The 62,074-nt window shown below is 43.1% G+C and overlaps 1 protein-coding gene across 1 annotated transcript; it reads right to left on the bottom strand.

Moving 5' to 3' along the window:
* Positions 1 to 1,673: 1,673 nt before the first annotated feature.
* On the bottom strand, positions 1,674 to 54,261 carry TBX21 (T-box transcription factor 21). The gene is made up of 6 exons (XM_044444777.1): positions 53,443 to 54,261; positions 12,508 to 12,662; positions 5,366 to 5,487; positions 5,066 to 5,224; positions 3,221 to 3,282; positions 1,674 to 2,423 (listed from the first exon to the last, which is right to left on the bottom strand). The coding sequence occupies exons 1-6, from the start codon at positions 54,054 to 54,056 to the stop codon at positions 1,757 to 1,759; spliced, it is 1,779 nt and encodes a 592-aa protein (XP_044300712.1). The 5' UTR covers positions 54,057 to 54,261; the 3' UTR covers positions 1,674 to 1,756.
* Positions 54,262 to 62,074: the final 7,813 nt, after the last annotated feature.

Genomic DNA, 62,074 nt, shown 5'->3' with positions numbered 1-62,074 from the left:
AGAGAGAGAGAGAGAGAGAGAGAGAGAGAGAGAGAGAGAGATGCATTTCCTATTTTTGGCAATACAGAAGTGACTACTTTACCTCTGAAAGCAATGCACTGGATCAACAACATTTATACAGTGGCTGAACGTTATGATCGGCAGTGAAAAGTCATCCAAATTACTCCTGAGCTTCCCAACCTCAATCTGACTTGGCCCAAAAGAACCTTGAGTTTCAAAGACAAGCTCTCAAAACTGAGAGGAGTTTCAGAAATTTTCTTTTCCAGCAATGGTTTAGAATTTAAAATGGATGTGCAATTATTCAAGTTCAATTCTCCCCTCCCCCAACCCCCGATCCCAGCAATCTCAAATACGTGTGCTGGGGATTGCAGCAGGGATACTGACTAAAGTGTATAAACAATTGTATGCATAGTTGTTCGTGTGTGATGTGGGGGAGGTGCTGCAACTCAAAGGTTCCTAGAGCTATCAAATAAAAGGAATTATATAGCTATTCCTTTTCCCCTTACTGGATTTTCTACAGGAAGGAAGGTGGAAGAAGCAGTAGGAAAACATCTGAGGGTTGCAAATGAAAGCCAACCTTATCATTCCTCCCCCGCTCCCCATAAAATTCTGTGAATAAGGCAGGGTGTTTGCAGGGTAATACCCTCCCTCTAGCTGTGCATGAAAGTGACTGAAGAAGTATACATTTAAATGCACAGCTGAATGTATATCTTCATCAAAGCTATGCAAGGCAAAGAGGCTGCCTCCTCTGCTAGATGCACACCAGACTTATGCTTGTGGTTCCCAGTTCAGCCAGTGATACATACATCAGAGCCTGCATCTATATGCCGAATTCCTTAGCTGCATCAGGGTGACCAAAATCAAGAAGTGTATTCTTACCATTATGGCTTTAAAATTAATCAGCAGATTTGGGTGTTGTTTTTAAGGGATCTCTCCAAACTGAATTTCTGCCATATTTTGATATCTACAAGAAAACGCAGTTCAGTTCTATCCTTAGTGTGTAACCATGGCAGAGACCCAAAGTTAAGCACAGATGGGAGTCGAAAGCAGAGCCAAGGTCAAAGGGGGGCCCGGGAGGGAACCTCCAGAGGCTCCCTGTCTGAGCAGCAGCCCTGTGGCATGAGCCCCCTGGGCTGGCTCCCCCTCTTCACCACTGCAACCAATTCGCTTGCCTGCCTCTCACTCTGGCCCAGTGGCGAAGGGGGGAGCAGGGAGAACAGGAAATGCCGCTGTCTCCTTGCTCCCCCGTCAAGCAAGCAATGATGAGAAAGAGAATCAGCCGGTGGCAACGGCAGTGAGAAGCTGGACTCACTGAGAGGGTGGACTATTGAAGGACCTTGGAAAGCTGGAGCCCGCACTGTAAGCCAGAAATGTGAAGATACCCTGGCATTGCGCTACACTGGCATGTTCCACTTTAAGTTGCATCTCATTTGCCACACTCCTGAGCAAAAGCCCTTATAAGTGAATCGAAGGGACTCCAAGAGCCCAGATCTGCACCCACCACCATATGAGCTTGTGCATCCTATATCCCATAAAGGTCAGTATAAATTGAAACCTGAAAATTAGCACCTGAAAGCTGCTGGATAAGGGAGAGGCCTGACCAGAAATAGCTTCATTCTGTGCCCTTGCATGAAAGAGTGAACATTTCCCCCAAACAAGTAAGTTGTCCCCTTTTTGCAGGATGCCCAGATATGAATGGAGCTCTGGATGCTTCGAAGGCTCCAGCCACTTTCCCTCTTGTGTCCCTGTCCCCGCCTCAGTTGCCATAAAAGCCGTAGTAACCACCATCACCTCCGTCTTTGTCATAGAGCTCTCCGTTGCGGATGGGTGGTGAGCTCTCGGCGCTGGAGATGTAGGGAGACACCCGCCGACGCTTACACTCTGCTTCGTACAACCCGGAGTCTGAGGAATCCACCGATTTCACTGAGCCCGGCTCGGCCCAGCTCTCGCTGTCCTTCCCTTTTTCCTCACCCGCAGGCGCCATTGGCAAGTCTCTCATGGGCCGGAACCAACTCAGAGCCCCCGGGGTGGGCTTGGGGTGGTGATACTGAGGCGGGGAGCTCCACGCAGCAGTGGGGCCAAAGGGGTGCTCCTGGTAGTAAGGCAGCGAGGGGTGGGGGGCAGCCTGCAGGGCAAAGGGCTTCACCCCATAGGACATGAACTTGTTTCCTCTGAAGTCTCCTTCATAGGTGCCATACTCGAGAGCGGGAGCAGACGGCTGCTGAGAAGCAAAATACCAGTGGTGGGCATCCTTGGGTGGCAAGGGCAGCGGGGCCCGCTCCCTGCTGTAGAAGCGGCTTTGGGGAAGCGCGTACTGATCGTGCAGGAAGGGCTGGAAGCGGCTGCCCGCCAGGAGCTGCTGGCAGCTGGCAACGCTGGGCGGAGATGGGGTTGTGCGGTCCCCCTCTGTTGTGGCGTACATCCTGGAGCAGAGCAGCGGGAAGCGGAGGGAGTGGGAGTGGGAGTGGGAGTGGGAGAGGGAGAGGGAGAACACGTGTGTGAAAGAAGAGGATGACTGGACAGGCCATCATGCCAGCCCGTAATTAGCACAAACCACAGCTTGAAACCCCACTTCAAGCCATGTTTCAGCATCTCGGGTAACCAGTTCAAGCCATGCTATACCCTTTAAGAAGCTTAACCACCAGCAGGGTGATGTCTAAATTGTCCTGTTTGTATGGTCAGCAAAGCTTGAATGCTTGAGGTCCCCAACCGTGCCCAGAAAACTCTGCCCTCCTCTCAAGATATTGCTTTAAGAAAAACCTGCTATTCTTTCTCTCCCTTTCTACCGCCAGCCTTGCCTTTTCTCTCCACACCCACTCTTTACCTCACTTTTGAGGCAGCAGCACTGGGCAGTTGCTGTGGCCCTGATCCATTAAACAGCTTTCCTCAACCCAGCACCTCTTAGATTTGTTAGAGTAAAGCTTCCTTATACCCATCCAGCATCATGCTGCTTGTGGAGGTATGATAGGAGTTGTAGTCCAACATATCAGAAGGGTGCCAGGTTGGTGAAGATGCCTCTACAAGGAACAGAGTATATTCATATTACAGCAGCTTGGGAGGAGGTAGAAGAATGAAAGTTTTCAATTTCCACGATATTTTAACAAGTAGTTAAAAATTGGGAAATTGAAATTGGGAAAGTGAAGCAGCCCTACCTTGGGACCAACGTCTACTAAACTGCCAATCAAATTTGACACTGGACAAAGAGAAGAGAAAGACTTACGAATCAAAGTTGTCCCGGAAGCCTTTCGCAAAAGGATTGTGATCTATCTTCAGTTGGGTGATCTAATGGAAACAAAGGCGAAAATGAATGCGTGCTCATTGTGAAGTTCACCACGAAAAAGGCATTATCTTTCCTAGCACCCTTGCGCTGCCAGATCAGCCCCCTTCTTTTACATCTGCTCCAGCCAAAGCCTCTGCTGACTAATCCCCCCTTTCAAATACTGTACTATGATGGCATTGGGATACCGTGGCGTATCTACAACAGTCTACTGAGTGAAAGCCAATTTCTGCACTATCGCACAGAAATTCTCTGCACAGACACATGGGGATGCAAGCAACCTTGTGCGTGCAGTGACCTGGTGATTTACGTCAAGTCTTTCTCCTTTGCACCCACACTTTCTCGCCTGCACACACAGCCATCTGTCCTTGATTAAGTGAGGATCTTGAAACAAGAGAGTAACTGTTCATTGAGTTACTGACAGCATGACTTTTTGTACATTGACAACGTTTTATAAAACATTTGGTGCCAGCCACATAACCAGTTGTCACGGGAGGTGATGGCATGTGATCATTGGTAAGCTTTCACAAACCATGGGACTTGAATTAGACAAGACTAACTTAAGTCTCTGGGGTTTCGGTGGGTTTACTCTACGGCTGACTGGGCCTAAGCAGATCTGTGTTACTCGTGATGAGCACATGGTGGCTGAGAAGCATACAAACATCTGTCTTCAAGGAAGTACTTCTGAAGTCTCCTAGCACTGCTACTTTCCTAGTGCTGAGAGCTACGAGGTCTAGCTCATTCAAAAATTGTTTTAGTTGTTGGCATAGTGGGAAGCTGTTGTGGTCTCTGTTTTTATGAATGGTCCAGAAATGAAACAAATAATTCAAAGCAGTACACAGCAGTTCCATCTTTTTTCTCCATAATGGATTGTCTGTCTTAAGGGAATAGGCAGAAGAAGATTAAGAAACAGAGCCACAAATAGAAGGTGGTGACACCAGGCCTTCCCCATAAGCATCTGTGAATGAGGCGGGGTGTTGGCATCATACAACCACCGGGAAGATAGATTTTTCCTGGTGAGGAAACAGCAAGGGTCAACTATTTAGGGTTCTATCAGAGAGACACAAGAGTGTCGAAAATATAAAATATATCTCGGAAGCAGTCCTTTGAAGAACAACTTGCTTTGACTGCAGCACAAGGTGGGAAACTAGGCCTGAGGGCCAATTCAATTTTGGAGAATTTCTCAGGGGGTACATTCCAGGGTGATGGATGGGACCAAAACCTCCTGCCCATTTACTAACTCTTACTGCTAGTAACTAAGCCTTTGAAGAGACTCTTCAACCTTTCAGAGAGGAGGAAAAATTACACTAGACAATTGGTGATGGGAAAGGAGGTAAGCCGTCTGGGGGACTCACGGGAGACCAAATGGGAAGCCCAGGCTTGGAGAGCCACATCCTTGTTGTAGTCCTAAAGTAACGCATATCCTCTAATTAGCAAGCCTGTTGAGACCCTGATGTGGCTGTCCCTGGGGCTGAGCAAATATCGCAGCCATCCATCAGCTCCAGTTCCTTCATCCACAGCAGCCAGGGAGATGCACTCTCCTCTATGCAGAAAGGTACTCTCAATTCCCCAGCTATTAGACATGTTTCCAGATTGAGCCCTGGCATGGAAAAGGGATTTGGGGCACCCATTAGCAGGTGCTAGGGTGTAGCCCTGTTCCCAAACCCTGCACAGATACACCTCAGCTCAATGTTCAGAACCTCCCACCTCCACACACTTGCATTATCCAAAGGATGGAAGGCTGCCATCTGAAACAGAGCATGGACTCCCATCCCCACGAAAACTCACATCTGCATTCTGGTAGGCTGTGACGGCAATGAACTGTGTCTCTGGAAAGGTGAAGGTCTGGGTACAAAGGGAGGGGTGTGCTTCATCCACCTCACCCTGCTTGGCCTCCGTGACATGTAGACGGGGCTGGTACTTGTGCAAGGACTGTAACACGATCATCTGTTGGACAAACAGGACAGGAGTCATTTACGCAAGAGCCGGGGGCTGGCAACTCGGCATACCATGACACCGACCCTCCCGGGTTTTGGTTAGGGAGGCAGCAAAAGGACTTGGGCCAACCCCAAGAGCCACCATCATTACCTGGGTGACATTGTTAGATGCTCCTTTATTATTGGTGAGTTTCAGTTTCCCAAAGGAGATTTCCTGCCGCATCCAGTGCGCTCCAGTGTTGGGTGAGTCTGGATGCATGTACGTCCGATTCCCTGCCGGGAAGATGGCATTTCTGGTGAGCGTCTTGAAGTCTCCCTGCTTAGTCCTATGGCAAAACATGTGCTGGGCCTACTGTGAAACCACGGGAATGTCTACATTCCAAATACACAAGCCAGTTTGAAATCACTTTAGCTGGCTTCCTTAGCAAGAAAGCTTGAGATTCCTAGACTGACAGAATGCTGACAGTTCTTTGTTCTGATCTACTCAATCTACTCAGAAAATTACAATTCCCAGAGTTCCTTGGTTGGAAAGCATGTCATCCGAGCAGGACTAAAACTGGTCTTAAATCTTATAGCAAAGCCATGGTCATAGATTCACAAAGCAGCAATCAATTATCTTGTCCAAGATTCTATCTAAAAAAAGATCTCTGAATCTTTCCCAACTGGGCGCTCTCTGCATGTGTTGGAATACAGCTCCTGGATGAATGCTGTATGTTGGACATAATGAAAATTAACTGAAGTTCATATGTAGAATCTAGAGAAGGATCAATGGATAAATCCCTCCATCGACTATCCAGTTATCAATGGATGAACACAGAACAATATGTATGTATTGATTTCGGCACATGGAGAGAACAGGAGGAGGAAAACTGTTGAACAGGGGAAGGTGAATAATGAAACATGATTTCTAGAATACAATCTGCTATTATTCTGAAATGTTTTGAGTTTTAGTACTGCAAATGGTATTGCTTTGGTTATCTTTAGTGCAAAATAATGGGTTGGACCCAGATTGAATTGGGTGCATGGATGCATTGTTGCTGTCCTCTCCCCCATAAAAGAGACCCATCAGCTTCCTGAAAATGCTATACAGGTGGTAGGGGACACTGAACAACAGGATATACTGCAGTGAGTGGTGGATCCCTGGTCAGAGATAACTTCTGGGTTGCAGCCCATCTGTCTGCAGACTGTAGATCCTGTCCTGCATCCATCCTGATATCATTAATTGAAAATATATTGTAATGCTTCATCTGTTTATGTGTATATCTTTTTATATCTATCTATGTATGTGAAAATACCTGGCCTGCTCTTAGGCACAAATTCATCCAGGTCACTTGACATTATAAACCATTCGAACAATAAAACAAGATTCAAAATTAAATCAAAAATAGTCCAGTTAATAGTAGACCACAGCAGGTTAAAGCCACGTGTATTGTTGTCTGTCTGTCGGACATTTGCATGTTTTAAAGGGGTAGAAATAACTTAGGTGATTTACCGAAGAAATAATTTACTGTAGAAATAACTTACTTTTTTGACTGTTGATAATCTTGCTCCCCTCACTACCACCTGCCTCAGCTTCTACTTTTATGCCTAATGTCAACTTTTTTGCCTGCAAAATTATGCATACCTTAGATATTTGCCTCTTTCCCTGGACAGGTAACAGTGACCACAGAGTAGGTTAAAGCACCAGTGTGCTTTAAAGGTAAAGAAATTCAATCTCTCATCCTACCGTTAGAGGGAGCCAAAGCTCCTAAGAACAGGATTGCATTCAGACAGTGAAGAAGGGGAAGCAACCTTCTCCAGACCTTTTCAATTAGATTCAGAGAAACTTAAACAAAGTTAAACTGGTGTGATGATTTTATTAATGAGTTCCCTGTGGATCTTGTAAAATGCCCTGAGTACTTAATGATGGAGGAATATAAGTATTTAAATAAACAAAGCAACCCCTTGAGAACATAAATGGGAACTCCAACTGAGAGAGTACAAACGTATCTCCAACCACCACCTTCCAGCAGATTCTAGCTAGGATTGCTAGTGTGGTGTAGCAGGTAAGAGTGCTGGACTGGGACATGGGACTTCACTTAGCCATGAAGGTTACTGGGGTGACTCTGGGCCAGTCACTCACTCTTAGCCTAAACTTCCTTACAGCATTGTAAGGATAAAAGGAAGAAGAGGAGGTTAAGGTCTGTGTAAGTTGCCTTGGGTTCCTTGCAAAAGAAAAAGAAATGGATTATAAATGAAAATGTATAAATAATAATATAGTTCTTTGCTGAATCTGTTTAAGATCTACTGGATATTTGCTATTGCCACAAGAAGGGAAGACTTGATTTTGGGCAAAACTGATGGAGAGGGGGAGTGTTGGTGGGGTGGGAAAAATGGCCAAATATAACATTTTTGGAGAACACCCCTGACATTTCATTAAATTCAAATTCTTGAATACCTCTAGTGTGGGAGAGCCCACATAACCTCCCTAGATCATTGGTTCTACTGCTGTACTCCTCCAACTTCCTCAGATCAGGAAGTTCTTCATGATGTTCAGTCGGAACCTGGACTCCTGTAACTTGAGCCCATTATTCTGCGTCCTGCACTCTGGGATGATCAAGAAGAGATCCTGTCCTTCCTCTTTGTGACAGCCTTTCAAGTGTTTGAGGAGTGCTATCATATCTCCCCTCAGTCTTCTCTTCTCAAGGCTAAATATGCCCAGTTCTTTTATTCTCCCCTCATAAGAGATCCCATAACTACCAGGTCTTCCCAGCTGGCTAAAATCAAGTCAAGGATAGCCATTCCTCCAGTTACTTCCTCCCCTTTCTGTAGGAGGAAGTTATCAGCACACATGTTAGGAATTCCTTGGAGGGCCCATGTGAGGCAGAATTTATCTCCCAACAGATACTGGGGAAATTTCTGCCCCCCTCCCATAACATCATCATTGTATCCCCTTAAAACAATGGCAATTTGCTTTTCAAAAGTTTCATTCTTGTATTAGGTGGTTGGTAATAGACTTCAACCACCACATTCCTTTTCTTCCTTGTTCCATTTATATTAACCCAGACAGTCTCAATGGAGCTACTAAACTCATCTTCCTGTATTTCTGTGCAGAGATATGCAACTTTCAGATATAGCATGACATTGCCTCCCTTTCTGTTCTTTCTGTTTTGAAGAAGTTATAACCTTCAATTCCTGAATTCCAGTGGAAAACATCCCATGAAGTTTCAATTATACCTATCAGGTCATATTCACCCTCCTGTATTAACAGCTCAAACTTGTGCTGTTTGTTTCTCACACTCCAGGCATTAGCATATAGAAATCAAAGACCATGTGCTCTATAATCTAGCTTTCTTCCTACATTTTCTGGAAGATTGTTATTTATTACATTCCTACCCTGCCCATTAGCCAGGATGACTCTGGGCACCTATTATTATTAGGCACTATTAGAGCTGCTGTCTCTAATGTGGTACGTAAGTCACATAAGTGTCTTACGTAAGTCCATTGTAACCTCCAGGTGTACTTCTCCCTCTCCTGTAAGATTCCGTTACAGGAGAGGGAGATGCACTTCTTCATTCTGTGACCAGACACATTCTTTCTGGCCCTTTTAAGGTGCAAGCCATCCCTTGCCAACCGTCCATCTTCCAGGGAGCGTTTGCTGCCCATGGCCCATAATTCAAATCTCTTGTGTCTGCGCCACATTCACCCAGCGTATTTTTCTTTCCCTTACCATTCCTCTTCCAAGAACAGGAAGGATGGGGCCCTATCTGTTCTTGGAAGAGAAATGGTAAGGGAAAGAAAAATCTATTTGTCCCCATCCATCCATTCCTATCTGAAAGTCAAAGTTCTTGACTTTCCTCCTCAAAACTTCAAAGTCTGCCATTATTTCTTCAACATTCTGCTTTGCATCATCATTTGTTCCCACATGGATAAGAAGGAAGGGACATAACTGTACTGCAGGCTGCCCTCCAATCTCATCCTGAAGTGCTTGGAAGAGGCTCCATAGTCCCACTGCTTCCAGTGATGTAGAGTGTCTTCTAGTTCTTGCACTCCTAATGGTCACCCTTTTCCAGGGAGTTTTCTCCTCATTTTCCTTTGCCTCTGACTTCTCCTCTTCTGTTTCAGCTCACTGTTGGCTTCTAGCTCCTGTGCTACACTTAGTTGCTCTAGGTCCACCACTATGTCTAAAAACTCTTCAGCTTATCTTATTCCCTTGAGGGTGGACACTTGCCACTCCAGTGCTCTCACTTTTTCTTCCAACACAGCTACTGGCTTGCACTTGTTGCGTGTGCAGGCCATGTTGACCTCAGGCAAGAAAACAAACATTGCACAGACCTTGCAGGTCATCACCACTGGGGAGTCTTCTTGGTCCATAGTCTCCACTTTCTTTTTCATAGAATCATAGAATACTAGAGTTGGAAGGGGCCATGAAGGCCATCAAGTCCAACCCCCTGCTGTTGCAGGACACCACATTACACCATCCCTCTCAGATGGCTGTCAAGTTTCTTTTTGAATGTCTCTAGTGTGGGAGAGCCCACCCCCTCTCTACCCAGCTGGTTCCACTGTTGTATTGCTCTGACAGTGAGGGAGATTTTCCTGATGTCCAGCCTGAATCTGGGTTGTCGCAACTTGAATTGATTATTCCGTGTCCTACACTCTGGCATCAGCAAGAAGAGGTCTTGACCTCCCTCTTTGTGACAGTGTTGAGGTACTTATAAAGGGATATCATGTTCCCCCTCAATCTTCTCTTCTCAAGGCTGAATATGCCCAGTTCTCCCAGTCTCTCCTCATAGGGCAGTGTTTCCAAACACTGGATCATTTTTGTTGCCCTCTGCTGGACCTTTTCTAATTTACCAGCATCTTTCTTAAATCTTGGTGCCCAGAACTGGACACAATCTTCTGGGTGAGGTCTGACTAGTGAGGCGTATAGAGAATCTCGTGATTTGGAAGTAATACTTCTGTTAATGCATCCCAATTTGATTCTACTTTGCAGATCATTCTACTTTGTGACAGGCTGTGCTTTCCCCTGTCTTCCCTGAAGGTTCACAAGAATTCTACTGGTAGATGAGTGTGCGTTACCAGGGAGAAAACAAAGAAAAGGTGTAGGGGGAAGTTAGGGACAACCTCTGCCAAACTCCGTTAGTTGCTCTATTCCCAGATGACGCATAGATTTGTTTATTTCATATCCATACCATCCCTTAAGCTGGACTTCTCTGGGCCGTTTGCAACCACCCAGTGAGGAGCACAGAGATTTAGTGAGGAGAGGGGTCTGCTTCCATGAAGACACTGCTTTTTGCCTGCTTGCTAAGGCCACATCAAGCAAAATCTGAGTGGACACCAGCAGAACCATCCCAAGGCATTTTGCTGCCCGAGGCAAAGCAGCACAGTCCCCCTCCACCCCAATAACAAGTCAAAAAGCTTAATACGCAAAGTCACCCAACTTATTTTGACATTTGAGACAGAAAGTCCCACAAATCCCTCTACTTAAAATGTTAATTCAGAAACTAGCCATTTGCTGCCTTTTGTCCTTATGTGGGAACACCCCTCATGGAAGTCCAGTTCAGAGGAAGCCCACCTCAAGAACAGCTTTACTGATCCATGTTTGTGAGACTTGTCCTACGAAAAACACTTTGAAAACTCTTGTGTGAACTGCCTTGAAGGGCAAGTAAGTCTCTTAAAGGTAGTGAAGACATATTTAGAATCAATACAGAAAATAGTAATAAGATTCACAGTTGAATTTGGATTCTGGGGTCATCACAGCCCTGGGACGCAGGAAGTCATAGTAAGTAACTCTGAGCATGCACGGAGTATGCTTCCCTCACCACATCATTGCCATCATCTTGGTATTTGATGATGCTTTCTTGGTGCTCACATGATTGCTCTGTGTTCATTCTCGTAGTTATGCAAGGCACGCTAAATGTAGTGTGATGTTAGCTAGGATTTAAACCATGAACTTGAGTAGACTTACTTCGGCAACTATTCTCTCTAAGCCTCTGTCCCCCATCTGCTTGCTTTACTGGCTGATATTTTGCCTTTCTTCCACCAACCCAAGGCAGTATGTATTCTCTGCCCCCCTCCCCCCGCCATATAGGCTCACAATGACCGTGTGAGGGAGGTTAGGCTAAAAGAGAACAACTGGCCCAAAATCATTCAGTGAACTTCATGGCTAGGCTGGGATTTGTACCTTGATCTTTCCTGTCAGAGTGCGACACTTGAGCCACATGGATTACTGAGTGGATATATCTGACGTGCTTTGTTCTTACTCTTTGCACCTTCATAAGGATAATGGGTAGAGGCCTGAAGGCTGAACTAGACATGAAGTCACTCATGTTGTGTAGGTTCTCTCTCTGTCTCTCTCTCTCTCTCTCTCTCTGTCTCTCTCTCTCTCTCTCTCTCTCTCTCTCTCTCTCTGTGTGTGTGTGTGTGTGTGTGTGTGTGTGTGTGTGTGTGTGTGTTAGGGAAAGTGAGATTCCACACTGTCTCTAGCACAGGGAAGGCATTTTAAATTCTTTACCCTGTGTAGAATCACATCTCTTCACATCTGCTCTTTACAACAGGGATATGTGTCTCAATGCTTCGAATGGGGGCTTTTCTCTCACTGCAAAGAGCAGGTGTTAAGGGGGCCGTGAGCCCAACTGGGACAACCATGGGAGAAAAGGCTTAAGTCCCCATGGCTGGGTTCCAAACTTGCTTAATTCACATATACGTTGGCCAGTCTGACAAAAAGAAAACACCCTACAAGGTTGAGCAATGTGAGCAGCATCAAGTCCAATTTGAGACTGAGGCCTCCACACATTTGAGATCAACTGACAACACTTTCATGGCAGAGAAGCCACCCTGTCAAGAAGTTGCCTCATGTTTATCGCTTTCAGCCTGAGGGGTGGTCTTCGAAATGCCCACATGTTGCTGCTTCAAACTGTTCCTGCCACTACCGAGGCCTTAGGAGAGGCACCCCTCTGGTTGAGGGAAAGGGAAAAACTGGAAAAGTCAGGAAGCCACCAAACGACCTGGTTGAGGGACAGGCGGTGGGGCCAGAGGAAAGGGATGTGGCCATCTAGGGGGCCCTGGAAGGCTGCCTTGGGACACCAAGCAAGCTGGATCTCACATGAGCCTGGGGCAAAAAGTTCCTGTTTATATGAAGGTTGTACAATGAGACCAATTGGCCACATTTATAGAAGAGGATTACTCTTGTAAGCAACAGGGTTCTGGGGAGGAGACAGTCACGGCAAAAGTTAGCCCAGGGAGGAGAGAGAAAAGCAGGAGACGGGGGAGACAGAGTGTATCAGGAGAAGGAGAAAGATTTCTTCAACATACCTGGCATATTTCCCTCTGCCTTGCCGCATTGAACCCATTTCCCTCCTTGGTACCGCCAATGATGCTGATCCACTAACACAATGTCCACATAGATGCTGTAATGAGCCACGGGGTCCAGCCCAGAGATGCTGAAGCTCAGAAAAGGAAACATCCTCCTAGTTGGGAGCAGAGACAATGGGGCAAAAGAAACACAAAGATGGCCATCACATCACAAGCTTGTCTTAGGCCACGTGCATTCCCCGCTTGCAAGTCATGCCTGCAATCAACAGCAGGCATTGCTTTTAAGGACACATAACCTCAATGTGCATTCTCATTTTCAGCCAATGCATTCAGCTTTGGTGCACCTAAGCAGAGGGGAATCTTGGAAAATTAAAGCAGAGGCATGGGAAAGAGCAAGCCAAAGTATTGGCTCTCTTAATGCGTTATTGCAAATAGAAGGGAGGTATGGAGAAGCACCTTTGCTCTGACCCCGACCACACACAGTATCACACCCAGGCCCCAGACACATCAGCTCTATATTAGCTTGGACATCTGTGGCAAGGAAGCACTCCAGAATTCCAGTCGCATCTCTGGATCCCAGGTTGCTCAAGGTAAGCTCGTATTATGCATATTCTCATCAACCTCTTACTCCATTCGGTGCACCTTCTGAACTTGGTTCTTGCACCACCAAAAACCAGTTACAAGCAAAACGCTGGGCCATGAATTGCTTCCATTCAGATTAGGGATCGGTACTCATTTCTCAAATAATACAGTTATGTCTCATTCACAATTCTGAATGTTAACAGGAATGTTTTTCACGGTTTCCCCCTTTTTTCTCCTCCAAAAAATGTTAGAAAATCCCTCAATTTGTGATCAAGATTGAAAAAATGTATATTGGCTTCAGTGCAGGGAATGGGGACTCCATCCAGACCCTTCACTTCATGTCTCTGGAGGCTGCCGCAGAAGTCAATCGGACCAGCCAGGTTTCTCTGGGAAACTCACAAAGCAGGCCTCGACTGAGACAGCAATCTCAGGTTTATCTCCAGTATCCTCTACTGAATATGAAGATGTCCTCTCTTACCCAGTAGCCATTCAAGGGCCTATCTATCCTCCATTCATGTGAAAATTCCCTTATTCAAAAGCCTTCTGACCTACTGACCATCCAGTCATCTAGCAGCAGTGAATCCATTCTTGCCTATTAATGCTGATTTGTGTGTAGAAATGTTCGCTTTTCATGTCCTGAACCTACAAGTATCCACTTGTACTCGCATGGGTTCCAGCATCTGGAACGGGAAGAATAAGTTCACAGTGCATACAACAGCTCCATTTCAATTACTGATTAGTTCTCTTACATGAAACATGTGCCAGTCTATGATGGGGGGAAGATCTCGATTCATCTGTTAGGTTCACTGGTGATCTTGGGCCAGACTTTCTTGTTCAGCCTAACCTACCTCATAGGGTTGTTGTCAGAGTTAAGACAGGATAAACATGTAACTAATAAAAATAAAATTTCATTTGTATTCTCTCCTTTCTTTGGAGAGCTAGAAGTGGAGGCAGGGTGACTGCACGGGGATTATTTTATCCACTCTACACAACAGCCCTGTGAAATAGGCTAGGCTGAGCGATTAATCACTGAAAGACACCTAGTGATCTCTGCATGGCAAGTGTAAGGACCTGAACCCAGGCCACTGCAGGACAAGTTTGACCTTCCTACTCATGTTATCCAAATACAGGCTTATCTCTTTTCCCCTAACTTTATACCACAGAAGCCTTTGTGTTTCAAAGCTTAACAGAGGAAAGGTGTCCAGGTCCTTCTCCCACTGACGTCTTACAGGATGAGCCTTTCCCTTCTGCAGTGTCCCCTAACCCAAAGAAAGAGGAGGAAAACTGAATTTCCACACCTCACCAAGAGGGCCACAATCTCCCGGCTCTCCCCTCAGAGAGGGAAAGGAGGGTGTGCTGTCCATTCTCCAGCTGGCTTCATCAATTACCACATCCAGCCCTGGTCGTTCAGCTCTATATGATCCACTTTCCAGCAGTCAATATCTTTCCAGGCCATCCCCCACCCGCCCACCCCATTCCAGCAGGGCCACTCAAACAGAATGACACGTACTTCATCTTTTCCCTCTTCCAGATCTGCCAAAACTGACGGTGGCAGGTGTGGAAGCAGCTCTGTTTCTTTCTCACCCTCACTGACCTTAACAAAACTCCGTACATCACCACTTCCCTTTTGCTCCCCCCACACTGCCTCCCTCCCATCCCACCACATTTCCGGTTCAGAAATAAGACACTGCTTCTATTTTCAGAGAAAGCAAGAAGGGGAGAGAGAAACAGAGAAAGATTCCGATGGATGAGGAGCTTATTCCCAGGGCAAGCCTAAGATCTTTTGACACCTGAGGTGGAAAATCCAAATGGTAATCCACACACACACACACACACACACACACACTCATTCTTATGTTGTTCAACTGCCAAAGGACCTTTCTCATGCAATGGAGTTTGCGCAAAAGAACTCAGTGGAGTCAATCCTGGAGTAGTAGATTTAGCCATGTGTCCCCCTCTGAGGGAGAGAACTAAATTTTGCTCCTTAAGGCAGATATTGACCTACTGTGCACATAATGAGAAGCTATTTGTGGGTGAAATTAGTCATAGGAATTCTTGTTACAGCAACCACTGCCATTCTGAATATCCCAACTTCAATGTGATGCACTGTAGCTTGTCATTATGTGCAAACCCAATGAAGATGGGCTGTTGGTGTGGCTAACAAGCCACTGAAAACCTATGGATTGTGGAGGGTTGCAGGTGGCTTTTCAGCCTTCCCAACAACACATCCTTGCTGAGTTCATACATAATGACAGATATGGCATGTTCTACGCTTATGCAAATCAAGTTGCAACTCCTCAGCAATCACCCCCCCACACACACACACACATTTCACAGAAAAACTAAAACAGAAAGATCAGCTGTAAAGTTGTAGTGCCCTCCCCATCTCAGTGCATGCATGAGGAAGCAAAGTTTCTTCATGGCTGATCTACTGTGCCAGACACAGGAAAAACCATTAAGTCAGGCACCGCACCAAAGATTGGACAAATCACTGGAGGGAAGGCTATAAAGAGTTGCTCGCTTTGTTGGTTATGTGCTATTTCCTTATCAGAGGCAGTGTGTCTACACACACCAGTTGCTAAGAAGGCTGGGTAAGCAGAACTTGGGTACCCATCCTGCTTGAGGGATCCTGTGGGCCGGTGATTTGCCACTGTGTGAACTGAGTGCTGGACTGGATAGACTGTTGGTCTGATCCAGCCTGGCTTTTCTAATGCTCTAAACTTCATAGCAGCCCATGTGGGACCACATTCTCCAGAGTTTTCTCATAGATTTGGAAGTTCATCAAAATTAAACCCTTAAATCTAAAAATTCACGTTTTCCTTCTTTGTTGACAGACATTCAAATGAAGCATACTTCAAAGAGAAACAGAGACTTGTGGCATATATCCTCTCCATCTTTTTTTTGGGGGGGGGAGGGATTGATGGCTGGAGGATGCTGGGAATTGTAGGATTTCTCTCTCTCAAAAATGCACCCTAGGGATTGTGACCTGCCACACTCGCACTTAGCTCCTAATAAAATCTATGGTAATTAGGTCGACTAAATTCACATACAGAGAAACTCTACACTCGCTTAACTCAGATGAATGCCCCCCTTAGTTCAATGTTTGTGCTTTTAATCCAGATCCAACCAAACAGGCGTAACTCTTGACCGTTTTTCTTCTAAAGTATCAAGTTATCTAAGCCAGTTCCTTGTTTGTTTTTTGTTTGATCAATTCACCTAAACTCAGCAGTGTCTAACAGGAGGCTGAGAAGAGCAGTAATCAGGGTAAAATGAATATAAATGCCTTTTCCTGCTCATTAATTAATTTATTGTTTTAATGTATAATCTGCTTTTCTACCAAAAATGACAGATGATAAAGTAGGAAAGACAGAGAAGAATCCCCTCCCGATTACAACTGTTCAGGAAAAACTGAAAGCATTATTTAGCATACTCAGAAGTTATGCTTCAAATATGACCAAAATATACATTTTTAGAAATGTGGTACATATATATATATATTCATAGTCAAGTACTGAAACACAGAGAGGTGTACATTGCATGTGAGAGTCAACATTTAATAGTGAATTAAAAAGCCTTTCAGTTGCATCAAACAGAAGCCCCCAAACTAGAAAGTGATATGGAAAATAATCCCTTTTAAATGGATTACTAACTATAAGTGGGCATGAGGCAAGGAAAAAATTAATAGCTCGGTTAATAGCCCCCCACACATGCGTGTCTACAAATAGATTTTGCCATTCTAAAAATGGGCTAAACTGAGCGGAATTTTCCAATTGCTTAGTCACTAGGCTGTAGTGGAACGAAGTGTGTTGGACCCTCCTAGGATCAGAAAACAGGGGAGTGGGGTGGGGGTGGGAAAATATCTGAAACTCATTCTCTTAATTCAAATTTGGTGGCAGATATATAGCATCCCAATTCATTCTTTTTCAAGATATCCAACTATGGATGTTGTTGGAAGAACCTGGGTGTGCAGTCACTGATTTAATGAGCTTATTGAAAATTGATGCCTTAGATCTCACCCAAACGTAAACTTTCTTTTCAGGAGTGTCCCCCAAGTATGAAAGTATAAAATTGATCATTATTATAATTCTAAAATGTGAACTTAAAATTCTGAAAATACAGACTGAAAAATTGTGCAAACTAGTGTGCTTATAAAATTAATTTTCAGCACCGTTAATATCTGGGGAACAGGATTGCTGCATAAATGAAGACAAAAAGCAGTGAAGCTGCTTCATACCATTTACAGAACAAGGGGAAAGTTTAAAACAATTCAAGTATCTTGTATGAAAAGACTCCAGTATTTCAGGTATTCCGTGAACTATACCAACTGCACATCAAAATTACATTCAAAACGTACTTTTAGCTAACGAATCATGCTTGGTTCCCTACAGGAAGAAAGAGCATTCAAGTTTCATAAATTTACTAAATGTTATTTAACGTTAATGGCCATGAGACCTAGAAGCATTTCAAGAAAAAAATATTATTTGAAATTTTGTACTCAATCCTCTAATGGTGTGAACTTCACAGATGTGCTCGATGCTTTATTTCTAATTTGGGAGAGTTCAACTCTATCTGGAAGGCATAGATTTTTTGCAGGAGACCTGTTTTCAGAGCTAGAGGTTAGGAATGGTGTACATGTGGCAACAACAAAGAGTATGGCCTTAAACATATGCAGAGTGGTGTATGGCTCAGCAATTTAATTAGATTGCCACAGAGCAAATGGCTGTTAAAAACTAAAACATTGCAACTGTGAGCATTACATGGCTGAAGTTAAAGTTTTAATTGCAGACGGAACTTACCCTTATTATTTGGGGGACCAACAATAAATATGGCTCAGAGCATGGACAGAAAGTTCAGTCACTTTGCTGAAGCTAAGCAGGTCGCAATTTAGGCTCCAAGTAGAGTCTGAAGGTACATAAGGCATCTACCAAGTTGAAGCTAAGCAGGTTTGGAGATGGCCTGAGCTTGGAGGGGAGACCATCTGTGAATCACCTTGAGTTCCACAATGGGAGAAAGGTGGTATATAAAATAAACAAATACGGGGGTAACCTGGCAGTCTCTAAAGAGAAGGAACTGCATCAATCAAGACAGCAGGTAGGGAGAGCCAGATTTGGCAAAAAAAAAAAAAGTGTATATGCTAACGCTATATATAGAAGATATTTTAAAATAATTACTATAATTTAAATAGAAACACATCTCAGCATAGTAAATGGGGAAGACTGTGACCAGATAACCAGCTCAGCCAGCGGTCCAGGTGCCAAACGTTCACAGCGAACACCAGGGCCTCTGGTCGCTCTTCTACTGAATTTTCCAATCAGACTGAAACTAGAAGGCATTTCAACTAGAGGATGTCTACACACAGAAGGCATCTTTGTGTCCTCTGTAAACTAATTTGCATGCAGCCCACTCCCCAAATTCAACTGGTTCTTAGTTTGAAGATCACATGGAAATCCTTCATATGCTTTCCATGGAAAGCATATGGAATAGACATTAAACAAAAGTCTTGTAGCTCAAGTTTGCAGAAGCTCACAAAAAATGCAGGTCTCACAGAAGACTAGCTTCATCCTTTCCCCTACCAAAATCCTTATTCTCCCTATCCAAAGCCAGGAATTGATTACAAATTTCCCATCTTAAACTTGAAGGTGAACAGTTTATCTTTACATAAGTTTTGTAAAGTCCATACTAACTTAGATTGGCTGGCAGCCCTAGAGACTTAAATTCTACAGAGTAAATGCTACAAAAATGTGTTTTGTTGAAAGTCTTATTTTTGCAGAATACATTATCTTTGCAGACATACCATGTACATGGAGGATATGGCAATATTGTTGTGCTGTCAATAATAATTTTAGAAAATGAGAAACTGTCCCAAGTCAGTGAAAAGCCTCACTGAAAACAGTCCACACAGCTCAACAATGCTGCAAAACTTCTTTAAAAAAAAAAAGCCCACACAAAGCTTAAGCTTGTTCCTCTGCTTTACCACTTTTGAGATATTTTAATTATTTTATTTTAAAATATATGTAAAATTGCTTGATGATCTAACCGTTAAAAGCCAGAAACTACTCTGCCTTCGTGAAAAAGGAAGTGGTATAACTATGTTAGAGCCCCTTCTAGACATATCCATTTGGAAGGGAGTCTCACTGAATTCAGCTGAGATGCTGGAGTGACAGGCTTGAGTACCTCACTGGATTCCACCCATTATAACCTTCTTTTATAGGATCGCCTCTTTAAAGGTGTTGGCTGAAGAACAGTGGAGGCAGTAGGGCTTTTTTCACATTGGATTGTGCACTAAGTAAACAAAATTGCATTCCGTATACACACACATGCATCCCCCTTTGGCATTCAGGTTGCTTCATACCGTAACTCTTATTAGAACAGGTCCCATCTGTTAAAACAGTTTTCCCCAACCTTGCACCTTCCAGACACATTTGGACTACAACACCCAGAATTCCCAGTCAATGGCCCTGCTTGATGTGAATTCTGGGAGTTGCAGTCCAAAAGTCTCTGAAGACTGTAAGTTTGCGGAAGGCTGTGTTAAAAGAAAGCTGGTTCTGAAAATATCAGCAGTTGAAATCACACTAGCCAAACACATAGGGGGATTGTATCAGATATATTTTCTCAACTCTCCAGCAGTAGCTTAATTATGAAGACAAGACTTACTTCCAAGGAAGCATACCTAGGATTGTAACTATGGGTTCATCTGACCAGAGACTTTGCCAGCACTTCTGGACTCCAACTCACCTGCACAGTTGCTGAATTTCTCAGCCAAAACCACGCAGAGGGTTCCAAGTTTGGACAGTCAGATTTGAACACTGGAGGCAAATCATTTTATTTATTTCTTCATTTAAAACTTTTCTATACCGTCATTTATTCTAATGAATATCATGATGGTTTACAACAAAAGGAATCTAAATTTGCGATAATATTAGACAGATTTTTAAAAACCCTCATTCATCCTCACACAAATGGTGCCAGGGAGTAACTTGGGAGGTAGCAACTCGTCAAAAACAAGCTTGATTTTATGACTGGGGATTGAACCAGTTCCCTCTGCCTCAAGTTTCACGCTCTGTCTATTACACCTCATTCTTCTCTGTGCCCTGTTCCTGGTTTATCACTAATAACTGTAAAGACCAGAGAAAAATGCTGCAGGAAGAAGAAGATTTGCAGATTGTCAAAAAGGTTAAGTATTTGGGAATCTATCTTACAGCTAAGTGTACTACTCTGAAAGAAGACAATTACGATAAACTATTGAAGGATATTAAGGGTGATTTGGAAAAATGGGCCAACTTGCAATTATCTTTGATGGGAAGAATCGCACTTGTTAAAATGAATATATTACCAAAGCTTTTGCTTTTATTTCAAATGATTCCCATAAAAATTGATAGAAAATTTTTTGATGATTTAAAATTTAAAATTTCAAGATTTATATGGAGAAAGAAGAAACCAAGGATTAAATTAAAAATACTTCAGGAAGCTAAAGAGAACGGGGGTTTTGGTCTCTCTGATTGGATGTTGTACTATCAAGCTTCTATTTTAACATGGCTAAAAGAATGGATAACTTTACGAAATAAGAGAATTTTGTATCTTGAAGGACATGATTTGCAAATGGACTGGCATGCTTATATATGGTATGAGAAGGCTAAGTCACATGGCTCTTTTTTAAGTCACTATATTAGAAAATCATTAATGTCGGTGTGGGAAAAGTTAAAGATAAAACTGTATAATAAATTACCAAGATGGCTTTCACCCATGGATGCTTTTGTGTATTCAAATGCATTGAATTTTGAAGGGATTATAAAATATGATGATATTTTGGATAAGGATGGAGGCCTGAAATTGAATCAAGAAACACAAGAACAGGGATCTAATATCTCTTGGTGGCATAAGGTGCAGATACAATCGAGATATGCTAAAGATTGTAAAGCGTGGGGTTTTTATAAGGATTTAACAGTGTTTGATCAAGTGATGCTTAAATCAGATGAGAAAATGATTAAAAGATTGTATGACTTCTTACTTGATAGGAAAATGGAAGATGAACAGGTTAAGGAAACTATGATAATGTGGGCACAAAATTTTGGATATAATATTGAATTAGAAAAGTGGCAAAAGCTGTGGGAGAGAAATAGTAAGGTAACATTAGCAACTTCATATAAAGAAAACTTGGATAAAATGTTTTATAGATGGTTATCTGTCACCAAATAGATTAGCTAAGATGTTTCCAAATATGTCAAATGGATGTTGGAAATGCAAACATAAATTGGGTACTTTTTATCATATGTGCTGGACTTGCGATAATGTGAAAAAGTATTGGATTAAAATGCATAAATGGCCCGAGGAAATGTTACAAAAATCCTTAGCTTTTAAACCTGAAATTTTTTTATTAAGCATTATACCGGAGGATATTAGTAAACAATAAATGTATTTGATTTTACATGTAATCACTGCGGCGAGGATTTGCATTTGCTCAACTGGAAAAGTGAGGAACAACCCACCGATGAACTGATTCTAAAAAAGATTCTGGACTGTGCAGAAATGGATAGATTGACTTTATCACTGAAGGAGAAAGAAGATACTGACTTCTATCAAACTTGGGACTCTTTTTATTATTGGCTAGAGAAACAGGACTTGGCTTAGATTTAAATATGTTTTTAAGTTATCATAAATGGAAAAAGAAGGGTGTGGGGGCTGACCCAGTGGGCTCAATGTTTTTGATGATGGATGTTGTTTGTAGTTTTCTTTTTGTTTTGTTTTTTAGGATTATAATTTCAAATAAAACTTATTTTTAAAAAACTAGTAACTGCATAATTAAAGAGAGCTTAATCAGGTTTCTGAAAGCGAGGTTCAATTGAGCTACCCAAAGCATAATTTTCAAGAGAAAAATGGAGTCAACATTTGAGTAGGAAATTAATCAGGCAATATTTAATATGGATTATAATTGCGCCACTTACCAAGCAATCCTATATACACATACTTAGGAGTAAATCTCAAAGAACTCTACAGAACTGACGTCCTGCTATAAATGCATAAGGCTACATTACATGTCTCCTTTTGAAAATGAGGGTTAGAACTCATTGCTTGCTGCCTTCTTGAAGAAATGAAACCAGGTATAATTTCCCAGCACACACCTCTGTTCTGGACAACAGTATGAAAACTTTCAGAGTTTGCCACAACTCCGGGGGATGGTGGAGGACAGGAAGGCCTGGAGGAATGTTGTCCATGGGGTCATGATGGGTCTGACACGACTTCTCGACTAACAACAACAGCATCCTCCCATCCAATGGAAGATTCTGGACAGAAAGTTTGTCTGTTTTGTTTTTTTAAAGGATTTTAAATGTTCCTTCTCTCCCCTAATTTTCCCTTTATTTCCTCCATATGGCATCAAGATTTGGAAACATCAATGTTTGCATTCAAAACTCATCTCAGAATACACAGTAGCTGCTCCTGAGGCTGCATACTTGAAATGGCAAGGGTAAAACATTTAAACATCAATCTAATTTCACGGAATCAAGTTAAACTTCCTCCTTCCAAGCTCTTTCTGATACACAACTGCCCAACTTCTCTCTTCCACTGCAGACAGTCACTGCCTGCCTTCCAGCTGAGAGCATCTCTATGCAAAAAGAAGTAATCCATTCTCCAATGGCCAGCTCCCCAGGAAAGGCTAGCTCAATATTTTAATCCCACTAAAAGGTAAATTTAAATCCTAAGAGGAAACAGCCCATCCGCAGGCAGGATTCCAGGTCCTGCTGGGATGGAGAGCATTCACTCCTCATTAAAAATATCTTGGGCCTTTTCCGGATTTACTCTAACCTGATCAGTTTTCTTGCCTTGTCCCCACCAGCAGCCACCTCACAGACACACATCAAAATCCAGAAGGATACTGTAATGTTAATAAGATGGAGAACAGTTAAATTAAAGAGAGCATCTGAAGTAAGTTAAAAGCACCTCTGAGTATGTGCAGAGTTTTTTCACCACTTAAATGTAACACTAAACCAATATATTAAATTAGGAGCAAGGGCTTCTAGATTCCTTTCTGAAGCAAGTCCGTCTTTTTTTTTCCTTTGTCATGGTCTTCCTGAAGATGGTAACACAATCCTTTTTGAGAAGGCATTTTGCCTGTGAATTGTTGTTTTAGTGAATTTGATTTTGAACTGTTTCTGGTTATAGAATAATCTCACTGTTGTCTTCTATTATTTTTCTGCTATGTTAGTTTCATGTGGCAAAGGTCATGCTAACATTTTAATTTATGGTTTTATACTTTTTGTTAGACCCCTTAAACTCTCCAGAGAAAACATGGGGTATAATATTTTAAATAGCTCAATCATCAGTCACACAGTTAATTTGATATGAAGTCAGGTCTGAATTCCAACACCTTTGAAGAAAGTAAAGCAAACAGTAGATACAAATGATTTTATACAATGGCAATAATGATTTGCCTTATTCTATATGGTTGGTGAATTATTGAAATTAGAGGTTATGAGGTTCAATTCAGCCATGTTACCCATAAGCAGTTTTATGGTGTTTGCATGTCCATTGAATGACAGCATCATAAATAACAAAAATAAAGTAAGAATTAAGGAGTTTTGATTACAAATATTTAATTGATTGGTTTAATAAAACAAAATTATATTTTAAAGGTCATGAGCTCCACAAGCACTCTAGAAATTTAAATGTTCAGTGTCTTGAACACGGCAAAGTTGGAACCAAAGCTGTACCAACACATGCCACTCCCATCCAAAACCTCGCCTTCCATCTCTTGAAGTCCCAAACCAGAAGTCCTTTTCATTAGAGGTTGCAGTTATGCAGCAGACAAGAAAAAGCATTCAGCAGGTGCTCAGAGCCACCTCCTATTTTGCTGGGCATCAAAGGCAAATTTCAGGGTGGAGAATAATAGCCTTGGGGATGGGACAAGCAGTGTGAAGTCCTAAGCATGTATCTAAACTCAAATGGTTGAAAAAAGGGGGTGCTTCTCCATTCAAAATACCTGCCTTTTTATTCCACACACCAGAAATTTAGGAAGAAGTCTGAACCGACCATCCAAGACTGATGTACTGTATCATCAAATTAACAAAAGCAGGAATTCAAGTTATGAAGGGGAGAGAGGGAAACAAGACAGCATGATTCCCACCCCATCTGCCTTCACATTTTGCCCTGGTTTTATCCTTAGGGATTGATAACTGGAGGGAGGAGGAATTAATACATAGCCAAGAACTGAGTATTCTTTAGCTGCTGAGTCATATTTTCCATGGAGCTCGCATGGGTCAGAGTGCTCCTGGCTCAACCAGCCTCCTGAAAGCAAGGAAAATGTCAGAAAGGCTGCAGTTTTAACAGAGGTAGAAATTCCCTGAGTAATCACATCCCCTTTTTACAGGTTCCTAAGAAAAGGGATGCTTCATCAATTAGTCAATGAGCCTCTTTGTCCCAGCAGAACAGAAAGTACTAAGGCAAATTAACGGACCATGTTGAGTCATTGGCAAGAATGGATGGCCAATTCTGGAGGAATTCTGGACTTTATATGCTATATTAAGAGCTAGACATTGTCTCCTCAGGATCAGCAGTATCCTCAGATTTTCTTAGATGGGGTTGTGGAGGTCTTTGGCAAGAAGTCTTCATTAGGCCTCTCTCACTGACTTGGTTCACATGTAACAACAAGAGCACTAACTCAATATGATTGAGTATTGCTTATTGTTGTTTTGCAGGTTATTGTTACATCTGAAGTTAACTAGAAAAAGGCACACAGAGTTCATAACCCAACAACAAGCCATGAGTTCTCTTCCTGGGATGGTTGTGGCTAACAACCCATAGTTAAGCCATTGTGCAGGTTCATTATAACCACCCAAGATTCAACAACCACCCATACTCAATCCATCCTCTGAGCTGTCACTATGCAAAAACCAGGACTTACTGGAACTGAACCTTGGGACCAAAGTCCAGGGCCTGGCAGTGCCTGTCACTGAAGGAAATTCCTTCTCATGAAGGACTCTCATTTGAGGGAGTTTCAAATGAAAAACTGCACATGCTCGGAGTATTTATTCATTCTTGCAATTGGCAATTGGAAGGAAGACCTTAAGGAGAGCAGTGTTGACATGCTGGAAGACCTTTCCTGTGGAAGTATCCAAATCATTGAAACTCCCTCTAGGCATGTTTGCATGGCCAATATTTACCTTCCCACCAGGCAAAGCCTGACCTATTCTTTCATACTTTTAATTGACGGTATTTAAGAACCTTTTCTTTTTTTTCCCATCCTGGCTGCTGCTTTTACTCTTATGTTCTTTGCTGTTTCTGTTTTTATTATGTTCAATGATGTTTATGTTGATGCTGTACTTTACTGTACTTTATTTTAAAACAGTGTAAGCTACTGTGAGGGATTTCATTTATTTCTTTGATGTATATGCCGCCCCACTAGCCACAGGCTCTCTGGGTGCCTTACATCATGATAAAATCCATAAACTGGATAATGTGTAATACAATAGACAACACAACAACTCACAATTACAAAGAATCAATAACAATAAAATCCATAAGTAAGCTACCACAATAAGCTACCACAGTTAAATAAACAAAATAATACTAAAACAATAAATAAAATAAATATTATATAAAACTACAAAGATAAAACATGAACCAATTAAAATTTAGTTTATATCAATAGCTAGCATTGTAAAATATATTGGCAGCGGCAGCATTTAATTGCATAAACATTTAAAAATCAAGACTTCACCTGTTAAAAAATAACTATGGAATAGATATGTCTTAAGTTGACACCTAAAGGACATAACAGTAGGTGCTTACCAGACCTCCAGTGGAACTGAATTCCAAAGTTGGGGAGTTGTACTTGAAAAAGCCCCCCTCCTTGTTGCAATCTCCCCCTCACTTCCTTAAGGGGAGGAAGGCGGGGAGGGCTTCAGATGAGGACTGCAGCGAATGGGCTGGCACATATGGGGAAGGGTGCTTTCTCAGATAATTTATTTATTTAAAACATTTCTATGCCGCCCCCATTGCAACAAAGCCTCGGGGCGGCTCACAACATCCAAAATAAACATAAAAATACAATCAATAATTTAAAACCTGGTACCATCTCGGCAATATATATTAAAATCTATAAATACAATAATAATAAATTAACAGTTAAAATAACTTTTAAATAAAGGTCTTCGCCTGGCATCGAAAAGCAAATAATGACGGCACCAGGCAGATAACCAAGCATAAACCCCACAAATAATTTATGCCACTTATTATTTTTATTCTTATGATTGCATTTGAACCATGTTAATTTTTAAAATATAAAAGGCCTCCAAGAAAATATGGATCATAAAGCATATTTGTGTGTGTGTGAAATTTATGCAAATCTCCCCAAGGGGAAAGGGAAAAAATAACATTAAATACATGCAGTTCTTCTTGAAAGGGGGAGGATATAGTGCTACTCTGTAGGAAAGCAAAAAAGTACATGAAGAAATTGATTAGTGTCATTTCAACACTTAATAGAGAGGAAGTAGCATTGGTAAGTTTATGAGTGTTTGAGGAGTGACTGTAGTTTTCTCTGCTTTTACCAGACAGCCTTACAACAGTTTCCATGAACTTCTTGTCCTGGGTTTGTACATCACTACAAAAGCCACTCCGAATATAAGCTGGACTGAAAAACCCGACAACGGACGATGGGTTTTCAGGGTGGCTTATGTGTGGTTGACAAACAACACTAAGGCAACCACACCAAGCCTGGATGTCACAAGCCAGCCTGAAACAAGCTAGGCTGAAAACTCATCATGGGTTATTGTCTCATGCAGACCACGTCATTATGCTATCTCTTAGCTCATCTCTTGCTGATTTCTTGATCACTTTCATGGCTGAGGAAGAAAATCCATTCTCAGGGGAAGAGAACCCAATATATCAGGAAATGCTCACGCTGTGCCAAACCCCTGGATTTCAAGTTGCTGCAAAAGGAAAAGCAAGCAAGCAAGCACACCTCACCATCCTCCCTCTGCATGTAGATTTTGAGAGGTCTGCTTTTTTCATGCAGATGTGCATTAGTTTAGCTCTATATTGTCTGAACTAAGTAGATGAATACTAATTGAGCCAAACAAAATTAGCACAAAGTCTTTTAACTAATGCAATGTGGTCAGCTTGTTACTGCTTCAGACAGGAAGCGTCTATTTAAAAAAAGAACAGGAGGTTGCCAACATACTAATGGAAATGTATTTAGTCTTCTCAGGTTTCCCAATGGTCATTCAGCGGCATCAGGCTTGTAGTCATACAGAGAGCATGGGTGAGAAGGTAGAAAATGCTCTCGTATCATGGACAAGAAGTAGGGCTGTCACCAAAAAGAAAAGGTTTTAATTGATGATTGACCTTTCAAAATATTGTTTGATTAAATTCACAAATGACCAAAGCTTTGGTAAAGGCTGTTAGCAAAATGCAAGACAACTTGCAGTTCAATACACAAAGGGTGTAGTCACACATCACACCAAGCCATCCTGGCAACAAGGCACAGTGGGTCGGTTGCTGCCCAAACAACCCACAGTGCACCTGACAATCAGGTTCCCTTGGCGTTCCTGCCACCTCTCTTCTTCCCTCGGATATCTCAGGGGACACCAAGGAGTGTCTCTCCATTCAGCTGGTGGTGGCCTTTTGGCAGTTTAATCTTTTTAAAACCGATACCCATATCTTGACAGTCCTTGCAAAGTGCCTAAGTACCAGCCTGAAGGGGATGTCAAAATCATTTTTTCTTTAATGGCACCAAATAATTGTTGCAAATAGGTTTGTATTTTTTAATACCAACTTGTGCAATTGTGGAGGATAAATATAGATTAGAGAAATAATCGTGTTACTGCAAACTGAAAAAAGAATCCCTACAGACCTGCATTCCAGTTTTGTCTAATAGGTTTAATAACTTAGCATGTGAACATTACTCAATATCTATAATGAAATTATGTGATATCTATTGTTATTTTGGATTCTATACTTTGTAAAGATTGCAAATCCAGGATATCATGGGAGGGGCGCAGCATAAGGGTCACAGAACTGTGGATATTTCCATGCACCTGTGCAATACTATGTGGATTAGTTCGTGCCCTTAAATTGTTGGGAGTGAACATACAATGGAATTTCCTGCAAAATCAAAATGTAAAATACTTTTGATATTTGAATCCAACATTTCAAACACGTTGAATGTTGTTCTGTTCTGCTTCTCTGAAAGAGAAGAAGAGAAACCAAAAGAACAGAAATGATTCTTGAAGACACAAACTACAACCTCTGCTCCTTGTCGTAATGAGCCCAGCTCTTGGCCTATCTGCTTCTTGAATGATTTTATGTCCTTTTGGTGGATCCATGTTACACTAAAGGCGGGGGTTCACTTTGTATAGACTGACTTTTCAGAAGGGGAGCCGAAACCCATCCTTTCCACATCATCACACCATGACAAAACAACAAAAAGAACTAAACAGGGTGTGTGGTGGGCTGCTTACTTCCTGAGCCAATGTTACCGGGGGAACGTGACATGGCCCACAATAACCACTCAGAGACGATGAGCGGGAGGCTGCACAAGCCCTTCTTAACCTCCCACCACCTCCAATGCCATCTTACACTTTGCTACAAGCACAGAACTTTGCAGGTGTTCTAACCACTAGTCAATTGTACAAATGCGTCTCTGGATTGAAACCTTATAGAACATTGCTATGAACATCATTTCTCTTATGGCCATATTATTGATGGGGGAAACTCACACTTACTAAACTGGGATTTGAATTCATAGATCCCAATTACATCATACGAGGATGATTAACCAATAAGCCTATGAAAGAATGTTTAACCAATAAGCAACCCAAGAAAGGTTCTCCTGTTATATTTTCCCTTCCCCTCCCTTCCCTTCTCTTCCAGTGTGAATATACATTCTGACTGCATATAATGCATGTATTATCTGAGCATCACAATTTATTTATTTATTTATTTATTTATTTAAACATTTCTATGCCGCCCCTTGCCGAATTTGATGCAGGTTCAGGTTTTATTGTGCATTACATTCTACATCTGATTCATGCAAGTACTTGTTGCAGTTTCTCGGACCTGGAAACCACAATACTTCATAGCTTGAGAGAACTTTTTAATAAAGTAGATGTATAGACCTCTCTCCCTAATACAAAGGCTACTGGGAAGGAAGCAAAATATTCCTTAATTATTAATCTACCCCACTGCTTTCTGTCCATCAAAATTAGTATGAATAAGATGGTCCAGGCTTTAGACCATCTTTTAGGGAAGAGAATTCTAGAGCTGATTAGCAGAAACCTAGAGTGCATCATTCTGTACCCATGGTCCTGACTTGGCAACAAATAGTGGGTGCTATACACAGAAAGCTGCTTCAAGTCCAGGGTGAACACAGCTGTTGTCTCACTGCCACTCTGCCAAACGACTGCTGCAGATTCACAACACCCTATTGCTGGCATGAAGGGTAGGCATGGTCAGGCACCTGTCGAGGGCCTGCACCCCAACAGGGGTCCACCATCAAGGGACCTCCAAAGCCGCTTCTCCTATTCACACGCAACTTGCTCGTTCCCCTGCCTTTCACTCTGTTGAGGCCGTGATGGCAGGGAGAAGCAGGAGCAGCTGATGCCACGGTGTACTTTCTCCTTGGCTTTCTGCCTGTCAAGGTAGCAGTCAGGAGAAAGAGCAGCAAAAGCAGCTGGTAATAGATGGAGATGAGACTCCGCAAGAGTGTCTTGTGCAAGACCCCTCCAAAACCTGAAACCCCCGTGAACCGCCTGGATGCTAACTACCTGGCTACTATCCCTAAACTTCACATTCTTTAGAATTCTTTCAAAAATGTTTAAAATAGCCATTCCCACCCATCTCAGGTTTCAGGTGACATGCAATTTTATTTTGCTTATTTAAAAGATGGAAGATTTTGTCCTTTGACAAAGCTTCCAAGGTGGTTTGCATAAACAAGATAATTTGCTCAGGTAAAGGTACAGCCTGTTTACTGCTCTTTTTAGATATATAATGGAGGAAGGTACTTCAAAATGATAGGATTATCATATTGCAACAAACACAATAAAAGTGGAAACTTACTCCATCAATGGAATTATAGATAATAAAATATGAGAACTGGTATTATCTGCTAAAGAACATGAATAGAATTAGAATTAGAGAGGGCAAGTAGAGAAACCAAAACTTAACTGAAAAAGAGTCTCATTCTTAATAGGAAAGTGCATGATAAAGGTACTTTGCTGGGAATGCTGTAAGGATTAATTTTTGAAGTTATATAAATAAATATAAATTAATGTGAACTAATTTGAAGAATACAGCTATTATATTTCAGTAATGTCATTATCACTGGTAAATGGCTGTATCATGGTATATAATATACTAATATTACCAAATTAAAAATCAGTGCACATAGAAAATATGTATATTAAGACTGTAATCCTGTACACATTTACCTCGGATTAAGTCCCATTCAACTCCACCGTACTTACTTTGCATTATAAAATACACTAACAGCATAATTCTAAACATGCCTACTCAGAAACAATTCTACTGAGTTCAATGAGGCTTGCTCCCAGGTTTGTGGGTAACCACACTTCCCCCAGTACTATGGACTTCTTCATTTATTTATGTATTTAATGCCTTTATATGTCTCTACAATAGCCTGTATCTGGGATCTCTGTAAATATAAAATATAAAAACAAAACAACAAGGACTTGACCGGAATCCTTCTGCAACATCTTTCCCTCACTGCCATGCTCACAGCTGCTTACACAACTTAAGAGACAGGAGATCTAGTTACAGATCTGGATTGTCACATTCAGCTTGGCCCTTAGACCAGGCCTTCAGACTTCGCTTTTCCCCCACCCTTGAATCTGAACCTTTGAATATTTTCTACCCATCTGTAGATAAAACAATGTAGTGAGTGGTATTCTAGAGCTTAACTCTCAACATTGTCTTTTGTTGTCAAGTTTATGCCACAAAACCTCAAACGTTTGACAGAACTGAAGGCACAAACCTCATGGGAACAAATCAAAAACTGTCTTATCGCAAAGAGGTAACGTTATTTCTTTAAACACTTTGTTCAGCCCCCCACCACCATCTCTTTCTCACACACACAGTATTCCAACAGTGCCCAGCCAGGACTCACGGAAAATGGCAGAAGCAAGGCATTATGGTAATATCTTCACAAGTCCTCTGCACTGGGTGGTTAGAAGCATCCCATCTCTTGACACTGAAACTAAACTTCTGACTCCCATGGCTAGTAAACCTATCCTCCACCACTCCAATTCAGAGAAGCATGGTAACAATAATAGAGGGCTACTTTACTAAAAACAAAACAAAAACTAACTTGTCCACTGGTTCGTTGACAGCTTTGTTAACAGTTTACAAAGGAATGTAAATAGGCTAATCATAATAGCACCAAACATGGTTTGCTTAAATTGTAATGCTGACCCAGCAAAAGTTAATTTTGCTGTCTTTGCTAAGCTGCTTTTGCATTCAGGGCCAAGGGAAATCACAGTACTCTGTTCACAAGGGTTGTCCTCACTGCGTGCCTTGCTCACAAGGAGGAAGAAGAAGGGCATGCAAGTGAGAGACCAGGGTGCTCTGCCCATTATCCTAAGGCTTGTGCGCATGGGGGACACTGCCAGGGAAACCAAATGTCTCTCAAGTCTGGCACACCAGGCAACTGCTTGAAATGCCTAAAAGACGGAGAGGCCCAAATATTACACAGCTGAATGGATGCTGTTTTCGGATTCATCCACCCCTCCTAGCAGGGATTTGTAGATCCGGATCCTGCACCCACTGAACCCAATGGAAAGCTGTATCTTTTGGGGACAGTTTTCCCATCATCATCATGAGTTCCAAAGACTAATTAGGACTGTTATCCAATTAAACTAACCATATTAGCTGAGGGATCCTATAATGTGTAATAGATTAAAGAAATAATCAGTTGACTAAAGCTGCATACAAGTAATGACAAAGTTGCTGTTGTTGTTTTTAAGTAGCATACACACATTTAGGCCTGCATCTCATTGAAGTTGTATGGCTTACATCAATTCAGGCTACAGATGAGGAAGAGAGGCTTCTATAACTGAACACTAAATGGCTGGGGAATGCCCTGCATGTAGAAAACTAGCACATCAGGCAGATGACTAGAATAAAGCCCTTTTCCACAGTAAGCTATTTTTCTACACACACACATACCCTTTATAGAAGAACATTCATTCAGAAAAATCTCCACCTACAACCTAAAGCTGCATAGCTAAGCCCTCAAAATAACCAGGAGTTCTTTTTAATTTGCCAACAGATTAACAAATATGGCAATCTGATGAATCAACTAAATGTACCTTTTCAACTTAATAGCACAATCCGTTGCAAATGTAGACAGCTATGCTGCCTGGGGCATGCAGAGAGCTGGAGGCCTTCTTTCTATCTAAATTTGCATAGGATTGTGTCCTAATTTTCAGTGTTCTTAGAAGCGCTTCCTTTGGTTACGATTAAATCTGCCATTTTCTGTGGAAAATCTAGATGTTTTTGCGCTTGTTAACGGGGTTGGTTTCTGCCTTTTTTGAGTAAATAAATGAACAGCTGACTCCAGGCTTACCCGCTCCACACCATTTCTTTGCTTCTATTAGGCAGATTATCTCCTGAGATTAAAAAAAACTTCCAGAAAGTTTCCACGTGAGAAATTGCTTCAATAACATACTGGACTGCCAGGTAGACATACGTTGCAGTCTGTACATTTGGGACTGCAGTTCCCGTATTCTCTGAGCAGTGCTTGGCTGGTTGCTTTGGGGAAGAAGGAATTTTCTCTGTTGCCCACAGCATGATCCTTCCTATTGCTGCTTATTTAGTTAATTAAAAAAGCAAACACTCAAGGGCTATCTCCTTAATGTTACGCCTAGTGTGGCCCTGAGGATCAGACAACCTAGTGATCCCAGGTGTTTTAGACTACAATTCCCATAAGCACCAGTTTCAGTTCCAATCTAGCTTGGAGTCCTCCACCGGCACCAATGCTATTAGGTTAACAAAATCAGGCATCATAGTTACTTTGGCTCTTTGTTGCTTTGAAATGAATATTTTAAAGGTGGGCTAGTCCACCCTAGATTGAGAACAGTGTTCCCTAAACCTGTCCTATAAGAAGCACTCTTATACGCCTTCATTTATTTCAATTATATCCCACCTTTCCTCCAAGGAGCTCAAGCTGGTATATGGTTATCTCCCATCATCTTACCCCCAGAGCACCAAGCAAAGTAAGAACCCAATCAGTAATGAGCTCAATAAGGCCAAGGGTCCATCTAGTCCGACATTCTGCCTGCACACCAGCCAACCAGCTGCCTACAGGAAACCCACCAGTATGACGTGAATGCTATAGCACCTCCCACCCATATTTCCCAGCAACTGCATGTCTGCCTGCTACATCCAGAACTGGAGGCAGCATATGGCCATCAGGACTAATAGCCACTGACAGCCTCCTCCTCCATGAATATGTCGAATACCCTTTTAAAACCACCCAAACTGGTGGCCATCGCTGCATCTTGTGGAAGTGAGTTCCATAGTTTAACTATGTGCTGAGTGAAGAAATACTTCCTTTAATCTGTCCCACATCTTTCAGCAATCAGCTTCATGGGATGACCCCAGATTCTACTATGATTAAAAAGAGCATAATGTCTCCCTTTCCACACTCTCCACATCATGCATAGTTTCGTTCATGTCTCGCATTCAAAGTTGAACAATCCCAATGTTGTAACCTTTCCCCAGCCCCTTGCTGCAGCCACGTGGTCATTTCGGTGGTTCTTTTCTGCACTTTTTGCCATTCTACAATAGCCTTTTTTAAGTTCAGTGACCAGAAGTGTACACAATATCTGTATACAATATCCCAAGTGCAGTTGTGCCATAGATTTTTTATAAGGTCCTAATACTGGCAATTTTACTTTTGATTCTTTTCATAATTGTGCCCAAGAGGATGTTTGATTTTGTCACAGCAGCCACACACTGGGTTCCCATTTTCATCCGCTGCAAGCCCAAGATCTTGTTCTTGGTCAGTCTCCACAAGCTCAAATCCCATCAACTGATACTTGAGGTGGACTTGAGGTGGTTGCTTTTTCTCCCAACCTTCATTGTTTTAGGTTCTTGCCAGGTAGGCTAGATTCTTGCCAAAAGTGAGTTTCTTAGCCAAGTGGAGATGCTGATAGCTATATTTATTATCTCCTGCAATAATGGGGGCACAGGCATCCTGCAAATGCAGGATCAGCTTGTTGTGTGGCCTTCAATGTGCAGCTGCCTCAGTGCTCATTCAAGTCCAAACTCTGGGGTGGGACGGGGCTCTCTGGGAAATAATGACGCCTTCGGGATGCCCTTGGTATACCCATCAGCACAGCCCCTTAGCTCCTTTTTACTTATATCTGTAAATATGCCACCTTCATATGCCACCTTTCTGCCAAGTCACCTAAGGCAGCTGACTGTTTTAAAATACCAAAACAAATCTATGTCACCAAAAAGCAGAACAGACTTTTCTTGAGCCAACTAGAAATTTCTTTAGGAGCTGATGGCCCTGAGTTCCCTAGCCTGAATTCTTTCATTTCTGCCTTTCTTCAGGGCATAGAAGTATTAAGGAGTTGCCAGCAAGTTGAAAGAGGGATGCCCCAATATCCTCCCACGGATCTCGGGCACAAATTCCACAGCCTGGGTTTCTCTTCATTCCCCACTGCAGGGCTGAGGAAGTTATGGCCCTCAACATTGGGACCCCAAATCCCATCAACCCAGCCCCAGCCAACATGGCCAATGGCCAGAAATGATCTGAGTTGGAATCCAAGGTTATCTGGAAGGCTACAGTTTGCCCTGCTGGAATTAAGAATATCCCAGACTGGTGGTCCCTAATACTATCGAGTAATTAATGTCCAGCTATGAAGTATATATGGCACCACAAATGACTTTCCACGTCTACACTGGGAGACATATAGTGCTTCCTGGGGCACATTCTGCTAGTTTCATCTAGCAGTACTGGGTGTAACAGAGTCAAGTAACTGTGGAAAGGCCAATTCTCCTCAGCCCATCTTTCTTTCATCAACATTTTCCAGGTAGTTTTAAAAAGTCGGTTTTAAAATTTGCATTATCATTTGTTCCTTTTTTTAATTTAGGTGCTGCTGCATGATTATTTAAGGGATTTTGTTTAGTAGGCCAGAAAGTGTTTCAGCACTAATTAACAGATGGGGAAAAGAAATACAATGCTTAAATGACACCAACCATAATGGCAAAGTTTTAAAGTTTGTGCTAAAAGTCTTTTTAAATCAAACGTTATGATGAAAATGTCTTCATTCACAATAAATACAGGTTAAAAGCTGTTTTAGAGCAAATTGAAAGAGCAATTAAAAACAAGCCCACAGATGCAATGAAGGTGACATGAAAGACAGGTTATATATCTTTTAAAGAAAATGAAGAAATAGGGGGAATGTATGCCTACCAAGGGGCTGTTTTAAACACACGGGGTGGGGGGGGGGAGAGGTAGAGGAACAAAGACAATATACACCTGCAGAGATTGCACTAAGTCCACTAAAAGAAAAAAGCCATAGTTTCTGCAGGTGAAAAAAAGTGCATGGGGAAAACACGTAGAAGTCTCATAAATGAGGGGTGAACTGCTTATTCCAGTTAAAAGCGAGTGTGCAAGCACATTTCGCCTATGTGTGAGTAACTGAGCCAAGCATGATCTTCTCCTGTTTACCCACCCACTTCCTCCCCTCTCTCTGATGTCGCCTTTTACATTTTAAGTGCCTCGAAACAGGGCCCTGTTCACTCAGTGTTACTTTGTAGAGTGAGGCTGTATAAATCAGGGGCGTAGGATCAATTTGTGTCTGGAGGCCAAATTCTAACCTTGGACAGGGCCTAAGAGGAAGGGGGTATGGCTATGATCAAAGACAGCAGAGTCTGTTGAATTAAAATATTTCGTTTTGTACATGTTCATTCTGAATCCAAAAGCATTTTTAAAGCCAAAGATTTTTATCCTGCTTTGAAAATTAAAAAGGCCCTCTTTTTACAAGACCTATTCAGAAAGAAAGCACGACACACACAAAGCAATGTGATGACTGGCAAAACTGTCCATAAGCTGTAGCAACCTGTTTGCACTATAAATAAAACTAACAAAAATGCTGTTTATGCGCTCCCTCTGGGTCAGGCGCCAGTGCCCACACACTAGCAGGGACAGGCAGGATCAGCACCACACAGGCCTCCAGCAGCTGTAAGGCCATGGACACCTGCAGCTCAGCCGCTCCCTGGACCCCTGCACAGGTTTGCTCAAGTGCTACTGAGTTCAAGGAAGTTTCCTCCCAGACAAGCAGGTACAGGATTTCAGCCTAAGAAGTCAGTTCCACTGAATTCAGTGGCTTGTACTTTGGAGTAAATGTTGGCTATTTTCGCAGATCAGTAACTGCCAGAGTTTGGCGATCTCTGCTCTAGATCAAGGCAGTAAGCAGTTTGCTTTGTTACGTTTTAATCCCATTCCTAATGAAATCTCAACTCTGTGCCATGCACTAGATTCAGAGGTCATTCTTGATGGATCTCCTCCACGAACTATATCAGAGGCACTGTCCATGTTGATGGCTTGGATCTCTCAGAGAGGAAGGGCAGGACTAATGTCAAAGGTGGGCGTGGTCAGGCTCCTGCCAAGGGGCCCATGCAGAGGAGGCCCTCTCCTCCTCACCCCTGCAGCCTGCAGCCTGCAGCCTGCCTCCTGCTCTAGCCCAGGCAACGGCATGTTGGTCAACAGGAGGAGGAGTTGGTGCCACTGCATGCCAGTCCCTAGCTCTGCCAGTCAAGCAAGCGATGACAAAACACAGGATGGTGAGCAGCAACAATAGGTGAGGGGGCCTGTGGAGAAGGTCTGGCCTAGGAGCCCTCAATCTCTGAACAGAGCAACTGTGGAAGAAGATCAATGGATGGTTTCAAGCTCCTGTTCTCCAGGTGCAAACACATTATGAACTTCATCCACGGTATGTTCCATCACAAGAAATGGAAGAAATGGCTGTTGGTGCTGGATGCTTGCAAGTGCTTAATTTCATGCAGCTTTCTTTTTTGTGCACCACATCAGCTCCTCCCAAAATTAACTCAAAACAGAAGCCAAGCTTTGTACACGGACAGCCCTCATTGGACAAGGCTGGCTAAGCTTGTGTTTCTCACTGCCTCTTTCACTTTTTGCTGTGCTTTATCATCATTTCAATGTTACAGTCCATCAGCAAAGATTACAGTGTCGTTTCCAAACTTGGTTACTCCTCTTTTTGGTCATCATTTATATGTGCGTAGATTAAATCTTTCCTCAAGTGAAAAATTACAGCTAACCTCAACTTTAAATAGGTTATTCTGGAAAAGTAATGTCCATTTCTAAGTACAGTCAATGTTACTAACTGAAAATGCAAACCACAACCACATCAAGAGGAGCAAAAAAACCTGCCGAGATTATTTCCATTAGACCAGTAGTTCCCAACTTGGAGTACGTGTACTGCCAGGGGTTAGAAGCAGAACATTTAGTGGTATCTGAAGAAAAAAAAATCGAATAATGGCAGAAATAACTGCAAGTATATTAATTACACACATTTTGCTAATATGAAGGGTACAATGTATGGAAATGGGCTGCCAAAGGGTATCCAAATGAAAAAAAGTTTGGAACTGCTGCATTAGACCATTTCGATACATGGTGACCAGCTGGCCTAGCTGCAAAGCAGGGCCCTCTGCTGGGGGGGGGGGGGGGAGGTAGGCAGAGGACAGACCTCTATTTAAAGGCGTCCTCCCTCATTCGATGGGCTTCGTGGTTTAAAGGCAAATACCTGTGGGTTCCCCCTTATTCGCTTCAAGTGTTCCAAACCACAGTCTCTTTGCAAAATAGCTCTTTATTGTCAAAGACCAGCTAGCAAGCCAGTCTCTGTGAATGAACAGAACGGTTAGAAATGAACCATCGAAAGCTTCCTTTTCAGTAATGCTGGGCTTGACCCATCTAGGTGGGTCCCTCTTTGGAAGGGTCAGCCTTCAAGCTCTACACAGGCCCTCTCACTGGGTAGCTCTTCCATCTCGACACTCTGCCATGGGGTCAAGGGCACGAGCTTATCTACCACCTCTCCCCATCCTCGCCCTTCTCTTCCAAGCTCTGCCCGTTTGCATGGCCCACCTGAGACAGGCTCTCCCTGCTCTGCCCCCTCCATCCCCACACCCCCATCTTCATCCTCACTGGATAAGTCCGTGCCACCCTGTCTTTGGAAGGCGTGCCAAAAGTTGTTTTCTCATCTATTCCCACGTGACCCTAAGCAGGGAACGGTCAGCAGGACCAGGCAAGCGCACAGCTACCCTAGTCAGTCTTCTCCACTATTATAAGATTGTATTTCCATTTAAATTATAGCTATTATTTTAAATGTGCACATAATATTTATATAAATCTGCATATGCCAATGTTATATAAACTGATGTTCTCTTGTTTGGTGATGCAATCCCTCTCTGGGGCAATGAGCAAGTACCTTAATGCATACATATATTCATGAATGGGCATTCCTGATTTTTTTATATATACAGCTGTTTGTAATGCATCTTTTCAAACAAACCTTTGCTATTCTGTAGACTAATACTGAAAATTCGCTGCAGGTGGCCAAAATGACAGTATTCATGCACAAGAGGAAAGTATCAGTTCATTGGTATGCAACAGCAACAAACAAAAACTCCCCACGAAATGAAATAATCCCAGAAAATTGCTTTAGAGCAGGGAAAATACAGCATCTAATTCTTAAAGAAACCATTTTTTCCTCTTGTGTATTTGCAATATTCTGCTATAGCACAGTGCCACCTGGAGGTTTTGTAACAGAAAAGTAGGCTTTTTGCGAAGTGGGTGGATCTCAACTCACCCACTAAATCAAAAGCAGATAAAGTGGATTAATCAAAGATTAACAACCTCGTGTAGAAAAGCTTGTGATATGGCTTCCATGACAGCAGGAACTCCAGTACTTCCAGTCATTCTTTTTTGGGGGGCCGGGGAGGGTGGGGAATAAAACTTCCCCATCCATGTCCTACATGTAAAAAAATCCATATAGATAAGTTCTGGCTCTCATCTTCCCTGCTAGGGTTTGGAATTTTGTCCACATTCAGAGGAGGCTGGTTAAAGAACATGCGTGTTGACAGCTTCCCTGGAGGGATGAATAGCTAGCATTGGGTGCCAACCGCCCCTTTGAGAAAGAAAGGTTCAGTGGAGGAAAAATTAACAGATATAAACACTCCCTGTGGGTGTGAGAAAGATGCAGCCAAGATCTGTATGGAAGGGACATAATTTGAGGCTTGGGGAAGTGGCAGGCAGTGGCGGGGGAGGAAGACAGAAGAAAGAGACATTCCTGGGAGGGTGATACAGCGGCAGACCCTCCTGGCAACTTGTTCCACATTCCCCAGGCCCCTTGGACAAGCTGGAGGATTGCAGCTTGTCCAAGCTGGAGGATTGCAGCTGATTTGCATATTTGTTTTATCACGCTGTATTTGCATTTCCTTTGCATCAACACAGTACATGTATTTGGGCCTTTCTTGCAATTGCACCCAGCATGACATGAGCAAGGTAACTGCCTGTGTGGATCTCAGCTATGGACTGATTTCAAAATTGACCTGCCTCTCCCAGCTCTCTCCAGTGAATCCTGGGAATGGTAGTTTTCCCCTGGCTTCATGGCAAAGTTTCAACACAAACTATTCTGCAAGCACGAAATGCATCTATAAAGAGAAAGGTGAAAAATCCTCACCATTAAAGTCATTCAGTTTCACTGCCGTAAGATATAGCTGGAATTGACTTTTAAAACACATTTTAGCTATGGAGTAGGTATCTCCATAGCCAAAAATTCAATTACTCAGGAATTGGGACAGCAAAAACGGGAACCTCTATTTTCAGAGACTGTGTACCTCTAATTTCTTCAGCTATAGCTCCCACTTTACAGAAATCATTTCTCTGATATAGAACAAGCCTTATTTACAGCAGTTTCAGAATATTCTTCAGCCAAAAAAGTCTCTCAGAGTGGCTTACAAAGACTGTCATTGGCAAATGAGATAACTTAGGAAGAATGTTCAATGCAAAAGTGGCTTTTTGGGTTCGTTGAGTTTTAAGGCTCTTGCTGCTGTTGCCTATTTGTTTTACTAGATGTCATTTAAGCTTATGTGTTTCAGTGACTGGATGTCACATCACATATTTTTCATAGAGAGGTGACTCAAATAAATTTCCAGCTGTTGAGGATGCAGAAAAGGGGGAGGGGAAAGAGAAGAAAGGCATGCTCCTTCACAGATGTCAGGAAACAGTCTTCTTGTAAGTGTGATTAAAATGACAGAGTGGGGTTTTTTGTTTTTTAAAGCCAAATGGGTTTTCAGCAGGAACCTTTATTCAAGGGCTGCAATAAAAAGGAACTCACGGGTATGTTTTGTATTACTATCCAAATAATGCACCATAATGCACAGTCATAATCTTTAGCAGGAATGCAAATAATTTCAAACTTGTTTTCTCAACTCATCTGCTAGGGAAACTCTGCTCAGAACATTCTGAGATATATGCTAGGCCTCATTCTTCACGCAGGCCACTGGCCAAACCCCCATTCGGCCCCACTGCTATCCTGTCACAACTGAGTCCGTTTCCTGAAATGGACCCACATATGTTCCCCCATTGCTGAGGAAGGGCAGTATGAGTGGGCAAAAGGTATTCACCATTACTGATCCTCCCATTGAGGAATTCGTGGCAGGAAGAACCTTGGGATGCCCAGAACAAGCGCTGACTGGGTTGGAGGGCTTGGATACATTTCTCCAGCACGTCCCTATATGAGGCTGTTAATCTACCACTTTACTTCTGCTCAGGGCTTTTTTTGTCATAGAAAGCACAGGCACTTTTTTTTCCAATGGATTGTACAAGTGATTTTGAATGGAGTAGCAGATCAGCAGCAAACATCATTAACATAGTGCCTGCAGACTGCTTTTGTGTCTGCTATCTGATAGTGAGAGATCGCTGCTTGGGCTTGGGATGCTGCTCCATTGGGCTTGGGCTTGGGATTGGTGTGTGTGCTTACTGTGGGGCATGAGTTTCGGCACCTTTTTTTTTTTTTTAACAAAAAAAGCACTGCTTCTGCTTCCAGATTCTTTGAGGGATTAACATCAGCTCCTTTATACACACCTTTTTGGTGGGGGTTCTTTCTCTGTCTTTCTGTATGTTCTATCATAGAGCCACTAGGTGGCAATGGAGTAAAGTGGAATTGCCTAAATTTAATAGAACTTCACTATTCACAGAAATACCAGACTTGGGGTGGGGGGTGGGCACACTATTGCAACGAATGGGAGAAGCCCTGGAGGATGATGGTGCTGTGTAAAGTATCTCCACATTAGTGTGAATGGGGATTCACAAGTGCACAATAAATGCAACATGCAAACAGAGGCACAGTGAACCTGATTCGCCTTCTTCACCACTATTGCCCATTGGCTTGCCCTTTCCAACTGGGCATAAGCTGAAACACCTCCCAGGGAGAGAAAACGGAAAAAAGTGTACCTCTCAGCACCTCTCTTTTGCCCCTGCTTGCATGCTTAGACACAGCAACAGGATGCACATGCAAGAAGAAAAAGGCAGGCTGGAACTAGAAAACTCCAGGGACTAGCAGTAGGCCCCCTCCTTGGCTATGGGCCTCGGCACATACCCAGTGATGCCAAGCCCTGATGCTATCTGTGCCTAAAACACAATCTGATGAATGCGGTACTACAATTATATATGCACTATATTGTGAGAATTTAAACCAGTATCGCTCTTCCCTAGAAATTGCTCATACCTCTTGACTGGTGGGACATCTTTCCTAATCTTAAGCTCTGTGAGCTTCTATTTTATATCTTGATCAATTTATCCTTTTCCTTCAACAATATTGTAATATAGCCCACTGTGAGTCTCTGGACAAAGGGTGAGCTAAAATGGAAATGGTTTCCTTGAGAAAGGCATCAAGATCAAGATGCCAGCACAGAAGCAGCCCACTGGTGAGCTACAGGAGTAGATTTGTTTGTTTAGCTTTATTAAAGGAACTTTATAAGCCATGTAAAACAGCATAGTTTCACCTTGATGGAATTAAAATTATCCCCCAAGAAAGGCAAGCAGAGTGGAATCCTAGAAAAGGAAGATTATAAGTTTGGCATGGCGCAAGCAAAGTTTTATTTTAGATCTAGCTGTGGACAGATATTTATTACTATTAAAATTATTTGTGTGGGTATCTCTTTTCATCCCCCTTCATTGTTAATGGCAGTATGTTGTTGAAACATCTAGTGCCCCAGAAAGAAGGGTTAGGGAGTTTCTTTCTTTCTGATTGCACACCTTTGAAGGGTATACAAGAAATGATGCAGCTTTAATGGTTTTAGGCTTTTAACACATTAGAAGCAGATTGGTTACAGCAGCAAGGTGACAACCTGTCCGGGACTTCGGCAAAAGAAGAGCAAAGGAGGGTGAGAGAAAGACAGAGAGAACAGAAAAGAAAATGTCCTATAAAGAGTGCGTGTGTGTGTGGGGGGGGGGATTAGAAGTTGTGTACAAGTGCATGCAGGTGGGTGTATAGAAATAAAGAAATGTAATGGATACAATTTCACATGTATTCTTACTAAATGACAGTTGCAAAGTATACCTGTGTCCCTTAATAAATACTGTGTGCATTTTATGCTTGAAACCAGCTTTCTAATCTCAGTAAAAAGCACAGTATATTGAATTAGATGACCTGAGGTCCTTTAAAATCTAAAATTCTAAGGATCCGAGAGAGGGAGGGAGGGAGAGGCAAGCGACAAGAATGAAAACAAAAGGAATACAACAAGTAGAATCATAAGATCTCAGCACTGCCTTGCAAAATTGTACCAAAAAGGCATCTAGTTGCCAAAAGCAGCCAGAAAGATGCCCCTGGGAAGCTCAGAAGCCAGTCCTGATGGTGACACCTCCCGTGCTGCTTGCCCCGGCTATCAGGATTGCACTCTAGCCTACTTTGCTTGAATACGGAGGATCCTTTCAGTGAACATGACTAAGAAATATAGCTAGCACCATCGTCCGTGAATTTTACGAGACGTTTTTAAGAAAGGTGGGGTGATGATGATAGGACACCTTGCAGCAGTGGAAAGAAAGGACAGAAAAATCAACAATAGTGAATTTCATGTGAGACTCAAAACAAGAGGGGAAAGAAAGACAAAATAAAAGAGAGCAAGTGAAGAAAGGGGTATTGTGTCCTTCTAACCCAAAGTTAAGTCCCACTGAGTTCAGCTGGGGTTACACCCAAGTAACTGCATCTGCGAGACTGCATCCCAGTATAGAAAATGCTTCTTTGCTGACGAAACAGATTGGCGTGAATCAATGAAGGAAAAGATTTAGGGACCATGCAAGTACGGTTACTATTTGAAGCACCATCCCCTTCTTGTCTGGTTTAAACATATGGGGCAAAATATGAATAAAATTAACAGCAACGACAGGAGAAACCATGAGGAGGGTGCACAGCCCCGGGCGGGGAAGCCATCCATCAACCACAGTGAGTGCCTCGAAAGCAGAGTAACTCAAGTCCACAGGTGACCATCTGGTCAGTCTTTCCCCACTGCGGTAAGATGCATGTCTATTTAAATTATAGCAATTATTTCTACATTTGCATCAATACATATGAAGCAGCATATGCAGATTTTATGCAAAACTGTTCTCACTTGTGTTTTCTTTCAGAGATCTGTTTCCTGCATAGGAGGTAACACAGAAAGTCAAATTTGCTAATTTTGTGTATAGTAAAAGTAAAGGTGTAGAAGCCTGTTCTAAGCATCCAATCACTTTTACCCATGTCCAAAGCACCTAGTCCACACATTCAAGGCCTGTGGCTGCCCACCAGTCACTTCCATGTCCCACTAATGCTGAAATTCCTATGCTAGCTAGGGGGCTGGACTAGATGACCTTCAGGTTCATTTATAAAGATAAAATTCCATGATTCTACATGCTGCCAGCATAGATAGCCAGTGTGATGTAATGGCTAAGAGTGCTGGACTGGGACTCAGATCTGGTCCTAGTCCCCACTTAGCCATGGAGCTCACTGGGTGACTTGGGCCAGTCACAGATGCTAAGTCCAAACTACCTCACAGGGTTGTTGTGAGAAGAGGAGGGGAAGCAATTATGTAAGCCACTTTGAGTTCCTTAAAAGGAAAAAAGGTGGAATATAAATATAATATATAAATAAATGGTGTTCTTCCCACTATCTTATCAGGATGGATCGGGCAAAGAAAGCACTGTCTTTTCCAGAGCCATCACAGCCACTCCACCCTCAAGGAGCTAATTTGAATCCATACAGAATAGTCCTAGGGATGCTGCATCTGCACTGGCCCGTGCATTGGTGGGGGATGGCGTGCTACTGCCACGTCCTGCAAACGCCTGGTCTGCCAGCCTCTCAGCCACTCCCCAACCTTTCTGGATACAGATTTATTTATTTATGCTTCATAATCTTGCAACACTGCAATTATTTGAGATTCTGAATTATGAATATCTCATAATCTTATGAAATACATACAAGGTTAAGGGAGAAAGGGAGAGAAAAAGTAAGATCTATGTTGTCTGGTTTTCTTTGGGGGACTGGCTGGACACTGTTCTCTCCCCTTCAAATCAATGGAGTTTTCAAATTTTCCTGATATAGGTTATGTCCTCTTGTTTTCACATTTTGTGTCTCTAATTGCAACAACTTGCAGCTTTCAAATGCTGCTGTCCTACCCACCCCAAAAGTGCAAAGATTCCAAGATTAAATTCCTATGTATTCAAGCAGAAAAAAGTTCTGACATTCTTCCCGAACCATTTCTGCCCACAAGGGAGAGGTTGTGTTTTCCCATCTGAGGGGTGGGGCAAGGAAGAAAACATCCCTAAACTTAGAAGAAAGGATAAACTTTTCTCCTTGAGATGCTAGTTTTCTACATGTAGGTGGGTGGGTAATAGTGGAATATTCACAAATACAACCTCCCACCCCCACCCACAGCAGGCAGAAGAAGTAGCATCCAGGAAAAGATCTCCCCTCTGGTTTTGCTGAATATAATCAGTTGGGCCTTATCACCTACATCCTTAGCCACTATTAACGGTGAAAGCTAGCTCTTCCCCATTCCAATCACCTGACTTGCCTCTTCCATCTCACCCCCTTCCTGCCACCTCCCATCCAGGTAATTTCTGCCATACCAGCAACGAGGAACAAGAAAGCCATAGACTGTGAGGAACTTGTTCTTAAACGAGAAAAGGAAAGTAGCATGATGTCATGGAAGGCACTTATGAATGGAAATATAGTTCAGCAAACCTTGCAAAGTTTAACCATGAAATCCTAATCGCTCTACCAATGCATTTCATTTCTTCCAATTTCCTTGCCCTCCTCAAAATATTACCTTTGAGGAGGCAATCAGAAACCAGAAAGTTTCAGAACTGTTATTACTCCTGCCACCACAAAGTTACTTATTCTAAAAAATGTTGCATATTCTAAAAATAAAAAAGTGAGGCAACTTTGTGGCATATAGGGCGGAACAGGCAGTCATAATGGGCAGTGATAATTGCAATCATAATTAATCTTAGTTGATTAATAATTTCATTACGTGTATATATATATTAGTCGCCAGTCTCTAATATAGTCTCACAGTCTCCTATTGCACTAATTTTAATTGACTGGTGAATTAATAGATATAATTTGCATATGAATAAAGTAATAGCCTGGAAGAGAAATATATTTCATTGCTAAGATTCACACATGCATCACCGTTGGCACCATTTCATCAGTGGCATTTCCGTCAAAGGAGAGGAGCACTTCTTCTAAGATGGCACCTGCTGTGTGCACAGTTGTGGTCTTCGAAGTACTTGCATCAAAACATCTTTCAATCCCATTTCGATCAGGGATCCCATTTTATTTATGAAAAAAGCTTCATACTGATGCACCCTGCTCTTCAACTGCATAAGCCCTGCACCCCAAATCATTATCCCCATGAATCCTAATGATGACTAAAGTTTAAACATAGCAAATGTCTTTGAAAGATGTGGAGAGTTATATTTGCCAAGAAAGTCACACACAACAATTTGGAAATCTGTCCTCTAGCTGAAAATGTATAGGAATTGGACTAGCAGTACTTATTTATGAGTGAGAAAAAAAATGCACTCTAAACATGCCCAGAGGAATCTGCTTTATTCTTCACAGATTCTTAAGATGGCATGTCAAAATTAAATTAAGTCCTTTTTGCGCTTTGAGCCAAGCTTCCCTACAGCGTAACTGCTACATCACAAACCCTCAGGAAACATAATGTACATCCATTAAAAAAAAGCACTCTTTAGCACAAGGACTCTCAGGGTGGCTAACAAAAATGCAGGAATATAAAACAATACAAACAAATTAATAAGCTCAAAATTATGTGTGCATGCACAAACCAGACAGGAGTCTAAAAAGTCTAGGAAAATAAAAGGGCACTTTTGCCCTGCAAAGTGAGAAACCATTCAAATGAAGAGTACCCAAGCCTCGCTGGCGAGGACACGCTGAGGCGTGCGCCACACCTGAAAATGGGAAGGGCTCTGCGGTGACCATTTGCTTAACTTCTGAAGAAAATGAACCCAGAGAAAGGCCTCAGAGGGTAAGATGACAGTATGAAGAAGTTCATCTAGGTGAAGGAAACCCTTCAGGTACTTGGGATCCAAACTACATAGGATTTAAAAAGTAAACAGAAGTGCTTTGAATTGGGCTGGCAGTTGGTGAAGCTGTAAGGGAACCCAGTCGGTCGTGTTCAATAATCTACTCACAGTATTTTGCCCCCCCCCCCCCCGTTTCTGAATGGTCTTCAGGGGCAGAAAAAACAACAGCAGCAAAAATTGGCACCCCAATTGCGGAATTTGCTCCACAGAGAGGTTCACCTGGTACCGTCACTTTATTCTTTGCAGCACCAGGCCAAAATCGTTTTATTTTCCCCATGTTTTAAGACCTGTTTTAATTAGGGTTTTATTATTAACTGAATATTAGTAACTGAATTAAATTTAGTTTAATCTGTGTTTTAAATTTTTTACATTTTGTATTGTTAAACCGTCCTGAGACTTCAGTAATGGGACGATCTAGAAAAGTTTTAAATAAATAAATACATACATACATACATACATACATACATACATTTGGATTGGTTCTATGGCAAAACCATGTTGAGAGTTCATTTGTAATCTGCCTCAGGTCCGTTTTATTGAGAAATGTGGGTAAGAAATTAAAATAAGTAAATCAAATAATATGGTGATTCATGCACCATTTCCCTGCCATCACCACCCCTGTCTCCCAATTAAGCGAAGCCCCCCCTCCCATATCTGGAATGCCTGCGGGGGTTCTTTCAAAGGGTGAGCTGCTGCTGTGATTGCCCCCCCCCCCTTCTCACCCTCACACCCACCACCCGGTGTCCTCAGGTTGCCTGAAATTCCTGGAGTGGTCCTACATTTCTTAGGGCCAGCTATTCCTCGAGGGAAGGGAGGCCTGAGGGCAGCCACTTCTGAATGTCACAAAAAGGTCAGTCAGCTGTTGATTACTGAATGTGTAATGGCTGTATGATTGGGCAGGTGGCATGCCAATTCCACTCAGACCAAGCCACCCTGGCCTGGCCAGTGATGGGAGCTGGAGTCCAAAATATCTGCAGGCCACCAACTGGCCTAGCTCAGTATTTGGTCCAGCCAGAGACATTTTGCAGCCTGAGGCAAGGGACAAGATGGTGCCTCCGCTGCCATTCCAAGAGCAAACATCAACTGGATGGATAGCTGAATTTTATTTCAACAGCATCTTCCTCCACAACTGATGGCAGCAGGCCAGGTTAGTGGGGACACAGCTCTGCCCAGCTTCTTGCTGCTGCTCCCCACCAGCCGGCAACTGCTGCCTGGGTCACACTCTGCCTAATGACAGGGCCGGCCCCAAGGAATTCTTTAATAATAATTTAACAATTTAACCACAATTATATAATATAGTATATTATATAGTATAGTATATAATTTTAGTATAATAAAATGTTATACTATATGGTAATATAAATGTATTATATATTTTACATATAATTATATACTATAATAACCCTAACACATATTCATACCTACCTTTCCTCCCCCCACCCCACCCCAAGCCTTCTATTCTCCCTGTCACTTTTGAACCTTAGGTTTAAAGGCTGAAACTACAGCTGACATGCGAGAACTTGTGAGTGCATCGCCCAGCCCTCCCCAGTCCAAGGGAGGAGCACAATTAGGTGGCTACCATTTCAAAAATAAAGTGCACAGAGATCTGTAGAAAACATGCAGATTCTAATTTATATGAGCAGAAGCAATTTTAGAGATAATTTAGAAATTAAAAGAGAAGCATAACACATGTCAAAATAGTGGAGAAGAGAGCTCCAGGTACCCCTCAGAGCTATTCAGTCTGCTCTGTGTGGTAAAGTATAGATGGGCAACTTCGAGGGCCCTGCAGCCTGTTCCCACCTCTTACAGCTTTAATACTAAGTAAAAAGGGGGAGAATAGAACGGACAAAAAACAGCCAGGAAAAATGATTTGGTGATGGAGAAGGCAACACCTTTCCCAGTGTTGCCACCCTGATCCAGATGGCACTTCCCCTCTGCTTTTTGGCTAAGAAAAGAACATAAAGAGTTTCATCCCAAGATCAATTAAATCTTTTGTTTATGTATTATTATGTTGATTACCTGCCTTTTTTCCTCCAAGAGATCAAGGCAGCTTAAATGATCTTCTTCCTTCCCATTTTATCCTCACAACAATCCTGCGAGGTTAGGGGCTGAGAGTCCACAACTGTCCCAAAGTCACCCAATGAGTTGTGTGGCTGAATGAAGACTAAATCTAGGTTTCCTAAATCCCAGTCTAAACACTGCACCACATTGGTTTTCTCCACACATTATGTCTCATAGGCATAGTTAATCTGTGCACTGTAAACAGGTCGGTGAAACAATGTGTATACCTTCCATCAAGAAAGCAGATGTCAATTTCAATGTATATTGCCTTAAGAAGTCTAAACCAGAAAGCATGAAACCCGCAATTCTGAGCATTTTCATAGAGAGACACATGACTTCTCCACAGAGGCAATGAAGATATTTCGCTGCCTGACCTAGGGAAGCAAATGGTACTCCCACCCCACTTGACTAGTCAAGGCCTGTCAGTTTATTACACAGAGGCAGAGAAACATACAACTGCCTGTCTTCCTCTTGGCAGTAAAAATCCAACTATAATACATTCCGGGTTCAATCATATGCATGTTTACATAGAAAATCATTCTACAATTCCCAGTGTGCTCATCCAGCCCAGTGATAGGGTTGGCCTCTAGATATGTGCCCTTCAGCCTCAACTTACGTCTTTTTTATCCTGTACATGGATTTTGCACCATTCCAGTATGAAACGTGATGCGAGTGCCAACCCTTGGTTGGAACACAGGCTGATGTGACGCCTGCTATTACTGATCTGTTCAACTTGAATCAAGGAACCGTGTGAATGCGTCTAGGGAGGGAAGGCAGCTTTGCAAAGAGTACAGCTTTAAAAGGCTTGGTATGCACAAGGCTGAAAGAGGCGGAAAGGATTTTGGTGTCGGCTGCAGCTTGCATGGCTGTGACCCATATCATCTACTGCCTGGGGACCCTGCCTGCTTCTGAACCTTGGCACCCATTCAATTCCTTTCTCCTAATCCCTCGCTCTCTTTATGATTGACTCATGCAGAACCCAAAGCAAGCCTTTACATAAGTGGCTGGGGGTTGTGTGGAGGAAAGGCTGGGAAGGAAAGCTCTTCCACTCTCTTCCCCAACCAGCCCCCCAAATCCTGGCAAGCCTGTGGGGCAGAGAAGAGGATGCTTCCTCAGATAATATGCCCAGGGTGAAGTTCCCCATCTGCTCCACCCCCACCCCCCCGTATTGCAGAGGTGGTACCTGGGGATTTCCAGCTAGGTTAAAAAAAGAAACCACCAACACTCAGCACCTTACCAGTATCCACAGGAACTTGAGCAGGATTGGAGCGGATGGTGGAGAAGAAAAAATCGGTGGTGGTGGGAAAATGTGGCGGGGGGGGGGGGGGGCTGATGATGGAGAATAAGGAAGATTTGCTGACCTGACAGTGAACAGCCTGGAGGAGACATGCAGAAAGGTGAGAGGCAGGAGTGTGCGCACTCATGTCTTTAATGCTTAATTTCTAGAATAAGGGAGGCTGCACTGCAGGAGAGTCTAGATATTCCGAACCCTCATTTGAAAGCTTTTTCCTCCAAGCCCCGATTCTTTCTCAGTGTACTTGTGCGCTGTATTTTTTGCCTCATACTTCCCAAGGCTGAGGACTGGCATGTTTAAAGCCATATACCATGGCTGAGCTCTCCCTCCCCATAACGGTGTGTGCAGATAAAATTATCAACACACAAGAGACTTCGCTGTTTTCCTTGCCTGTTCCCATCCTGAAAAGCCGGGGGGGGGGGGTGTATTCACACATGACGTCCTATTTTGCTTTGTTGGCTCAGTGATAGGGACAGCATTGGCCAGTAGCATGAACAGCTATATTTTCAAATGGCTTTCTTGAACTGTCAAATAGGTGCCCACAAACTGCACCAGAGTCACCATGCACATTGCACACCAAGTGGAAAAATGGAGTGAATGGGGCTGTAAACTGGGATTTGGTGTCTTTGACCCTGGGCCAGTTCTGTCTCTTTGCTTACAAAGTCTCTCCATCCTTTTAAAGGTTCCTTGAAATGATTGTAAGCTATATAACGTGCTCTAAGCGCTTTGGAGGAAGAGCCGGATACAAAGTCAAAACAATGCAAAAGAAACAATAAATGATTGTGCGCAGCTATGCATGACACTGTACCTCTTTCTTTCTTTCTCTTTCTTTCTTTCTTTCTTTCTTTCTTTCTAACTTTAATTTGGCCAGGAATGGGTGACTGCCAAATTTTAATAGAGATTTCACTTGCAAAATAAAAGTGTTTTCAAGTTATATAAAATGCCTTATAATGTAACTACTTTACTTTGGATGTTGAACATAATATATTCCTTGGTCTCTATATTCACAATTCTATGCCTGATTTCAGGTGCTCTGTAACAAGAATTTCTTTAATGGAACTTGGGTGCAACCCTACACATGCCTGGACATTAAAACATCTCCCAGTTATTGTTCCAGGAATGCTGTAAGTTGTAAGACTTTCTTCCATCTTAAGCCCGCTTAGAATCGCATCCTTAGTCATTCCTGTGTGGTCAGTGTGAGAGCCAATAAGATTTGCTCCCTGTGTTCACACACATTCACACAGAATCAACCCACAACTGAGAACACAGACATTGGCTAAGTTGGGCCTAGCATGTTTAGTGGCAACAAAAACAGCTCATCGGAACATGTGACTCGTGAATGTTATGACAGTAGCACTGTCAACCCATTAAAACACTTTCAATTAATCAATCATCTGCCTTTTAACTCCTTTACAGTACAATCCTATACATTTCTACTCAGAAATAAGTCCCATTAAATTTAATGGGGCTTACTTCCGGTTTAGGGTTGCAGCCTTAGTTGCTTGCAGTCTGTGGCTTTCCAGATTACAAAGACATTATTTTAAAAAATGTCTCTTTCAGATGTTGAAGGAGCTATAAAACAACATACAATTTAGAAAAGAGAAGCTACGCTCATTGGCAATATTTAGCATTTTTAATGAGGCCATATTTATTTAATTCCTTCTTATAGTGAAACACTGGAAGCAAACTAGTCTCATGAATTAATGCATAAACAAAAAGTACATCTAACCTGTAGCTACACCAATAAAAATGGGCCTTCACTTATTTATCTAATGTTCTCCCTAATTTTTAATTTCTGTAAAGGTAATCAGAAAGTGGGATAACAGATCTGTAACTGGGACTTAACCTGTCAGGTTCAATTAAATAAAGTATTAAGTGGTTAATTTACTAGTGAAACAGACAAAAAGTTATATCCTCCTTACAAAGATAGGAAGTAGAACAGTATTATTTAAACATAAATTCACACACACTACACTTAACGTGCATTCGTTTTAAAGGTGATGTTTTGGTGGACGCCATGTTGTGTGATAAAGCTTTTATTTTAAAAAAAAAAGAACAAGAAAAAAGGACTTCGCCATGAAAGGACAACTATGGAAGCGCCAACATCCCAGTAAGAGTGGTAAGGTCTCATGCCACAATCAGTTCTCTATATTATTATTCTGTTAATCAGCTGTAGTGGCAAGTAAGGGCAAAGTTATTCAAAGTACACAACACTAACACTGGTCTCCTTCCAAATCTGACTCTAACTGCAATATCCCACATGCCAATAGCTCAGACACACTCATGGAATCTCTGGCCTTTATTTTCTCTGCTCTAATTTGGTATATAGGGAAACTGGCTCAAAGTTATGAGACAAAACCCTCTTTTACTGAATGAGCTTCACAACCCACACCTTCCTTAAAGCCACTGCTGCAGACTTTTCAGTATTGCTTATCAGCCCTGGGATGTGGGAGGAAAATAATGATAAGACCTCTGAGCATGTGTGGAATACTTGCGGCACAACTGAGAAGCACAACTCTCCTAGACTAAGGGATTAGAAACAAGAGGCCGAAGTCCCCAGGGTAGGGTGTGTGCTAGTCAAATCTGGAGTCTGGCAAAGAGCAGCAGCCGCTGCTATTATTCGAGAAACAGGTGACTCAAGATGACTATCAACATTTCAGTACGCCCCAAGCAAGATCCTTTCTTCCACCATGTGCTTCAACTTGTGCACCGCTGCAAGGACTAACTTGGCAATTTGCAGCCTGAGGCAGTCTGCAAATCGTAGCCATAGACAGGTTGAACCAAAGCTGCTCGCCTGCTCCTTGGCAGTAAAGATGCAACAATAATGCACGCAACAACGATGTCTCTGAAACCTTTTCGTGACTCCTAGATCAGCTGCCTGAAGTGGCAGCTCACTCTGCCGAAGGCCCTGCTCCTGGGCAGTTTCTCCCTCCCAGGGGGCACAAACGTCAGGGCCGGGGTGGGCACCTGTTGGCCTTCCCACCAACCCCAGCCAGCTTGGTCAAGGGTGATGGGAATTGTCAGTCTGCACATCTGGAGGGCAGCAACCCGCCTGCCTTTGCAAACACACCTTGCCCCCAAGAGAAGATTCCGTGCCTATCCTAGCCAACAATTTCCCGGTTCGGCTGCATCCCCGGCAGATCCAAAAGTCCTCCGCGCATCCTAAGGTAAGATCCCGTTTCGCCTCCCCTCCCCTCCCCCTTGATCCCGCTACTCCTGACTCCGACACCCCGGCCCACCAATTCACGCCCAGTACCGAGAGTCGCCTCTGGCTCCCAGTCCGCGTCGCTTCCCACCCCACCCGCAGCCAACCTCCGGGCGGGTGCGCGCCCCCGAGGCTTCTCCAACGCGCTGCCCGGGTCGGGCTCACCTGCCCTGTTTTGTGATGATCATTTCCGTCTGATGCTTGTGGAACTTGGCCCAGAGAGGGTAGTTGTTGAGGACCACTTGGATCTTCCCGGAGACTTGATAGCCCGGCACCGAATAGAGGGGACTCCTCGGAAACACGTGCTGGACGGCGGCCGAGTAACAGCCCTCTCCTCCGGGCGCGCTGGAGTACAGCTCCCCGGTGCTTGGATAGATCTCGCCAGCTGATACCGAGTAGCTAGGATTCCCTGGAGGGCCAGCCGAAGAAGGTGCGGGGACGGGCGGAGGGGGCTGGGGTCGGTAGGAAGAGCAGCTGTTCATGGCTGGCCCCAAAAACCTCCCCGAAGGGGCCGGGTTGTTCACCCCAAACCCTCCCTGTACCATCGGTCCGCCGTAGGTCACCCCTAAATTGCAGCCGCCTTCTTGCATGTGAGGCTCGGGGTAGTAGAATCGTTCCTGGTGGACGCCGATTTTTAACTCGGCCGCGTCTTTGGTCGTTGCCCCCTGGAGGTCCGGCGGTTCCTTGTCGAAACTTTGGCTCTCTGCCCCGTTCAGCATGGTGAGGGCAGCGGCGGTGGGGTTGGTGGTTCCTCCGGTGACTGAATCCAAAGCGCCCATTGAAGACAGGAGAAAGGGAGGTGTCCGGAACCCAGGGTGGGTGGAAAGCGGGAGGGAGCTGGCAGCAAGGCAAAGGAGGGGTGGGAAAAAGTGGGGGAGAAAGGCACGAAGTCCGGAGGATATGCACTCAGAGGCTCATCGGGGCGGCAAACGGGGGAAACCCCCCGGGCGCACCCGCACCTTCCCTCCACGAGATTAGCCCGGTCAATTTCAACAGGCGTCTGGCGAATCTCCCCACTTCACGGGCCGAGCTTAGTCAGTTTCGCTCCTCGCTCTTCGGAAAAGCCGAGCGTTCCCCCGCATGGCTCGGAAAATCGAAGTTTTGGCTGTGCTGCTTGTTTGCAGGAGTACTTGTTTATATTTAAAGATCCGGCTGGATTGTGGCAGCTGACGGGTCAGGAAAGATCACAGCTGCTAAGGCCGGATTTCGTCCCTACTTTCCCAAAGGATCTGCGAGGGTTCCCCCTGCACGGTACTCGGCTTTGCTACTCTGCCAACCCATCCTCAGCCGCCTTCGGAAGCTGCTCTCGACCTATTAAAAGAACAGCGTTCCGGCTTCTCGTCCATTGGCTGCTGAGAGTTTGCAAGATACGCCCCCTTTGGCTCTCCTTTACCGCTTGCAAGTGCGGCTTCTAGTCGGATGAATTGAGACCGGGCACTCTCCAAGCACAGCCTCTTCGGTTGCTTCCCACTTAAATGTGCAAAGGCTAGTTTGCTCTGGGCTGGAGTATGAGAGGCCTGGCTCTCTCTCGCTTTTCAGACTGAATACTCCTCCCTTACAAAGAGAAAAAAAAAAGGAAAGTAACATTAGGGTCTCTGCACATCAGAAACTACTGTGTGCTGAGGAATGGCTAGGTAGAAGAGAGCCAGTGTGGTGTGACGTTGACAGTGTTGGACTGGGACTCGGGATCAGGGCTCTCGTCCCCACTCGGTTATGGAGCTCACTGGGTGACTTTGGGCCAGTCATGGACTATCTGCCTGACCTACCTCATAGGGTTGTTGTGAGGATAAAATGGAGCCATGTAAGCTGTCTTGTGTTTCTCACTTGAAGAAAATAGGAGATATACGTTCAGTGGAATAAGAATAATGAAGAATAGAACTCTTCTTCCTGACATGCTAACTTTATATGGGTTTGTTCAAACATTATATGAACTTTGGGAACAGACATGAGGCAAGAGCAACATCATATATTACCAGGCTTGCATGCACACAGGTGACTGGGGGCTCTGAAAAAGCCACATTCTTGATCCTATGGAAAGATTCATGAAATCATAGAATCATAAAATAATTGAGCTGGAAGGGGTCATGAAGGCCATCAGGTCAAACCCCCTGCTGTTGCAGGATACCAATTTACACCATCTCACTCAGATAGTTCTCCCGTTTCTTTTTGAATGCCTCTAGTATGCGAGAGCCCACCACCTCTCTAGGCAACTGGTTCCACTGTCCTATTGCTCTGACAGTAAGGAAACTTTTCCTGATAACTAGATGGAATCTGGGTTGTTGAAACTTACAGTGGCATTCCTCTGCTCATACAGTGGCATGTCAGAATTCCCTTCCCTCTACATAGGAACATGGTGTTTGCCTGTCTGTATGAAGGTGCATTCACACATGTGACCTTATTTGTAGCCTGAAGGGATAGAACCAAAATGGCAGATGCATTTATTACTCCTACATCTCAGCTTTTCTCTAAGCAGTTCAAACTTGCAGACATGGTTTCCCACACTTGCAGGACCCATTTCAGCCTCACTAGGAAGCAGTGCCTGCCCTAAGATCATCGCTCACTGCATGGCTGAATCGGGATTTGAACCCAGGCCAAACAGGTCCTAACCAAACATTCTAACCACTACACCACACTGGTCATCACACTGGTTTTACCATCTGAGAACTAGGAGGACAGAATATCATGAATGATGAGGCAGTCTTCTAGTTCATTCAGCAACTCCCTAGCCTGTAGTTTAGCTGTGGTGACAGTCCCCATTCTTGAAGGCTGGAATTGCAGTTCTTCTGTTCCAGTCCTATATTTATTGTGTGTTCAAGATTCCTCACTCTCAGTAGTTTGTGGGAGAGTTTACATGATGTTGCCATCCTCCAAGGCCTCTCCCATTCTTTGCAACTGTTTTCACAAGTTTGCTTCTCTCCCCCCCCTTTTTTTCTTTCCCCTTTTTTTAAGAACAAGGAAAGTAAACTGTTAAACAACTCTGCTTGTGTAATGGAATACATAGAAAGGAAGCAGCAGAAGCCCTCCACCCCTGAAAAACAAAACAAGAAGCACTTGTAAAGCAGCCATTCTTAATGAGACAAAGAATCTGGAAGCCGAAGCCCCTTGGTAAAGTGGTAGGTTAAAAAGCTCTTTGTGGGTAGCACCACATTGGTTCTCACACTGGTTTTAGCCTCACGCTGGGAACTAGGACAAGTTTTATAGTTGGCTTGCTGTATTCTCCCATCCAGGAGCCTGATCAGGTCCAGAGCAGCTTAGATCTAGCAGTGCTGATGCTCCCGGCCATTCAGCAGGACAGGGCTTGTACCTGGCACTGACCGTCCCGGAGCTGTAGCAGCGCCATGCTTTTCGGCCCCACCTAGGCAGCACGGACTCCTCCCATGCATTCTCTCAGGCATCTTTCCCCAGCAGAATGGGAAAGAGCACTGCTACTGCAGCTCTCACACTGCTGCATTAATGTCAGACGCCAGACGGAGCTTCTCAGAAAGAAAGACCATGTCACACGTTCCAGACTTTGCTTTTGCATGCAGAGGTAAGCCCCGCTGCAACAGTTTTCAGGCAAGTGAGGGACAGTTCAATTCCATGCATTCCTACCCAGAGTCATGGGGTGATGTAGCTTTCTTCAGTACTAAGCTGGGAAAACTCTGTCTTATCATCAATCTGGCAAGTTAAAGGCATTTAAAGTTTAATTACCTGGTTAAAGAGCAGGGTACTTAAACGTTCAATTGCTCCTATTTCAGATCACTGATCAGAGATAAGAATGAGGTTCCCTGCTGCTTGCAATGCTGTTTTTTCTAAGCCCAGCTGACCACTTGACTAAGGGGGTGAAAGTCTGCCGTTGAAGCTCACATGGGCTCCGTAGGCCATGAGGATTGCACCCTAGCTGTAAAGGATGGGTCTAGAAATTACACCAGCAGGCACACCAGCTATGACCTCTCCTGGCCAGGGATAAATGTGCTAGTAACCTCAAGACCAGATTGCTGCACTGCACTCTATGTGGGATGCCCGTTAGACTGCTTTGGAAGTTCAAACAGGTGCAGGATGCAGTGACTTGGCTGTTATTGGGAGCTGCCACTTTTGGGCACACAATTTTCCCTTTCCTGAGGGAACTGCACCGGCTGCCTGTTTGCTCCTAGGCCAGGTTTAAAATTCTGTTACAAATGCATAAAGTTGGGACCAAGGTACTTGAGAGAGCACCTTCTCCCTTACCAACTTACCCAGTCACTGAGACTATCAGATAGCATGTTCCTGATGGGTCTACATGGCCTGGCTGCAGTGTCTTAAGTGTGGTGGCTCCATTTCTGTGGAACCCCCCGACTTTGAAAGTCAAGGAGATGGCATTGTTTTCAGTGTCTGCTGGATACTTATTTATTTCAACAACGCTCTTTAAATTTTTATTGGTATTCTGTCTCTTAAAAAACAAGCTTTTGACATGTTTTTCCACCTTTTATTTTCATTGCTCACTGTTTCAGACTTTGTTTGGATATTGTAAACAAACACATAAATAAAATTCACAGTGTTGTTAAATACAAAAGGAGATAGAGCTCCTTAGGACAATCTGAATATTCAGGAGTAATGTAGATGCAAGTGCTATTACATGGAAGCATAAACACATGGATGATATTGTGACTTTGGTGGAAATGTTCGTATAGAACATGCAGGGGCTACCTGTTCTTTTTAATGAATCTCTCTGTGTACAAGGAAGATTCAAGATCAAGGCAAGAAAGAATCCTTTGAATTTCTTTCCAGCTCAAATATTTGCCAGTTTAAACACTGAATCACACTAAAATCAAGAGATAGTCCAAGTACACAGCTATCAACCATCCTCCATTGGTAGCCAATCCAATAATATAACATCAACCACCCCCCAAAGATCAGATGGGCAAGGAAAACCTCCAGACATTTTGCAGTATTTTTCAAGGAAGTCAAACCAAAAGAATGCCCTTCTCAAATCAGTTTTCATAACAGCCACCTGACTTTGAAATACTGATCTTAAAAGTCCTTGACAGGGCTTTAAAAAAAAGTTCAGTGCTTTAATTTGAAGGAATTTTTTTAAATTCAGCCCATTTGGGAGATGTCGCACTACACACACACACACAGGCACTACATTGAAGTCAGGTAGGAAGCAGAACTGAGACAATTAATGGGAGTGGGGACAACGTAAGTTACATTTGTCTGTAACACTTTCCACATTTGCATTCCCAATTACGGAAACTGGAATGACCTCATCACCATCATCATCATCATCATCATCATCATCATTTTGAAAGGGTGGGAAATCAAGGCATAAAAGTATTGACCTTTGGTAGTAAGATATTTAATATCTTTGATTGAGGTAGCCTCAAAGTCAAATTACAAAGACACGCTCTGCATTTATACGCTTCAGTAAAGTGAACATAGATCTATTTTATTTTATTTTATTTTATTTATTTTATTTTATTTTGCTAAGTGGGCTGTGTGTTCTATCATTCTAGCTGGGGAATTAAACAACCACAGTTGCGTTTGGTGTTTGTTCAGAATAAGGGTGACTTCAGACAAGACTTTTATCATGCAATCACTCTGCCTCCATCATAGTATTTTTATGGGGGTCCAGATGTTATTCCGCTTGCAGCCCTCTCTGTTTTCACCAGCTTCCCCCATATTTTTCATTAAGCAATGCAAAACAAATATATGAAAAAGAGTGGAATAGTTGCCCAATGGATGTTCGAAATGCTAACAAATACAAAGCAATTTGCCGTTGTTCTATTTCGCTTCCTTAATAGAGCTGTTTCCAGTAAGAAAAAAGATGGAAGCAGACATTATCTGGCATCCCCATAAAATTCTTTGATTAGGTAGTGTGACTGCACAATCACAGCGTAATCTGGAAGCACCAGCTATCTTTTGATTGGTAGTGCTGGCTATGTGTCTAGAAACACCCTGAAGCTATCCCAGTCCAAGCCAGTGAAGGAACCTTCTGCACATCTCTGGAACCAGTTCAGCTCCGCTTCACAGAGTCAATCAAAGGAATGGGTCTTTCCCCCACCCACTTTTTTACAGCTATCAGCCATGACCCATTAGCAATATAAGTAAAGTATGCATGAAATAAAAGCAACAAGAACTTAATAATGGCAAGATTCTAATTTGCACTATTACAAATTAATACAAATTGAAGTGGATTACAATTTTAACCCTTTCTTTCCAATTGCCCAATTGGGAAAAAATTGTAATGTGTGTAGGGAGAATTCCAGTGATGGGTGAAGCTGAAGGGGGGCGGGGGGAATGACCACCAAAGTAAAATGGCTGGGGCCAAAATACAAAGCATACCAGCAAGTTTTAGCTTTAGGCTCTTCTGCCAGTAGTTAAGCCTTAAGAGATACATTTCAACCTTTTAGAATGGAGGCGAGGTGTATGCAAAAGCTTGGAAACCACCAAATTGGTGTGGCTGGGGGAAAAGTGGAAGACACCTGATAATGTGAGGAAAGGGATGCGGCCATTTGGGGATCTTGGGACCCCACGTGGGCTTGATTTGGCCCACAGCCTGCAGACAAACACGTCTGATCTCAGTCATTGATAGAAATGTTGAAGAGCAGTGGATCCATGCCAAGCCAAGCTCATGGTGCTCCACTGAATCCTTCTCTCCAGTTTGATGAGGAGCCATGGACAATGAGCATTTTCCAACCAGCTTTGAATCCATGAGACAATATTATCTTCTAACCTGGGTTTAGCTAACCAAAATATTGTTGGGATCATTGTCGACATTTTGCTGAAATCAAAAGAAATTATATTCACAGCATACTCACAATCTACTACGTTTGGTTCCCGATCCAGAAAAAGAGATATGTTTAGAATAGCAGGATTTATTTTGATAAATCAATGCTTGTTTGTACTAATCACTGCCCATTGTTTTCAAAATGCTTCTGAGTTTGCTCCCTTATAATCTATGATGGTATCTTTCCCAGGATTGAAGTCAGAGTGACCAGTCTGTCATTTCCCTGGTCCTTTCTCCCCTATTTAAATATTTGGAAAACATTTGCCTGTCTCTCCAGTCCTATGGGACCTTGTTCATTCTCTAAGTTCTCACAAAGGTCATAGACAGCAATAGGTTCCTTAAGTTATATCTTAAAATTTGATAACTTCACATCTAGTGTTTGTTTCGCTTAAATACAACAGCATCCTTGTTGGGAATCTTGATTAACAAATGGTTAGGAGAACATACATTCAACATTTGACAAGCAAACTGTTCTTAGGGGATAGTGATGACTAATCTCCACCACACCCCCACCCTGAACAGACAATTGAAATGCATAACGACTAGCTTTAAGTTGAAATAAAGTCCCCTGGGTTTTCAACAGAACTGGGATGCAATCCTAAGGCCTCCCAACATAACTTGGGAGATCACATGATTTGGAGCCCCGGCTGGATCCTGCTGTCACAGAGCTGGGACTCTGCAGGCTGTTCACCATCTGAGCTCACTGCTGGAACTTGGAGGGGAAACGGGGACTTGCCAGGGTGTAGGGCAGGAAGGAGGCTGGGCAATCCCTACCAGTGCCCCACCTTCTTCCCTGCCCTCCCTGGTGCTTTTCAGTTCAAGACTGGATGTTGAACAAACAGTATGCATATTTACCCAGAAGCAAGTCCTTTCCTATCATGCATTCATTCCTTATTCCCATATTTTTACTAGTTCTTTAGACAACACCGTAACCCTCCACTTTCACTTTTGTATCTAATGAGCATTTTTGCTGAGTTCTTTTTGGGGAGGAATAATGTGGAATTTAATGAAGTATAAGAAACTGCTTTTTTCACTAGTCTTTTTGCACTTGTCGGCTATATCACAGGGCCACCTAGAAGTTACATATTAGGGGAAAAGGGAAAGAAATACTCCTCAGTGCTCCAATCTCAATTTTACAACAAAACCAAAAGTTTGTTGTTGTTGTTAGTCATGAAGTCGTGTCCGACCCATCGCGACCCCATGGACAACCTTCCTCCAGGCCTTCCTGTCCTCCACCATCCCCCAGAGTCCACTAAAGCTCATACCAACTGCTTCAATGACTCCATCTAGCCACCTCATCCTCTGCTGTCCCCTTCTTCTTTTGCCATCTATTGTTCCCAGCATTAGGCTCTTCTCCAGGGAGTCCTTTCTTCTCATTAGGTGACCAAAGTATTTGAGTTTCATCTTCAGGATCTGGCCTTCTAAAGAGCAGTCAGGGTTGATCTCCTCTAGGACTGACCGGTTGGATTGCCTTGCAGTCCAAGGACTTGCAGGGGTCTCCTCCAACACCACAATTCAAAGGCCTCAATCCTTTGGCGCTCAGCCTTCCTTATGGTCCAGCTTTCACAGCCATACATTGCAACTGGGAAAACCATAGCCTTGACTATACGCACTTTTGTTGGCAGGGTGATGTCTCTGCTTTTTAGTATGCTGTCTAGATTTGCCATAGCTTTCCTCCCAAGGAGCAAGTATCTTTTAATTTCTTGGCTGCAGTCCCCGTCTGCAGTGATCTTGGAGCCCAGGAAAATAAAATCTGTCACTACCTCCATTTCTTCCCCATCTATTTGCCAGGAAGTGAGAGGACCGGATGCCATGATCTTAGTTTTCTTAAAGTTGAGTTTCAAGCCAACTTTTGCACTCTCCTCCTTCACCCGCATCAAGAGGCTCTTTAGTTCCTCTTCACTTTCTGCCATTAGAGTGGTATCATCTGCATATCTGAGGTTGTTGATATTTCTCCCAGCAATCTTAATTCCAACTGGTGATTCATCTAGCCCCGCCCTTCTCATGATGTGCTCTGCATATAAGTTAAATAGGCAGGGCGACAGTATACAG

Source organism: Varanus komodoensis, unplaced genomic scaffold, assembly GCF_004798865.1.
Source record: "Varanus komodoensis strain SLA01 unplaced genomic scaffold, ASM479886v1 scaffold45, whole genome shotgun sequence".
In the NCBI taxonomy this organism is placed as follows: domain Eukaryota; kingdom Metazoa; phylum Chordata; class Lepidosauria; order Squamata; family Varanidae; genus Varanus; species Varanus komodoensis.
This window is presented reverse-complemented; position numbering and strand designations above follow the sequence as displayed.

Coding starts and splice junctions, on each gene's coding strand:
- TBX21 (XM_044444777.1), bottom strand. CDS start 54,056: ATGGGCGCTTTGGATTCAGTCACCGGAGGAACCACCAACCCCACCGCC. Junction 5,225..5,365: donor CATCTAACAATGTCACCCAG/GTAATGATGGTG, acceptor TTTGTCCAACAG/ATGATCGTGTTACAGTCCTT. Junction 3,283..5,065: donor CAGCCTACCAGAATGCAGAT/GTGAGTTTTCGT, acceptor TGTTTCCATTAG/ATCACCCAACTGAAGATAGA.